Source organism: Bombina bombina, chromosome 3 (genome assembly GCF_027579735.1).
Source record: "Bombina bombina isolate aBomBom1 chromosome 3, aBomBom1.pri, whole genome shotgun sequence".
Lineage (NCBI taxonomy): Eukaryota > Metazoa > Chordata > Amphibia > Anura > Bombinatoridae > Bombina > Bombina bombina.
This window is the reverse complement of record NC_069501.1, coordinates 463,279,656-463,351,744: the sequence shown is the minus strand read 5'-3', so window position 1 is coordinate 463,351,744 and position 72,089 is coordinate 463,279,656. Positions and strand designations below refer to the sequence as shown.

General features: G+C 37.4%; 1 protein-coding gene across 1 annotated transcript; it reads right to left on the bottom strand.

Moving 5' to 3' along the window:
• Positions 1 to 30,893: 30,893 nt before the first annotated feature.
• KISS1 (KiSS-1 metastasis suppressor) lies at positions 30,894 to 62,045 on the bottom strand. The gene is made up of 2 exons (XM_053704693.1): positions 61,922 to 62,045; positions 30,894 to 31,368 (listed from the first exon to the last, which is right to left on the bottom strand). The coding sequence occupies exons 1-2, from the start codon at positions 62,013 to 62,015 to the stop codon at positions 31,061 to 31,063; spliced, it is 402 nt and encodes a 133-aa protein (XP_053560668.1). The 5' UTR covers positions 62,016 to 62,045; the 3' UTR covers positions 30,894 to 31,060.
• Positions 62,046 to 72,089: the final 10,044 nt, after the last annotated feature.

Genomic DNA, 72,089 nt, shown 5'->3' with positions numbered 1-72,089 from the left:
AGTCTGAAAGCAGCGACAACGTATGTTCGCTGCTGCCCGATATCCCTTTGATTCTTATGGGAGAATAAAAGTTATGTTTACACCTAACACCCTAACATGTTCCCCGAGTCTAAACACCCCTAATCTGCCGTCCCCGACATCGCCGCCACCTACATAATGTTATTAACCCCTATCCCACCGCTCCCGGACCCAGCCACCACTAAATAAAGTTATTAACCCCTACCCCGCCGCTCCCGGAGCCCACCGCAGCTAAATAAATGTATTAACCCCTAAACCCCTAGCCTCCCACATCACTACCACTTACTAAACCTATTAACCCCTAAACCGCCAGCCCCCCACCGCCATAAACTAAATTAACTTATTAACCCCTAAACCTAACAACCCACTAACTTTATATTAAAATTATCCTATCCCTATCTTATAATAAATTTAAACTTACCTTTAGATTTAAATTAAACTATATTAAACTAAAATTACATTAAACTATATTAAACTATTAATTAATCTTCCCTAACTGTTATACTAAAATTACATTAAACTATATTAAACTATTAATTAATCTACCCTGTTATACTAAAATTACATTAAACTACAAATTAAATTAAATATATTACATATTTAAAAATCTAACCCTACTCAAATAATTTAAATCTACTATTAAAAATTACAAAGTTACAAAAAACTAAGAACTAAGTTACACAAAATAAAAAACACTAAGTTACAAAAAAACAAACACTAAATTACACAAAATAAAAAATAAATGATAAAATATTTAAACTAATTACACTAATCTAATAGCCCTATGAAAATAAAAAAGCCCCCCCAAAATAAAACAAAACCCTAGCTTACAATAAACTACCAATGGCCCTTAAAAGGGCCTTTTGCTGGGCATTTCCCCAAAGAAATCAGCTCTTTTACCTGTAAAATAAAATACAAACACCCCCCCCAACTGTAAAAACTCACCACCCACACAACCAACCCCCCAAAATAAAAACCTAATCTAAAAAACCTAAGCTCCCCATTGCCCTGAAAAGGGCATTTGGATGGGCATTGCCCTTAAAAGGGTATTTAGCTCTTTTTCAGCCCAAACCCCTAATCTAAAATTAAAACCCACCCAATAAACCCTTAAAAAAACATTTGGCTGATTGGATCATCCTATTGGCTGATCCAATCAGCCAATAGAATGCGAGCTCAATCCTATTGGCTGATTGCAACAGCCAATATTATTTTTTCAACCTTAATTCTGATTGGCTGATAGAAATCTATCAGTCAATCGGAATCTAAGGGACCCCATCTTGGATGACGTCATTTAAAGGGAAACTTCATTCGGAAGAAGACGTCGATTGAAGAGGATGCTCCGCGCCGGATATCTTGAAGATGGAGCCGCTCCGCGCCGGATGGATAAAGATAGAAGATGCCGTCTGGATGAAGACTTCTGCCGGCTTGGATGAAGACTTCGGCCCTCTTGGATAAAGACTTCTGCCGGCTTCGATGAGGACTTCCGCCGCTTCGTTGAGGATGGATGTCCGTTCTTCAAAACTGTAAGTGGATCTTCGGGGGTTAGTGTTAGGCTTTTTTAAGGGTTTATTGGGTGGGTTTTAATTTTAGATTAGGGGTTTGGGCTGAAAAAGAGCTAAATGCCCTTTTAAGGGCAATGCCCATCCAAATGCCCTTTTCAGGGCAATGGGGATCTTAGGTTTTTTAGATTAGGTTTTTATTTGGGGGGTTGGTTATGTGGGTGGTGGGTTTTACTATTGGGGGGGGTATTTGTATTTTTTTTTTACAGGTAAAAGAGCTGATTTCTTTGGGGCAATGCACTGCAAAAGGCCCTTTTAAGGGCCATTGGTAGTTTATTGTAGGCTAGTTTTTATTTTTATTTTGGGGGGCTTTTTTATTTTCATAGGGCTCTTAGATTAGGTGTAATTAGTTTAAATATTTGATCATTTATTTTTTATTTTGTGTAACTTAGTGTTTATTTTTTTTGTAACTTAGTTGTTAGTTTTTTGTAACTTTGTAATTTTTAATAGTAGATTTAAATTATTTGAGTAGGGTTAGGTTTTTAACTATATAATATAGTTAATTTAATTTATAGTTTAATGTAATTTTAGTATAACAGTTAGGGTAGATTAATAAATAGTTTAATATAGTTTAATGTAATTTTAGTTTAATATAGTTTAATTTAAATCTAAAGGTAAGTTTAAATTTATTATAAGATAGGGATGAGGTAATTTTGATATAAAGTTAGCGGGTTGTTAGGTTTAGGGGTTAATAGCTGCCTTAATTTAGTTTATGGCGATGTGGGGGGCTGGCGGTTTAGGGGTTAATAGGTTTAGTAAGTGGTAGTGATGTGGGGGGCCAGGGGTTTAGGGGTTAATACATTTATTTAGTTGCGGGGGGGCTCTGGGAGTGGAGGGATAGGGGTTAATATCTTTATTAGAGTTGCGGTGGGCTCCGAGAGTGGAGGGATAGGGGTTAATATCTTTATTAGAGTTGCGGTGGGCTCCGAGAGTGGAGGGATAGGGGTTAATACATTTAGTTAGTTGCGGCGGTGTCGGAGAGTGGCGGAATAGGGGTTAATACATTTATTTGAGTTGCGGTGGGCTCCGGGAGCAGCAGAATATGGGTTATTAACTTTATTTAGTTGCGGCGGGATAGGGGTTAAACATTTTAGTATAGTGGTGGTGTTTAGTAACAGTATATAAATAAAGCTTGGAAAAAGCCGAATAGCAGCGAGATCGATGACTGTTAGTTAACAACAGTCCACTGCTCATCGCCCCGTACTTGGTGCATGGCTTTTTGACAGCTTTTTTAATAAATATGGAGAGCGTATTCAGGTCCGTGGCCGCGATGTTAGGCGATGTCAAGTGAGCATATTGGTGCCGTTGAATGCAAGAAAGTTGATGGCTTGATAAGTAGGCCTCTGTATCTTCAATATGTGTGATAATACCTTCCTGCTTGTGGTATTTGGCGTGTGACGTTATCGTGGAAATCGCTACTGAGAAATATCACTAGAGTAAGTAATTTTTCACACTAGCCACGGCAGGCTACCACCAAGCAGGAAGGCATTATTACACATATTGAAGACATAAAGTCAAGTACTGACTATACCTATATATGATCCATCTGCTTTATTAGGCCGATCACCAAACTAATAAGGAATATTTTGTCTGCAGTACACGGCTAAGTACATATAGGCCAAAAGTGTACCATCTAAGCCTAATTGTTTACATATTGGGAGATGTCCCAGGACTATATTATTCACCTTTACCATTTGGGTAGCCTCAAAGAGCTAATTTCATATGTTTTTATATAAATGCTGGAAGACTTTTATTGAAAAAAATGTTTTGCTTAAAGGGACATTAAACCCAAAATTTTTCTTTCATTATTCAGACAGAGAATACCATTTTAAACAACATTCCAATTTACTTCTATTATCTAATTTGCTTCATTCTTTAGATATCCTTAGTTAAAGAAATAGCAATGCACATGGGTGAGCCTGCCAATCACATGAGGCATCTATGTGCAGCCACCAATCAGAAGCTACTGAGCCTATCTAGATATGCTTTTCAGGAAAGAATATCAAGAGAATGAAGCAAATTAGATAATAGAAGTAAATTAGAAAGTTGTTTAAGATTGTATTCTCTATTTGAATCATGAAAGAAAAAAATTGTGTTTAATGTCCCTTTAACAGCTAATAGATTGAATTCTATACATCTGCAAAGAGTTATTGCTGTTGTTCTTATGCTATAAGGAGTTTTACTATATATATAGACATATATTTCTTACAACTGTTTTTTATTTTTTACTTTTATTTTAATTAAATTGTAATTGTAAGTTAACATTTTAAGTGAAAGTGTTTAATTATTTGACTGGTTTGACTCCGCATTTAGCCCCCATCCACACTTTGTTTAATTGATTGCTTTTATCTTTGGGAAGGAGGCAAGGAGATATTTGGAAGGGGCAGTGAGTCTGTAGTTTAGCGCGACACTTCTCTTACTTTTAATTTTTATAGGGAGGAGGGAAACAAGCTCATCGCTATGCATATATTTAGAACCAGATTACAAGTGGCACACTAACTGTTACACGCAAGCAAAAAGGTTTTTTTCGTGAGTGCTTGCGCAAGTCGGGTTTAGTGTCATATTACAAGTTGAAAGTAAACGCAAACCCAATGAGCATAATCACGATATATGCTAGAATGATTACCGTGTCTTCAGAGCTCTGGTTAACTGTTTAGCGAAACAAAAACACATCAAAAATACAATTACACTCATAATAACACTATGGGGTAGATTTAACAAGCAGGTCCGCCTGAAACTTAAGTTAAGAAGCGCTGCTCCTTAACTTGTCCGCCACCGATCGGGATGATTGGCACCCCTTGCTAGTGGCCAATTGGCAGCGAATATGCAGAGGGCGGCATTGCACAAGCATTTCACAAGAAATGCTTGTGCAATGTTAAATGCTGACAGCGAATCATGTCTGCCTGGCACTTAATAAATTAGCCCCTAAGTGATAAAAAAAATCAAATAAATTGCACAATAGTTATAAAGGCTTAAAGATATGAGGTCTCAGGTGTTAGAAAAAAAAGGCTGTAAAGGTCTTTAACATAGAGATACATACATATACTTGTCTAAATATCTATATGTATGTGTGTGTATATATATATATTTATATGTGTGTACATATGTATTTATGTAAAGATTTGTATTGGTTTTACATATAAACATAAAACAGAAAGCAATTACACTGGTTACATTCATACAATTCTGAAAAATCCCATCTGTAAAGAGCAATCGTCCCCAAATATCCTCCTGGGCCTTAGCCTAGGGCAATATAATAGGTAGTAGGAATGATTAAGGTCCATATGTCAGAGCAGAAGAAATGGAGCTCCATATATTAGAGCCACTGACTATAGCGACCTATAATAACAAATGCAATATTCACACCACAAAGAAAAGGTCCAGTGTAAGCCCGTCAGCATATGGAGGCAGTTATTCAAAATCTCTTACTAATGGGAGATAAATCCCTAATTACCAGTTTAAATAAATAATATTTTTATAGCATAAGAAACAAGAAAAGAGGAAGAAATAAAACAAGAACTGAAGAAGATTAAAGGGTAAAGTGTTGCTTGCGTATGCTGAATAATCAGTTTAGTATACAATGTATAGGGAATGTGCAGTATGTAGCCCAGTCGGGAAGTCACAGGTGCTGAGTAGCAAGCAATTTTCTAATAGCGCATCCTGTTGTCCTGTCATATAGAGCAGAGCGTATTAGCAGATGTGTCTGGCTTACACACAAAGGGGACAGGTGTGTCATGGAGGCAGAAAGTCATTGCAGCCTTTGTCTGGCACTCTCATGAAAAGCCAGATCCTTAATTGGCAATTTCTAAAATCAAACTAAAAAAGATGTGACACACAGATAGGAGGGGCAGCGATGAGAGCATTAGCAATACTAGGACATAGTTTTGATGCAGCACAGGAACAATGGTTCAAAGAACACACTTTCCTGTTAAAGGGACATTAAACACTAAAGAAAGGCTACATAAAAAGATGTATTCAAAGCAAAGATTAGGCTGGGAATACTGTGCAAATTTATTTTTTAGCCCCTAGGCGCCGTCTGGATGTTCCATGCCACCCTAAAAGCGCTGGGCTTTAACGCCTTTAGGATGGCATGGAACATCATAACTTTTACTGAGTTCTGTCTCCTCCTTGTAGAAACTCTGGTGGATCTGACTGCAGGACATGACTAGCAACGCAGGCAGTCCCTCGGGAGCCAAACAGCGCCGTTGGGAGTCACATGATCTCAGTGATGATCACATGACCTCCTCTTTGCTCTTTTGATTACGGTGTGAACTTGGACGGTTGCCTCCGTCCTGGACATGTTAAACTGATAATAGTTGTTTAGTAAACATTGAAAAAATAACGGCGAGATTACGAGTTTTGCGTTAGCCTTAAAAAGCACCGTTGAGAGGTCCCAACGCTGCTTTTTACCTAACGCTGGTATTACAAGTTTGGCAGGTAGAGGCTCACCCCTCACTTTTCTTCCGCGACTCGAGGCTACCACAAATCCCCTTACGTCAATTGCGTATCCTATCTTTTCTATGGGATTTGCCTAACGCTGGTATTTCGAGTCTTGGAAGAAGTGAGCGGTAGACCCTCTCCTGTCCAGACTCCTACCGCATATAAAACTCAGTAGTTAAGAGTTTTATGGGCTAACGCCGTAACATAAAGCTCTTAACTAAAGTGCTAAAAAGTACACTAACACCCATAAACTACCTATTAACCCCTAAACTGAGGCCCCCCACATCGCAAACACTATAATAAATATTTTTAACCCCTAATCTGCCGACCGGACATCGCAGCCACCTACATTATACTTATGAACCCCTAATCTGCTGCCCCTAACATCGCCAACACCTACATTATAGTTATTAACCCCTAATCTGCCGCCCCCAACGTCGCTGCAACCTAAAAACAATTATTAACCCCTAATCTGCCGACCAGACATCGCCGCTACTTTAATAAATGTATTAACCCCTAAACCACTGCACTCCCGCCTCGCAAACACTAGTTAATTTTTATTAACCCCAAATCTGCCTGCCCTAACATCGCCGACACCTACTTACATTTATTAACCCCTAATCTGCCACCCCCAACGCCGCCGCTACTATAATAAAGCTATGAACCCCTAAACCTAAGTCTAACCCTAACCCTAACACCCCCCTAATTTAAATAGAATTTAAATACATCTAAATAAAATAACTACAATTAAATAAATTATTCCTATTTAAAACTAAATACTTACCTGTAAAATAAACTATAAGATAGCTACAATATAACTAATAATTACATTGTAGCTATTTTATGATTTATTTTTATTTTACATTCAAGTTTGTATTTATTTTAACTAGGTAGAATAGTTATTAAATAGTTATTAACTATTTAATAACTACCTAGCTAAAATAAATACAAAATTACCTGTAAAATAAATCCTAACCTAAGTTACAATTACACCTAACACTACACTATCATTAAATAAATTACCTAAACTACCTACAATTAATTACAATTAAATACAATAAACTAAATTACGGAACCCCCCCCCCCCCCACTAAATTACGAAAAAAAATAAACACTAAATTACAGAAAATAAAAAAAATTACAAGAAGTTTAAACTAATTACACCTAATCTAATCCCCCTAATAAAATAAAAAAGCCCCCCAAAATAATAAAAAGCCCTACCCTACACTAAATTACAAATAGCCCTTAAAAGGGCCTTTTGCGGGGCATTGCCCCAAAGCAATCAGCTCTTTTACCAGCCCTTAAAAGGGCTTTTTGCGGGGCATTGCCCCAAAGTAATCAGCTCTTTTACCTGTAAAAAAAAAAAATACAATACCCCCCCCAACATTACAACCCACCACCCACACACCCCTACTCTAAAACCCACCCGATCCCCCTTTAAAACAACCTAACACTACCCCATTGAAGAGCACCCTACCTTGAACCGTCTTCACCCAGCTGTGCACCACTGGTCATCCGATGGGGCAGAAGAGGACATCCGGACCGGCAGAAGTCTTCATCCTATCCGGACAGAAGAGGACATCCGGACCGGTAGACATCTTCATCCTAGCGGCATCTTCTATCTTCATCCATCCTAACGACGAATGAATATTCCTTTAAATGACGTCATCCAAGATGGCATCCCTCGAATTCCGATTGGCTGATAGGATTCTATCAGCCAATCGGAATTAAGGTAGGAAAAATCCGATTGGTTGATTTAATCAGCCAATCTGATTGAAGTTCAATCCTATTGGCTGATTGGATCAGCCAATAGAATTGACCTCGCATTCTATTGGCGGATCCAATCAGCCAATCGGATTGATCGGAACAGCCAATAGAATGCAGGCTCAATCTGACTGGCTGATTGGATCAGCCAATCGGATTGAACTTGATTCTGATTGGCTGATTCCATCAGCCAATCAGAATATTCCTACCTTAATTCCGATTGGCTGATAGAATCCTATCAGCCAATCGGAATTCGAAAGACGCCATCTTGGATGACGTCCCTTAAAGGAACCGTCATTCTTCAGTTGGACGTCGCCGGATGAAGATGGGTCCGAGGTGGAGGTCTTCAGGATGGAGCCGGTCCTCATCGGATGAAGATAGAAGATGCCGCTTGGAAGATGATGGTTGCCGGTCCGGATCTACTCTTCTTCCTGGATAGGATGAAGACTTTGGAGCCTCTTCTGGACCTCTTCAGCCACCGGATGATGGATCGCCAGCCCCCGCTTGGGTTGGATGAAGATTTTGGAGCCAGGACCGATCGGTGATACCCGGTGAGGTGAAGACAAGGTAGGATGATCTTCAGGGGCTTAGTGTTAGGTTTATTTAAGGGGGGTTTGGGTTAGATTAGGGGTATGTGGGTGGTGGGTTGTAATGTTGGGGGGGGTATTGTATGGTTTTTTTTACAGGCAAAAGAGCTGAACTTCTTGGGGCATGCCCCGCAAAGGTCCCTGTTCAGGGCTGGTAAGGTAAAAGATCTTTGAACTTTAGTAATTTAGAATAGGGTAGGGCATTTTTTATTTTGGGGGTCTTTGTTATTTTATTAGGGGGCTTAGAGTAGGTGTAATTAGTTTAAAATTGTTGTAATATTTTTCTTATGTTTGTAAATATTTTTTTATTTTTTGTAACTTAGTTCTTTTTTATTTTTTGTACTTTAGTTAGTTTATTTCATTGTAGTTATTTGTAGGTATTGTATTTAATTAATGTATTGATAGTGTAGTGTTAGGTTTAATTGTAGGTAATTGTAGGTATTTTATTTAATTAATTTAATGATAGTATAGTGTTAGGTTTAATTGTAACTTAGGTTAGGATTTATTTTACAGGTAATTTTGTAATTATTTTAACTATTTTAGCTATTAAATAGTTCTTAACTATTTAATAGCTATTGTACCTGGTTAAAATAAATACAAAGTTACCTGTAAAATAAATATTAATCCTAAAATAGCTATAATATAATTATAATTTATATTGTAGCTATATTAGGATTTATTTTACAGGTAAGTATTTAGCTTTAAATAGGAATAATTTATTTAATAAGAGTTAATTAATTTCGTTAGATTTAAATTATATTTAAGTTAGGGGGGTGTTAGTGTTAGGGTTAGACTTAGCTTTAGGGGTTAATACATTTATTAGAATAGCGGTGAGCTCCGGTCGGCAGATTAGGGGTTAATAATGGAAGTTAGGTGTCGGCGATGTTAGGGAGGGCAGATTAGGGGTTAATACTATTTATTATAGGGTTAGTGAGGCGGATTAGGGGTTAATAACTTTATTATAGTAGCGGTGCGGTCCGCTCGGCAGATTAGGGGTTAATAAGTGTAGGCAGGTGGAGGCGACGTTAAGGGGGGCAGATTAGGGGTTAATAAATATAATATAGGGGTCGGCGGTGTTAGGGGCAGCAGATTAGGGGTACATAAGGATAACTTAAGTAGCGGCGCTTTGCGGTCGGCAGATTAGGGGTTAATTATTGTAGGTAGCTGGCTGCGACATTGTGGGGGGCAGGTTAGGGGTTAATAAATATAATATAGGGGTCGGCGGTGTTAGGGGCAGCAGATTGGGGTACATAAGGATAACGTAGGTGGCGGTCGGCAGATTAGGGGTTAAATTCGTTATTCCAAACAATTTAGGAATGTTAGGTGATTTATGCTCTTTATGGATTAAAACCAGACTCTGCATCAACTATGTAATTTTCCATGGGAGTTTTGCCTTGGATCCCCCTCCGGCATGCCACAGTCCAGGTGTTAGTCCCCTTGAAAGAACTTTTCCATCACTATTGTGGCCAGAAAGAGTCCCTGTGGGTTTTAAAATTCGCCTGCCTATTGAAGTCTATGGCGGTTCTCCCAGTTCTCCCGTTCGCGAACAGTTGTGGAAGTTTGCTTCCGCCGTTCGCGAACGCAAAATTTTAGGTTTGCGACATCACTAGTTCCCACACATACACATTAGATAGATATGTGCATTAGGCAGTTTAGCTCACTGCCGAATGTGGAAGAAGGGCGTCAAGGAAGTGGTGTTTCGAACTGTTGATTGAAAAGAATTTTTGTCATATTGGGAGTGTGCATTACGGAAAGGTTTACAGAACTGGATACCTTATTTTATTACCTTATTTTATTCGTTCTCACTATCATCTGGCGGTTGTAGTTATAAAGACAATTAATCTCTATCTAAGCAATGCAAATTGGGCATGAATTGGAATATGTCAACAGTTTACTTATGAATCCTAAGGTGTAACTACTTGATAAATTCCAGAGTTTCACACTTAAAGTTTGTGTTTCCGGTCTAAACCACAGTGGGGCTTTATATAAAGTCTAGTTGGGACTCTCTTTTTTGTTTTGTTTATTTTGGTGGCAGGTGGTAAGCCACTGGAACCAACTAGATATCTCAATATGCAGCAAGCTCAAGAAGAAACAGTGATGATATTTTTCTCACTTAAAAAAGCGGATGAAAGAGATGGGGATAACAGAGAGGTTGATCAAATATTTTCACAGGATAGAAATAATTTTGACTTGCCTATGCTTTTTGACGATATGGAACGTTTGTTAATCAAAGAGAAAAAGCTGAAATGGGACATATGGACTTTGGAGAAATACTCTGCCCTTAACATGATACCAAGGGGATTAAGGGTCAACAAATTCCCTACTTTTGAAACTGAGGACTCTGAATTTATAGATATGTGGAACACTGTGCTTAATGATTGCTCTTTCAGGTTGATGAAATTGTTGATTACTTATAAGTCCAAAATGTTAACATCTGTAAGATCTGAGATTGTGGAAGTGCAATTGTTGTTAAATGCCTATTCTAGCACAGTGGACTATCCTAATTTTGATAAGGTATTACAGCGTACCATACAAGAAGTGAAAAATGAGATAGTTAATATTAAACATACCAAATTCATCAGGGACAAGGCAGATTATGACAGCAACAAAATCTACATTTGGAACAAGAGCCAAAGATCCCAATTTAGGAGATCTCAAAATATCAATAGAGGGGGTAGACGTGGTAGGAGGAGAAGATCCAGGGGCAGAAGAACTGTAACATTTTCTGAAAGTGAGGCAGATTCTGGTGGAGATAGTACACAATCAGAGAATGAAGAGGGGAGTAATTTTTCTCAAGAAGTTGTGAGCATGAATACTGAATTTAATAGGAACGGGGGTCACACATATCAACAGCATAGGATGGGTGGTAGAGCAGGATCAAGGAGAGGTAGAGTAGTATATAACTCTTCTCGCTCTAGGGGTCAACCAAATCAACAGATAAGATACCAACCCACAGTCGACCATCCCTACCCCCCTGCCCAATCTGCAGCAGCTCAGAATAGAGATGATGAGCTGGTACAATTGGAGCAGGTTTTTCAGGTAGGACACCATCCCCGGGAAGGGGGAGGTACGAATTCACAGGGACCCCAACAAGGGAGATACCCATCCCGCCAGACAAGGGCCCCGTCGAAGTACATACCGTCATAAATCTATCTAACCACATCTTAAGTAATTACGAGGAAAGAGTGCTATCACTTGGTCTGGGTTTTGTGCCCACAGTAAACTTTAATTTATTCAAGACAATGTTGGATTTAAATAAGTTTATTCGTAATTTGACGTTGCGTAAACATTTTTCAAGGGCAAACACAGACCAAGAATTAGCAACTGGATTCACACCAACTCAGGGGGGTCCTCTTCAGGAACTAGACTTTTTGGAGACATGTGATCTTATTACCTTAAGGGAATTAGAGAGAGAAGGAACATCAAGTATGGAACAGCAGAACCCAGATAGGGTTAGAAAATACAGAAATCCCTCCACATTCTATCCTATCCAAAGTAGGGGTAACATCATAGAGACCTTTTATAGAAGGGTGGAATCTGACTTAAGGCATTTAACCCTGTCACAGGTAAACACTCCGAGTAATATGTCACTGAATGAAAGGAAAGCCCTTAAGGCTTTGGAAGAGAATCCAGATGTGGTCATCAAGCAGGCGGACAAGGGGGGCTCAGTGGTCCTCCTGAACTGGTCTGACTACATTAAGGAAGCCCTGAGACAATTAGAAAATGTAGAAAATTACGAACATTTAAAACAAGACCCCACGCACACTTTTCAGAGAGAACTTGTGCACCTTCTAGATGGAGCAGTGGAGGATGGACTGTTAGATGACAAGACTTCCAAATATCTTTTTGTAGAACATCCGGTCATCCCCTTGTTCCATCATCTTCCGAAGGTGCACAAGTCACTAGAGAATGTCCAGGGTAGACCCATAGTGAATGGCATAGGGTCTATGCTGGAACATCTCTCTGAGTGGCTGGATGCAATACTCCAGCCCCTGGTTAAGTCTCTCCCCAGCTATGTCAGGGATTCAAAACAAGTATTGAACTTGGTAGAAAAGGTACCCTGGGAGCAGGATTTTGGGTGGCTCACTGTGGATGTTGTGTCCCTATATTCAATGATACCACATGAGTGGGGTATTCAAGCAGTTGCATATTTTTTGGAAGAGGGAACTACCCACAGTGAGCCATTCATCTCCTTTGTTCTTAATGTCACTAAATTCCTGCTTTCCCACAACTATTTTCGGTTTGAGGGGGAATTCTATCTGCAGAGACGTGGGACTGCAATGGGGGCTAAATTTGCCCCCACTTACGCCAACCTGTTCATGGGTTGGTGGGAGCGGTCCCACGTCTATGCGGCTAGGAACCCCTTCAGATCGAAAATCAAACTGTATATTCGTTATATAGATGATCTTCTATTTATATGGAAGGGTACTGAAGAACAAGCGCAGGATTTTGTCGACTATTTGGGCCTCAATGAGGTGAATCTAAGATTCACATTCGAGTTTAGCCCAACCTGGGTACACTATTTGGATTTGGAACTAAGGGGCTGGTCCTCTGGGAGGGTCTCCTCACAGGTGTATAGAAAGCCCATCTCAGGAAACAGCCTCTTACATGCCAAAAGTTGCCATCCTAAACACATGCCCTACTCAGTGGCCAAAGGCCAATTTGTGCGTATTAAACGCAACTGTACCTTATCCCAAAGTTATGCGACACATGCGGATGATCTGGAGAAACGTCTGCAACAACGGGGGTACAGTAGAAAAGTTATCAAAAGAGCCAGAAATGAAGTAGATAGCATCCCACGAGGAAGTCTCCTTCAGGACAAACAAATCCCTAAAATAGGTTCTGAGAATACACTTACCTTTGTAACAGATTATTCAGCCCAATATCCACAGATCTGTAATATAGTCCGAAATCATTTTCGGTTGTTGGTGGCAGATGATGCCCTCACAGAGATGGTGAAGAAAGGCTGTAGGTTTTCCTACAGGAGAAATAAAACAATAGGCAACCTTGTTTCCCCTTCCCAATTAAAAAGAGCTACCCCAGTGACAGGTACTTCTTCCTGGCTTAGACACAGAGGAACATACAGATGCGGATACTCACAATGCAAAGCATGTGAACACGTACAAGTAGGCACCACTTTTTCCTCAATGGTCACAGGGGAAATTTTTGATATTTCCTCTTGTGTGAACTGCAAGTCCACATACTCTGTTTACCTGCTCTGGTGTGAGGAGTGTAATCTACAATATGTGGGTCTGACCACCAGGGATGTTCGCTCAAGGATATGCGAACATTTATCCACTATCCGGGTGGGCAAGAGCAGTACCACACTAGTGACCCACTTTGTCCAAAAACATGACAAGGATTGTCGTTCACTTAAGTGGACGATTATTGAAAAAGTCCAACCCCAGAAGAGAGGGGGAGACCGCTTTAAGGTCCTTTCAAGGCAGGAAATGTATTGGATTTTCAGGCTCCAAACTAAGAGACCTGGGGGCCTGAATTCTGAATACGACTTTATCAACCATTGGTCGTGATAACATTCCAAAAGGATATGTATCCCCTGTGAGTGTCCTTGTTAGACCCATTTCCGTTTTACTTTTGATCGGTCTAAAGATCAATTGTCAATATGAAGTATAGTCTCTAGTCATAGGCTCAGTTACAAATATATACAAATTAGCACGTATTTACATAATTTTGGTTCTATCTTCCCATACACATATTTCTCAATCCTTTACGTATTGAGAAATAATTAGATAATTTTGGACATTTTGGCCATATCTCTTGTCATGGGCTCAATTTTGGGGTTTTCTCAGTATATATATATTTTTTCATTATCATTATTCACAGACACCTTTGGACATTTGTTAGGGTGCATTATGATCTACTGGATGGTGTATACACATGAAATATACTTTTTTATTATTTTACATCATTATTATTTTTATATATATCTTTATTACATTTTGTATACGTAAGTTCATGATGTAGTTTGTAAACCATATGTATACTGATCTTTTTTCTGATTGAAATTAATCTTATAGTAAGGTACAATTTATATATATATTGTTAATCCTTTGCAAATGAATTTAAATTTATATATATGATCAACCCAAGTCCCCCATTTTGGACATTTAAAGGAATTTTGTAAGGTAATTCCACTATCTAGCAATATGCTGAACAAAATACTATATGATTTGAAACTATGAAAGTGAATATACCTTTAAATTTCAATTAACTGTCCAACCTATCACGATGTAACACTGGGTATTTACGTCAGTGTGTTTTCAATGGTTTTAGGGACTACGAGTACGGCTCTCCTAGCCGAAACGCGTTAGTCTTTTTTTGGGGGTTACCCATACTCTCTATCGCTTAAATTCTTCTTTTTAAATGTCATAATAAAGTTCTAAGTTTTATTTTTACTCATTGGTGCTTGGCTTGTTTCCTGATTTTTTGATAATATTAATTAACCTACCCTAACTATTATACTAATATTACATTAAACTACAAATTAAATTAACTATATTACATATTTAAAAACCTAACCCTACTCAAATTATTTAAATCTACAATAAAGAATTACTAAGTTACTAAAAAATAACAACTAAGTTACACAAAATAAAAAACACTAAGTTACACAAAATAAAAAATAAATTATCAAATATATAAACTAATTACACCTAATCTAAGAGTCCTATCAAAATAATAAAGCCCCCCCAAAATAAAAAAAAAACCTAGCCTACAATAAACTACCAATGGCCCTTAAAGGGCCTTTTGCGGGGCATTGCCCAAAGAAATCAGCTCTTTTACCTGTAAATAAAAAATACAAACCCCTCCAACAGTATAACCCACCACCCACACAACCAAACCCCCCAAATAAAATCCTATCTAAAAAAAAACTAAGCTCCCCATTGCCCTTAAAAGGGCATTTGTATGGGCATTGCCCTTAATAGGGCATTTAGCTCTTTTTCAGCCCAAAGTCTCTAACCTAAAATTAAAACACACCCAATAAACCCTTAAAAAAACCTAACACTAACCCCCGAAGATCCCCTTACAGTTTTCGAAGACCGGACATCCATCCTCATCCAAGCGGCAGAAGTCCTCAACAAAGCCGCAGAAGTCTTCATCCAGATGGCACCTTCTATCTTCATCCATCTGGCGCGGAGCGGCTCCATCTTTAAGGCATCCTCTTCTTACGACGTCTGTTGCAGAATGAAGTTTCCTTTAAATTATGTCATCCAAGGTGGCGTCCCTTACATTCCGATTGGCTGATAGAATTCTATCAGCCAATAGGAATTAAGGTGGAAAAAATCCTATTGACTGTTGCAATCATCCAATAGGATTGAGCTTTCATCCTATTGGCTGATCCAATCAGCCAGTAGGATTGAGCTCGCATTCTATTGGCTATTCCAATCTTCGGGGGTTAGTGTTAGGTTTTTTTAAGGGTTTATTGGGTGGGTTTTAATTTTAGGTTAGGGACTTTGGGCTGAAAAAGAGCTAAATGCCCTTTTAAGGGCAATGCCCATACAAATGCCCTTTTCAGGGCAATGGGGAGCTTAGGTTTTTTAGATAGGTTTTTATTTGGGGGGTTTGGTTGTGTGGGTGGTGGGTTTTACTGTTGGGGGAGTTGTTTGTATATTATTTTACAGGTAAAAAACTGAATTCTTTGGGGCAATAACCCGCAAAAGGCCCTTTTAAGGGCCATTGGTAGTTTATTGTAGGCTAGGGTTTTTTTTTTATTTTGGGGGGGGCTTTTTTATTTTGATAGGGCTATTAGATTAGGTGTAATTAGTTTAAATATTTGATAATTTATTTTTTATTTTGTGTAACTTAGTGTTTTTTTATTTTGTGTAACTTAGTGTTTTTTATTTTATGTAACTTAGTTGTTATTTTTTTGTAACTTAGTAATTCTTTATTGTAGCTTTAAATAACTTGAGTAGGGTTAGGTTTTTAAATATGTAATACTGTATAGTTAATTTAATTTGTAGTTTAATGTAATTTTAGGATAATAGTTAGGGTAGGTTAATTAATAGTTTAATATAGTTTTATGTAATTTTAGTATAATAGTTAGGGTAGGTTAATTAATAGTTTAATATAGTTTAATGTAATTGTAGTATAATAGGGTAGGTTAATTAGTGGTTTAATATAGTTTATTTTAATTCTAAAGGTAAGGTATTATAAGATAGGGATGAGTTAATATTTAATGTAAAGTTAGCGGGTTGTTAGGTTTAGAGGTTAATAGCTTAATTTAGTTTATGGCGATGTGGGGGGCTGGTGGTTTAGGGGTTAAAATGTTTAGTAAGTGGTAGTGATGTGGGAGGCCAGGGGTTTAGGGGTTAATACATTTATTTAGTTGCGGTGGGCTCCGGGAGCGGCGGGATAGGGGTTAATACATTTAGTTAGTTGCGGTGGGCTCCAGGAGCGGCGGGATAGGGGTTAATACATTTATTTAGTTGTGGCGGTGTTGGGGAGCAGCGGGATAGGGGTTAATACATTTAATTAGTTGCGCTGGGCTCCGGGAGCGGCGGGATAGGGGTTAATACATTTAGTTAGTTGCGGTGGGCTCCGGGAGTGGAGGGATAGGGGTTAATACATTTATTTAGTTGCGGCGCGGTCCAGGAGCGGCGGAATAGAGGTTAATACATTTATTTAGTTGCTGCAGTGTCTGAGAGCGGCGGGATAGGGGTTAATAACATTATGTAGGTGGGGGCAATGTTGGGGCGGCAGATTAGGGGTGTTTAGACTTGGGGTATATGTTAGGGTGTTAGGTGTAAACAAAACTTTTATTCTACCATAGGAATCAATGGGATATCTGGCAGCAACAAACATGAGCTTTCGCTGCTTTCAGACTCCCATTGATTCCTATGGCATCCGCGGCCTCCAGGGTGGCGGATTGAAAACCAGGTACACTGGGCCAGAATAGTGGCGAGCGTACCTGTTAGAAGTTTGATAACTAGCAAAAGTTGTCAGATACTGCCCAATGTGTATTCGGAACATCTGTAATGACGTAAACATCGATCTGTGTCGGATTGAGACTGGCGGATTGTATGTTACGTCACAAATTTCAACTTTTGCCGGTCTGTAGGCTTTGATAAATGGGTCGACTCAAGCTCGCCACAATTACGCTGCAGAATTCCAGCGTATTTGCGGTTGACAGCTTGATAAATAAGCCTCATTGTGTGCTAAATTGACTTCTTGTTGGAAGATTTTTTCTAAAAGGACCATTATATACAGCAGAATTTCATAATCTGCCAATAACTAATAAAAAATACATTGTAATAGAACTTACTTGGAATTTCATATGAGCGGTAGATATTTTAAGAACATTTTAATTAAAAATGTTCTTCCATTTCTCTGTTCCCTATGTCATGTGACAGCCATCAGCAAATTACAGACTCATATGTATAACTGTGATCTCTTGCACATGCTTAGTAGGAGCATATCAGAAAGTGTTAATGACTAAAAGACAGTGCACAATTTGATAATGGAAGTATTGGAAAGTCTTTTTTATTAATTTCATGCTCTATCTCAATCATAAAAGTTACATTTTGAATTTAGTGTCCGGTAAAATATTGTTATCCTATAAATAATATTACACACAGATGACAAAGTATTTTTACAGAGGAAACACTCGTAAGAGAAGTATTGTTAACAATTATGAGAAATCTATGATTATTTTAAGATCATTAAAGGGACAGTAATCAAAATTAAAGAGATATGAAACCCAAAATGTATCTTTCACGATTCAGATAGAGCATGTGATTCTTAACTTTCAAATTTACTTCTATTATCCATTTTTCTTTGTTCTCTTGGTTTCTTTTGTTGAAAAGAAGGGATGTATGCTTAGGAGCCGGCCCATTTCTGGAGCACTACAGTTTTGCAAGAATGTTATCCATTTGCAAGAACACTAGATGGCAGCACTATTTCCTGTCATGTAATGCTGCAGATGCCTACCTAGGTAACACAGAATATCATGGGGAACAAAGCAAATTTGATAATAGAAGTGAACTGGAAACTTTTTTAAGATGGTATGCTCTGCCTGTATAAAAAAGAAACATTTTGGGTTTCCTACCCCTTTAAGCTCTCATGATTTAGATAGAGCTTTTGAATTTAAACAACTTCCTAATTTACTTTATATACTATTATCTAAATTACTTTATTCACTTTGAATATTTTGTTGAAAAGCATACTTAGGTATGCTCAGGAACAGCAATACACTACTGGGAGCTGGCTGCACATATATGCCTGTTATCATTGGCTTACCTGATGTGCCCAGCTAGCTCCCAGTAGTGCATTGCTGCTTCTGAGCCTGCCTAGGATAGGATTACTAGTGATGTCGCGAACCTAAAATTTTCGGTTCGCGAACCGCGGACTCGAACTTCTGGTATTGTTCGCGAACGCGCGAACCGCACGAACCGCCATTGAATTCAATAGGCAGGCGAACTTTAAAACCTACAAGGACTCTTTCTGGCCACAATAGTGATGGAAAAGTTGTTTCAAGGGTACTAACACCTGGACTGTTGCATGCTGGAGGGGGATCCCTGGCAAAACTCCCATGGAAAATTACATAATTGATGCACAGTCTGCTTTTAAGCCATAATGGGTCTAAATCAACTAACATTCCCAAAGTGGCTATCTCAAAACATCCCGGACAGAAGATAGATTGATAGTGATAGATAGGATAGATAGATATACATAGATTGATAGTTAGATAGAATCGATAGAAGAGAAATAGATAGATTTGTTAGATATATAATTACCCTAATAAATTCTAATAATCAAACATGCGTTCTTGGACCCAACTAGCTTGTGTCAATTAGTACTTTTCTTAGCACTTTAATCCCTGTTCCCCCCCCCCTATCGGGGGAGTTCTATATGGCCTGCCAGATTACCCTGAAAAATTATAATAATAAGACATGTGGTCTGCTACCTATTTTAACGAGGTTGTGTTTTAAGTACTACCATTCTTAGCACTTTAATCTCTGTAACTCCCCCTATTTGGTGAGGTCTATACGGCCTGGATGATTACCCATACAAAATATAATAATAAGACATCTGCTCTTGGTCTGCGACCCATGGTAACTATGTTGTGTTAATTAGTAATGTCCTTCACATTTTAATAGCTGTTACTCATACTCACCCTATCGGTGGAGGTCTATATGGCCTGCATGATTACCCTTACAAAATATAACAACCAAACATATGCTCTGGGACCCATGGTAAGTAGGTTGTGTTAAGTAGTACTGTTCTTTGCATTTTCATACCTGTTACAACACCAAATGGTGGCAGGTCTATCTGGCCTTCATGATTAGCTGCACCCAAACCCAAAAAAAAGCCGAGTGGTCTTAGACAAACACCCATGGCTAACTCTATTGTTTCAATTAGTACTATTCTTAGTACTTTCATCCCTGTTACGGGCGGTCTACATGGCCATCATGATTAGCCGAACAAAATACTACAATCCAACCTTTGCTCAGTCTTCATAGGCCCTTCATTGTCTGTATTTTGATAGTACAGTTCTTATTATTTTTATAGCTGATACAACACTGAATGTTGTCAGCTCTATATGGCCTGCATGATTAGCTGCACCCAATACAAAAATAAATCCAAGCGGTCTTGGATTAACACCCATGGCTAACTCTGTTGTTTCAAGTAGTACTATTCTTAGCACTTTCATCTCATCATCCCTGTTACTTCCAGGACTCTCGGTGGTGGTGGTCTACATGGCCATCATGATTAGCCTAACCAAATACTACAATCCAACCTTGGCTCAGTCTTCCTAAGGCCCTTCATTGGCTGTATTTTGGTAGTACTGTTCTTATTAGTTTAATAGCTGATACGACACCGAATGTTTTCAGCTCTATATGGCCTGCATGAAAAGTGAAATTCAAAGGCACGAGCAAACTGAGGATTAAGATCATCAACAATAAAGATTTTTTTAATTTTAATTAGTAACTATACTGTGACAAAAAATTTGGATTGGTGTAAATAGTTGGCAAGACGGCCTGGCACAAAAGGATGGCAGGCAGGAGGGAGATGCAATTCAAGGAAACTAGGAGACTGATTACTGACAGTCTAAACAGTGATGATTGACAATTTTTGCAATACTGTTAACAGAAATATGATTGCTGACAACAATTGGCTAGGTGGGCCTGGCTCACAGCAGGCTGCAAGGCAGGAGGAAAGTGCTATTCAATGGCACCAGCAAACTGAGGATTCAAATCACAGCAACTATTACCAAAAATTTTAATTTTTAATTATTAGAATACTGTCACAACAAATATGATTGGTGTAAATATTTTTTAAGTAGGCCTGGCACACAGGCTTGGAAGGCTGTAGAAAAGTGCAATTCAAAGGCACGAGCAAACTGAGGGTTAAGATCATCAACAATAAAGATTTTTTTAATTTTAATTAGTAACTATACTGTGACAAAAAATTTGGATTGGTGTAAATAGTTGGCAAGACGGCCTGGCACAAAAGGATGGCAGGCAGGAGGGAGATGCAATTCAAGGAAACTAGGAGACTGATTACTGACAGTCTAAACAGTGATGATTGACAATTTTTGAAATACTGTTAACAGAAATATGATTGCTGACAACAATTGGCTAGGTGGGCCTGGCTCACAGCAGGCTGCAAGGCAGGAGGAAAGTGCTATTCAATGGCACCAGCAAACTGACGATTCAAATCACAGCAACTATTACCAAAAATTTTAATTTTTAATTATTAGAATACTGTCACAACAAATATGATTGGTGTAAATATTTTTTAAGTAGGCCTGGCACACAAGCTTGGAAGGCTGTAGAAAAGTGCAATTCAAAGGCACGCGCAAACTGAGGGTTAAGATCATCAACAATAAAGATTTTTTTAATTTTAATTAGTAACTATACTGTGACAAAAAATTAGGATTGGTGTAAATAGTTGGCAAGACGGCCTGGCACAAAAGAATGGCAGGCAGGAGGGAGATGCAATTCAAGGACACTAGGAGACTGATTACTGACAGTCTAAACAGTGATGATTGACAATTTTTGCAATACTGTTAACAGAAATATGATTGCTGACAACAATTGGCTAGGTGGGCCTGGCTCACAGCAGGCTGCAAGGCAGGAGGAAAGTGCAATTCAAAGGCACGAGCAAACTGAGGATTAAGATCAACACTAAAAAAATTTTTTATTTAAATTAATAACTATACTGTCTGACTGTGACAACAATTATGATTGGTGTAAATAGTTGGATAGACGGCCTGGCACAAAAGGCTGGCAGTGGCAGGCAGGAGGTAAATGAAATTCAATGGCCCTAGGAGACTGAATATTTGCAGTCCAAAAAATTATGTTTTTTTTTTTTTTTATTACTGTTACAAGAATTGTGATTGGTGCCACTAATTGGCTACTTGGGCCTGGCAGACAGGCTGGCAGATATGAGTTGTGGATGGTAGGTAGGGCAGCAATTTAACACAGTATGCTGTGTAAGTGACAAAAACACAGGACTGATAGAAAATTAAGTTACATTACACTAGCAAAATATTTTAAAATTTTAGATTTTAATATTAAAATTATGTTAAGAAGTGCAATGCACATATGACTCTATGAGTGGTCGCACTGGCTGGCTGCTACGTAGGGCAGCAATTATAACAACAGTATGCTGTGTAAGTCAGATAGACAGTTAGACACAGGCCTGATAGAAAATACAATTAGATTACACTAGCATAATGATTTAAAGACTTTTTTTTGGAAATTTTAAGAAAAAGGTTAAGCACATACATATGAGTCGTGGCTGATAGCCTTGGAAGGGCAGCTATTAAAAACAGTAGGCTCTGTATGTCGGATACACACACACCTGATAGAAAATACTATTAGATTACACTAGAAAAATGATTGAAATTATTTTTTGGGGGGGGGAATTAAAAAAAAGGTTAAACACATATGAGTCGTGGCTCATAGACTAGGGAGGGCAGCAAGTAAACACAGTAGGCTCTCTATGTCAGCAAAACACACAGGCCGGATAGAAAATTATATTAGATTACACTAGCAAACAAATTTAAACTTTTTTTTTTATATATTAAAATTAAGGTGAAAGAAAAATAGATATGAGTGCTGGGTGGCTGCCTGGCACAGACCAATTAACCAAAAGACTGAAAAAAAAAGAGGTATATTAATGCTGAGTGAGCCTGACAGACACAGGCATGATAGTAAAGGTAATTAGATTACACTAGAAAAATATTTTTTTGTGTTTTTTTTTTAAATTAAAAATAATGTTATAAACGGATATTAACACTGCTGGCTGGCACAGAGCAATGAACCAGAGTATATGCTGTGTGACACTGGCCTGATAGAAAATGAAAAAAAAATACACTAGAAAAATAATTATATTTTTGGGTTAGTTAAATTTAAACTAATGTTGTTAGGGAGATATCAGTGGTGTCAGTAGTCACAGCATATGCTGTGAGCCTTAAACACACAGCTGAAAGCCAGGCAAATGCTATTAAAAAAAGAAAAAAAAAAAAAAATGGCACGAAATATAGCCCTAAAAAGGGCTTTTTGGGGTGCTGTGCTTGCAGCAGAGATGAGTGGAGTCCTTCTGGACTGTAAATACACTAGCCTAGCTATGTTTTTCCTATTAATGTCAGGAGCAAAAACACAACACGTCCTCTCATTAAAAAAGCAAGGTCGTTATGAGTCTAAAATGGCGGATTCCGAGTAGCTGGGAGTGTCTGTGAGGGAGTGTCTGATGTTGATTGGCTCTAATGTGTCAGGCGGCTGTGACATAAAGGGTCAAAGTTTCCACAATGATGACACATAGGGGCGGATCGAACATCGCCATGTGTTCGCCCACAAACGCGAACGCGAACAACCTATGTTCGCTGTGAACCGTTCGTGGGCGAACAATTCGGGACATCACTAAGGATTACTCTTTAACAAATGATACCAAGAGAACAAAGCAAATAACAGAAGTAAATTAGAAACGTTTAAAATTGCACGCTCTTAAATTCTGAAAAAATTATACATTGTTTTATTTTTTCACCAGTATTATTGTATGCCTTTTCCTTTCTTCTCCTTTTTCAATTCCCACTCATTGTTATGCACTTACATTCCATCTCATTGTTATGAACTTACATTCCCTCTCATTGTCATGCACTTACATTCCATCTCATTATTATGTACTTACATCCCCTCTCATTGTTATGCACTTACATTCCATCTCATTGTTATGCACTTACATTCCATCTCATTGTTATGCACTTACATTCCCTCTCATTGTTATGCACTTACATTCCATCTCATTGTTATGCACTTACATTCCATCTCATTGTTATGCACTTACATTCCATCTCATTGTTATGCACTTACATTCCCTCTCATTCTTATGAACTTACATTCCATCTCATTCTTATGCACTTACATTCCCTCTAATTGTTATGCACTTACATTCCATCTCATTCTTATGCACTTACATTCCCTCTCATTGTTATGCACTTACATTCCCTCTCATTGTTATGCACTTACATTCCATCTCATTCTTATGCACTTACATTCCCTCTCATTGTTATGCACTTACATTCCATCTCATTCTTATGCACTTACATTCCCTCTCATATCATCTTTCTCTTTCATATTCTCACATTTCCCATCTTCCCTCTGGCTGTCACATTCCATTTCTTGCTGTTTCATTCCATCTTGTGAGATTGTATTCCCTTCTCATGTAATTATAATGTCTCTCATGCTTTCTCATTGCTTCTCATGCTGTAAAATAATTTTCCATTATCGTGTACAGTCTTTTTCATTCTACAGTCTTTTTCATTCTTCTACATCCATTTACTGGTTTCCCATTCCCTCTCACATTTCATTTCCACATGTAGTTACAAAGAAACATTAAATGTAAATCTCCATAAAATGTTTAATTACGTGTTGTGAATTGTTTGTGTAACACTCTTTTTTTTCTTTAACGTTATCTCTTTTTTTTCTCCAGAAATATCTCACAAGCATATATTTCCCTTTAATAGCTTTTTCTTTTATCAACCTATAATATGGTGTAGAAGTTTGTTAGCACGTAAATATGTTTATACAATTTCTAACCACATTTTATGTCCACACACAGGAGAACAATTGTAAAAACCTTTATTCAGCTCATGCATAATACATGTTTTGTACAGTGTTTTGATGAAATCTTTATTTCAGGATTCAGATAGAAGGTAAAATAATGATGCTAATTATAATAATAAACTTTCCCATTTATTATATTATCAGATATACTTTGTTCTTTTAGTATCCTTGGTTAAAAAGTGGGTAGGTAGGCTCATCTGCCTTTCAACAAAGGATATCCAAAAAATAAAGTAACTCTGATACTATAAGTAAATTGGTGGTGTGGTGGGGGGGGGAATTATATGCTGAATCATGAAAGCAAACTTGGGGTTTCATGCCCTTTTAAATTCTGTAAATCCTTTATTCATTTTACTTATATATTGCATTTGCTCTTTTTAATTTCAACAACACTGCTACTTTATTTAAAACACAAATCCCTCTAATCACTTTATTTACAGATATTACTTTATCATTAAAACTAAAAAAGGTCAATTTTGTAGTAAAAAATAAAGGATAAATGGCAACACAAATACAGGAATGAAAAAAAACTTCTTTATGGATACAATGATATAAATAAATTAAAACAATATAGAAATTATGTTGTGTTAGGTAGCAGCAGCTTTAGATATGATGGTTAAATAAACAGTTTCATCCCTTCAATTTGTTCCCAATTATCAATTTTACCTGCAGGAGTGTTTTAATTTATTTACAGCAGCTCCGTTACCTTTATAGACACAATAGAAAAGTTTTGTAAACTAAAGACAGCAGCAGAAATCAGTCAATTAGAGGGTGGTGGAAGAGAGGCAGAGAACCCAGCCCTTTTGAAAGTATATTCCTACACCTAAACTGATCAAACAATCACTGTGTAAAATATAGAAGTGTTAGGATTCTGAAGTCTGACATCTTCATTTCAACTCACAGGAATTTGAAAACAACACAAATAAGAATTACACTTTAGGAAAAGGGAGCAAAATGAATGAAAGTTTGTTGCATTTTTTACTACACAAAATTAAACAGTACGCTTTTTAAAATAAAACTCTTAGGCCTAGATTTGGAGTTTGGCGGTAGCCGTGAAAACCAGCGTTAGAGGCTCCTAACGCTGGTTTTAGGCTACCTCCGGTATTTGGAGTCACTCAAAAAAGGGTCTAACGCTCACTTTTCAGCCGCGACTTTTCCATACCGCAGATCCCCTTACGTAAATTGCGTATCCTATCTTTTCAATGGGATTTTTCTAACTCCGGTATTTAGAGTCGTGTCTGAAGTGAGCGTTAGAAATCTAACGACAAAACTCCAGCCGCAGAAAAAAGTCAGTAGTTAAGAGCTTTCTGGGCTAACGCCGGTTCATAAAGCTCTTAACTACTGTACTCTAAAGTACACTAACACCCATAAACTACCTATGTACCCCTAAACCGAGGTCCCCCCACATCGCCGCAACTCGATTAAATTTTTTTAACCCCTAATCTGCCGACCGCCACCTACGTTATCCTTATGTACCCCTAATCTGCTGCCCCTAACACCGCCGACCCCTATATTATATTTATTAACCCCTAATCTGCCCCCCACAACGTCGCCGCCAGCTACCTACAATTATTAACCCCTAATCTGCCGTCCCCACGCCGCCGCCAGCTACATTATCCCTATGTACCCCTAATCTGCTGCCCTAACATCGCCGACCCCTATATTATATTTATTAACCCCTAACCTGCCCCCCACAACGTCACCGCCACCTACCTACAATAATTAACCCCTAATCTGCCTACCGCAAAGAGCCGCCAGCTACATTATAGCTATGTACCCCTAATCTGCTGCCCCTAACACCGCGACCCCTATATTATATTTATTAACCCCTAACCTGCCCTCCCTAACATCGCCGACACCTAACTTCAATTATTAACCCCTAATCTGCCGACCGAATCTCGCCGCTATTCTAATAAATGTATTAACCCCTAAAGCTAAGTCTAACCCTAACACTATCACCCCCCTAAATTAAATATAATTTTAATCTAACGAAATTAATTAACTCTTATTAAATAAATTATTCCTATTTAAAGCTAAATACTTAACTGTAAAATAAATCCTAATATAGCTACAACATAAATTATAATTATATTATAGCTAGTTAAAATAATTACAAATTTACCTGTAAAATAAATCCTAACCTAAGTTACAATTAAACCTAACACTACACTATCAATAAATTAATTAAATAAAATACCTACAATTACCTACAATTAAACCTAACACTACACTATCAATAAATAAATTAAATACAATACCTACAAATAACTACAATGAAATAAACTAACTAAAGTACAAAAAATAAAAAAGAACTAAGTTACAAAAAATAAAAAAATATTTACAAACATAAGAAAAATATTACAACAATTTTAAACTAATTACACCTACTCTAAGCCCCCTAATAAAATAACAAAGCCCCCCAAAATAAAAAAAATGCCCTACCCTATTCTAAATTACTAAAGTTCAAAGCTCTTTTACCTTACCAGCCCTGAACAGGGCCCTTTGCGGGGCATGCCCCAAAAAGTTCAGCTCTTTTGCCTGTAAAAAAAAACATACAATACCCCCCCCCAACATTACAACCCACCACCCACATACCCCTAATCTAACCCAAACCCCCCTTAAATAAACCTAACACTAAGCCCCTGAAGATCATCCTACCTTGTCTTCACCATACCAGGTTCACCGATCCGTCCTGGCTCCAAAATCTTCATCCAACCCAAGCGGGGGCTGGCGATCCATCTTCCGGCGGCTGAAGAGGTCCAGAAGAGGCTCCAAAGTCTTCATCCTATCCGGGAAGAAGAGTAGATCCGGACCGGCAACCATCATCTTCCAAGCGGCATCTTCTATCTTCATCCGATGAGGACCGGCTCCATCCTGAAGACCTCCACCGCGGACCCATCTTCATCCGGCGATGTCCAACAGAAGAATGACGGTTCCTTTAAGGGACGTCATCCAAGATGGCGTCCCTCGAATTCCGATTGGCGAGCTCAATCTGATTGGCTGATTGGATCAGCCAATCGGATTGAACTTGATTCTGGTTGGCTGATTCCATCAGCCAATCAGAATATTCCTACCTTAATTCCGATTGGCTGATAGAATCCTATCAGCCAATCGTAATTTGAGGGACGCCATCTTGGATGACGTCCCTTAAAGGAACCGTCATTCTTCAGTTGGACGTCGCCGGATGAAGATGGGTCCGCGGTGGAGGTCTTCAGGATGGAGCCGGTCCTCATCGGATGAAGATAGAAGATGCCGCTTGGAAGAAGATGGTTGCCGGTCCGGATCTACTCTTCTTCCCGGATAGGATGAAGACTTTGGACCCTCTTCTGGACTGGATGTCTAGCCCCCGCTTGGGTTGGATGAAGATATCGGAGCCAGGACGGATCGGTGTGATACCCGGTGAGGTGAAGACAAGGTAGGATGATCTTCAGGGGCTTAGTGTTAGGTTTATTTAAGGGGGGTTTGGGTTAGATTAGGGGTATGTGGGTGGTGGGTTGTAATGTTGGGGGGGGTATTGTATGTTTTTTTTTACAGCCATCCGGGAAGAAGAGTAGATCCGGACCGGCAACCATCATCTTACAGCCAAAAGAGCTGAACTTCTTGGGGCATGCCCCGCAAAGGGCCCTGTTCAGGGCTGGTAAGGTAAAAGAGCTTTGAACTTTAGTAATTTAGAATAGGGTAGGGCATTTTTTATTTTGGGGGGCTTTGTTATTTTATTAGGGGGCTTAGAGTAGGTGTAATTAGTTTAAAATTGTTGTAAGATTTTCCTTATGTTTGTAAATATTTTTTTATTTTTTGTAACTTAGTTCTTTTTTATTTTTTGTACTTTAGTTAGTTTATTTCATTGCAGTTATTTGTAGATATTGTATTTAATTAATGTATTGATAGTGTAGTGTTAGGTTTAACTGTAGGTAACTGTAGATATTGTATTTAATTAATGTATTGATAGTGTAGTGTTAGGTTTAATTGTAGGTAATTGTAGATATTTTATTTAATTAATTTATTGATAGTGTAGTGTTAGGTTTAATTGTAACTTAGGTTAGGATTTATTTTACAGGTAATTTTGTTATTATTTTAACTAGGTAACTATTAACCTCTTAAGGACATATGATGGAATTTTTCCGTCATAAAACAATTGAGCAAACTGAAAGCTGTGTCCTTAAAGGGTTAAATAGTTCTTAACTATTTAATAGCTATTGTACCTGGTTAAAATAATTACAAAGTTACCTGTAAAATAAATATTAATCCTAAAATAGCTATAATATAGTTATAATTTATAGTGTAGCTATATTAGGATTTATTTTACAGGTAAGTATTTAGCTTTAAATAGGAATAATTTATTTAATAAGAGTTAATTAATTTCGTTAGATGTAAATTATATTTAATTTAGGGGGGTGTTAGTGTTAGGGTTAGACTTAGCTTTAGGGGTTAATACATTTATTAGAATAGCGGTGAGCTCCAGTCGGCAGATTAGGGGTTAATAATTGAAGTTAGGTGTCGGCGATGTTAGGGAGGGCAGATTAGGGGTTAATACTATTTATTATAGGGTTAGTGAGGCGGATTAGGGGTTAATAACTTTATTATAATAGCGGTGCGGTCCGCTAGGCAGATTAGGGGTTAATAAGTGTAGGCAGGTGGAGGCGACGTTGTGGGGGGCAGATTAGGGGTTAATAAATATAATATAGGGGTCGGCGATGTTAGGGGCAGCAGATTAGGGGTACATAGGGATAATGTAAGTAGCGGCGGTTTACGGAGCGGCAGATTAGGGGTTAAAAATAATATGCAGGGGTCAGCGATAGCGGGGGCGGCAGATTAGGGGTTAATAAGTGTAAGGTTAGGGGTGTTTAGACTCGGGGTACATGTTAGAGTGTTAGGTGCAGACGTAGGAAGTGTTTCCGCATAGCAAACAATGGGGCTGCGTTAGGAGCTGAACGCGGCTTTTTTGCAGGTGTTTTTCAGCTCAAACAGCCCCATTGTTTCCTATGGGGGAATCGTGCACGAGCACGTTTTTGAGGCTGGCCGCGTCCGTAAGCAACTCTGGTATCGAGAGTTGAAGCTGCGTTAAATATGCTCTACGCTCCTTTTTTGGAGCCTAACGCAGCCTTTATGTGGACTCTCAATACCAGAGTTATTTTTATGGTGCGGCCAGAAAAAAGCCGGCGTTAGCTACGCGGGTCCTTACCGACAAAACTCTAAATCTAGCCGTTAATTATCCTAGGAAGGGTGTGTTAAAAACTAATCATAGAAAGACGCATTAAAAAGGCAGTAAACACCTTGTAATTACAATATATTTCTTTTGTCTTGATATAGAATAACATAGCCAAGAATACACATTTTTAAAACAAATTAACATCTTGTTTGCTACAATTGTTTTTTAACCGCCAAACTCCACTTGCCTTATTTAAAGGAGGCAATCTAGGTTTGAGTCTGCAGACAACAAAGCTAGACGGCCATTTGCTTTGCAGTCGGTATCCGTTGAAGCCTATTAGAGAAAGATATATATATATATATAGCAGGGTTATCTTTGAGAAGTCAGCAGGTGCATTCCCAGTTCTGAGGATACGAAAATCCGTACTTTTTAGAGCTAAATTACATGAAAAGGGGGCAAAATAACTAATGAAAGTATATTGCAAAGTTGTTATAATACACATAACTAAATATATTTTATTAAAACAAGGAGAAAATTGTGTTTGGTTTTATCAGTGGATTTTTGTTTGTTGTGTGTTGTGATTTACATTTCTTTTCTTTTTGAGAATAGTTTTATGTACAGTTTTATTTGCATTTGATGAGATTTTAAAACATAAAAAGAAACTTTTGATGTATAGAAGATGTGTAATGTCTGTCTAGATACATACAGTATTTAGAATACTCTTATGCAGTTACAAATTCCTGAGCATCTTTCTAAACAAAATGTTATTGTCATAACCCACCATGTTCTATTTTGTTTGAGAAATCATTTACCATACTGGGCAAGAAATCAATAATTTTATACAATAAATATATATACATTTTTAAAACATGATACAGAAAAATTAATTTTGGATCAAAAAATTGACAAGAATTAGGAAAGCTATGCAAACAGGAAAACAGACCAATGAAAGTTGAGTATGATGAATCTTCATGGACACGCTCCTGTACCATTGTCATAAGGTATAAGGTTGTTAAACAGATATAAAAGTGCACAATGAAAATGCTGTTATGTGTAAGAGCATTTTATTTTTGCACTTTTGCTTGTATTGAACTATGTATTTAACATTTGCAAAGGGCTAAAACAAACAGTAATAATCAGCTTCATAGCAGAAGTGTGCTACTGGGAGCTAGTTGAACACATTTGGTGAGCCAAGGACAAAAGACATATGTGCATAGCCACCAATGACCATCTAGCTGCCAGCAGTGAATGGCTGCTCCGGAGCCTAACTATGTATGCTTTTCAACAAAGTATACTAGGGGGAAAAAGTACATTTAATAATCGGCATAAATTGAAAAGTCTTACATTTACATTTTTTTCTGAATTATGAAAGTTTCATTTTGGCTTTTATGTTCCATTAAATATATTTTATTGTCCCTGCTCAAATCACATCCTGTTCCAGACTTCCCCTTATCATTACCAAACATTCATCTTGGGATATACAGTCTCAGCTTTTCTTTTGCCATATCTCAAACCAAAGGAGTTCCAGTTGTATGTAGAGAGATCCTTTTCTCTTTCCACCAGGAATTCCCCTTCCGGTGCAGGAATGGCTCGACTGGGTATCGGGGGATCGGCAGACCACAACTGTCCTGGAGTTAGCAGCTTCTTTCTTCTGCACAAGAGAGTAAGTACAGGCGTCTGCTCTGCTTTCCACACAGCCGGCATTTTTTCTGGACATGGGAAGGGGCTGAAGAACTGTCTGCTTCCTTCATCTGCAGGAAAGGCTGATAATTGTAGACAATCATTATTTTAGGTTCCCTACCAATACTTTTAATGGAACAGTAAACACTTTGAGATTATTATATTAATAGTTTATTTCTTCATGCCTAAGAAAAAAATTGAAATATACTTCCCCCCCCCTGTAATTTCAGTCTGAAAGTTTTGAGTTTTCCAGTTCTGAGAATTGAAAGTGCACACTGCAGAATTCACAAGCCTAGCACTGCCACACATATGTCCCTAATTGGCTCCAGTAGAGATGATCAGCTAAGGAATTGTAAAGCAATTGATATTTTGCTAACAAAATGACTGTGGCTCCTCCAAAAATGACAAGTGGTGGGGGAATTTGACTTTAAAAACACATTTTCATTTAAAATATTTTCAAACTCACTTAATAATTTAATTTATTGCAAGACTGTAGAAAAAAATTGTAATCACAAGGTGTTTACTGTCCCTTTAAAGGGATACTAAATCCACATTTTTTATTTTATGAATCAGAGTGTGCAATTTTAAGCAACTTTTTAATTTACTCCTATTATCATTTTTTCCGTTCTCTTGGCATCTTTATTTGAAAAAGCAGGAACGAAAGCTTAGTAGCCAGCCCTTTTTTGGTTCAACACCCTGGATAGTGCTTGCTGATTGGTGGCTACATTTAGACACCAATCAGCAAGCGCTACCCAGGTGCTGAACCTAAAATGAGCTGGCTCCTAAGCTTTCATTTCTGCTTTTTTAAATAAAGATACCAAGAGAACGAATAAATATTGATAATAGGAGTAATTTAAAAAGTTGCTTATAATTGCAATGCTCTATCCGAATCATGAAAGAAAAAAAATTTGGGTTTAGTATCTCTTTAAATATCAGACGTGAAAGCCAGGCAAAATATTGAATAACCAACCATACATTTTAGTCAACAACAAATAGTGTATATGTCATATACATATAAACATTTTGCAGTTTTCTTAAAAAAAATCTTTGCTTATTTTGCCCATAACCACAAATAAATGCAGTTATTCCTATCAGCAGTAAGCTTGAATACAGCAGTACGTGTTACTCATAAACGTGCATTTCCTGCTAGTTTCAGATCAAATGCCAACAATGTTTACTTAACCTATTTTTTGTGAGAAAAAATATTCCAGTGCATCAGAATTCCTATGTTAAGGGCCTTGTATGGACATTGTAAAATCCATTAAAAAACACAACCCACCTACCTACCTACATAAGCTTTTCAACTTAATTTCACCCCGAATACCTTGAATGACGGCATTTTGACATCCTCCATCAAAAAGTACTTTTCAGTCAGCTTTTCAAGGGATTTTTTACATATTTAAAGTATAATAGCCAAAAAGGGTCGTAAAGATTGTTTTTTAAAAAAAAATGGTCCCCCGTATTACCCAACCCAGAGCACTTTGCTCCATGTAAATTAAGTAAATTAAGTCTCTATTAGTCTTTTAAATGGACATGAAACCCAAAATTTTTCTTTCATGTTTCTGATAGAGAATACAATTTTATTACAAGCATAAGTCTTTTCATTTACTGCTCAACAGCCATTCAAAGTAACAATAAATAATTAAAATATTTAACATAGAAAGAACAGAAATTAATATAGTGACCAATGAAATAGAACCCTGGATGGTGTGATCTAAAGCAGACCAATCAGAAAAGTTCATTCTGTTATAAACTGTCTACATAGTATCCCAACTGCCTCTTTTCACTTTGCTGCTCTCAAAGATAAGTATCATATGAGTTGCCTCAATATAATCTAATCTTATTTTATGAATAAACAGTATTTTCTGAATTTCTTTTTGTTTTTAATGATTTTTATATGATGTCCTTATATTAACATGTATTTAATATTATTTTGTTATTTCTTTATTTTATTTATTTTTGTTCTTGTCCCATTTTTTTGGTTCCTTATTATTTATTTTCTCTTTAAGATTTGTATTTACATTTATTTTTTCATTTTCTTGTTTTTTTCTTTTTTCTTTATTAGATTCTTTTATTTCCGGTTTTTAATATCCTCCGTTTTGTGATTAATCTATCACTTTTTAGCCATTACCTTTCGATTTGGCACTTATCTTTCGATTTATATTTGAATCTGTATTCTGTGCTGTCCATTTCTTTTTTCTGGGTCCCTGCAGCTGCTCTTCTGAGCACTTCTTCTGTCACCATTTTCTTTTCTCTGCTGCGCTATAGCCATGCCCCCTTTTAGCAACGCATCTTTTTTAGCCTTCCTCTCTGTCGGAATCGTTTTCCCGCCCTCCTCTCTCTTCAGATAGTCTGCCCTCTCCTTTCCTCATCGAATGGTTACATTTTAAGTTACTTATAATAACAAAGTTATTTTAATATTATAACTAGTTTGTCACTAGTTTTATATTTTCAGTTGCACAAATAAATTAGACTGACAGTTTTTAAAAATTTATAATAATTTATTTAGGTTAATTTTATTATATTAAAAATGTCTGCAGTTGAATCTCACTCATTATCTGAGGAGTTTATTCATAACATGATAGACAGTTCTATAAAAGACTTGCGCAGTCAATTTCAGACAGTTATTAAATCTGTCAATCAAGTTAAAGAAAAAAGAAAGCATTTATCTAATAAATATAAAAATGTTTTATTAAAAAAGAAACTTGATAAAGGATCTTCCAGTCTGAAAAAATCAGACAAAAGAGTTAATTCTCGTTTTATAAAAAATAAAATTGTTTCATCTGATTGAGAATCAGATGATGTTGCTCCTATGAAAAAAGCTGCCAAGAGGAAAGTAGACTTAGTCTCTACATCTGTGTTTTCTGACTCCAGCATGGACACTGATGATCATTCTTGGCATTCTGTTTACACTCAAGAGTTTTCAGACAGCTCTTCTTCTAATTTTTCCAAAAAAATAAAACATGTAAAAAGTCAATTAAAAAGCCAAAAATCAAATTAATTGATAATAAAGGACCAGAATATTTGGATCCAGAAGACTTGCAACCCCCTCGCTCCTCTAATTGGAGACCTTCAAAAAGGGTTGTTAAATATCTGGACCATTATATGATGAAATCTCTTTCAGCTAAAGCCAGGTCCACTCTCAGGCAGAATGTCCTAGGTCAGACTTGCCTAATAAATCTTCTGTTACACCAGAAGTTGATGCAAACATAGTGAAGTTTGTAGGTAATAGAAATTTTAATGTTAAAAATAGGGCCTGACAGATTTTTGAAGGCATGCCAGGATAGATTCCTGTGCACTTTAGGCCCGATTACCAAAATGTTTGAATTAACAGTAGAGGCTTTTGTTAATAATTCTATGTTGGATCCATATACTATGAGGCAATGGATTCAACACTCTGTTTATTTGCTGGGAGATGCAAATACTGCATTATCCACTGAGCGTAGAAGAATAATCTTATGTAAAATCGATCCGAAAATATCGGATTTTGCACCTACAGAAATGGGGCCTCAAGCTGAGGGTTTACATTTTGGTGACTTAGGCTTAAAATAATTTAATTCATATGCCAATATGTTTAATTCACTAAATAAAGTCAAAACTATTACTAAAAAGATTTTCTATAATCAACCAAACTGTGTTTTTGATTGGGTCGGGAAAGGGAGAGGCCGTTTTCCAAGTCGCCCATACTTCAGTAATAGGCCTCAATTTCAGTCCTTCCCTCCTCCAAACCCATCCCTCACAAATTTCTTCCCCTCAAGAACCCGTTCGTGGAATCCAAGATTCTCAAGATCAAGATCCTGTCCTAGACCATTCTTAGGTAAGACTAATCTCTTCACACAACACAATTTTTTTCCCACACAAAGTTGGAGGAAAATTATCCCTTTTTATAAAAAAAAATGGAACCTAATAACACCAGATGCTTGGTTTATTCAGACTGTTTCATGTCTTCTCCAAGATTTTGTATCTCCTACTTTTCAAAATTATCCTCCAAACCCAATTATGTTCTCAAAAACAGACACATACCTTTTAGATCAAGAAATCTTAAACCTTCATCTAAAAGGCTATTGTCAGTATATTTATGAAAATCTTAGTAGTGCTATCCAAATAATATATAAGTTTATGGCAGGGTTGCAAACACAATAAAATAAAAAAAAATAGAAACCCTAATTAACCATGCATCTACTAGACCATACATTTAATATAAATACCTGAATTCTTTTATTTAGTTAATATCCATAAACATATTGAAGTATATTTGCAATAAAAGGAAATGAAACAAAATTTATATGCGTTAAAACCAACTCTTAAGATATGCTATCCTTCTTACAAAACCCAGAAAAATATACCTTCACAATTCAGCCTTTTAATTATTTAACACAATGGGACTAAAAACCTTTAACATCCAAGCAATACAATTCTAAACAGTGTTTATAAAACAATAGGATAATATATATTCTGCTATTTAATTTCAATTTATCCTAATACAAAATTAACTGACAATATCAGAACTTGTATAGATGAGTTACTTAGCCAATCAGACACAGATTTAAACAATATATATATAGGCTGTGAAATGCTAACTAAAACACACTGTTTCTTTAAATCTATTAAATACAAATTAACTATGCATATAACTTATCTTACAAAACCTTGAATACGTTACCAAAGTAAAAAGCAGTCGATATCCAATATTTCTTGGTAGGAATTATTTTACCTCAGATCACCAATAAGTGTATATCGCAATCAATGAAAAGGGTAGATTAGCTTTGCTCAAGTAAAGTGGTATCTCGCGTCCAGCAGGAACCAGTTACAAGTTTTAGCTTCAGCAGAAAATCTGTCCCTTTCTCTCCATTGCATTCACTTTTTATTTGGTTTTCCCATCACTGGTAAATTGTGGGTGGCCCTGCGGGAGCTGACCTTCCCATTGGTTATCTGGGAAGTCTAAATCGGATTGGCCCTTGGAAATTTCATTTTTAACAGCCAGAGAGAACCTTCTGGCTGTAGTTCTCGCAACATAACACCAGGTGGCAGCACAAACAGCCACAGCAACATTTGAAACAACTTAAGTCAGTATTTCTATGAAATGGTTATTAATTTTATCATAATTTACTGCGACAACTATTCATAATATTTGTTTTGGATAAGTTATATCTTAATGAATTTTCTGATCATTTTGATATGAAACATCACATATCTAACATTATATTAAAATAACTTATATTTCATAGTTATATCACATCAAATATATATCTCATAGTCATATCACATCAAAGTAACTTCCATATTTTCATCTCACTATATTTTAAAAGATGTATGTGAAACTTTATAAACATTTATTTGTATGTTTATATGATATGACTTAATTCATTTCATGCGGCATTCCGTCTCTTTCTAAGATTGATGCTCATGACCAATGGTTGTCTGCAATAAAAATAGAAATAATTATTAGAGATGATCCAATCATTAGTATGTGTATGGTCCATAAGTATTTATTTATATTCTTAAAAACACAGAGGCTAAGTAAGATCTTTTGTGTTTTCAAAACATATATATATATATATATATATATATATATATATATATATATGCACTTCAAATAAGGGATTACCAAAATGGTCATTCAATCTATACTAATTCTGAATTTATTTCCTATATAAATATCCCCTGCAGCAATCATCCACCTAATACAATGTGCTTAATTTTAATATATATATATATATCATGAATCATTCCAAACATACATGGAAAACTGGTATTGTTCCCCTTGCAAAATGCATCCAACTCTATCTGTGTCACCTTCCCCCTATCTGTGTATTTGCAACACACAAACTTAGGTGACAAATTCCAGAGGGGTCCTTGAACACATTCTTTTCTCTCACCAAATGTTTTGGGAGTTATAAAACTCTGCATATATAGTCAATTGAGTAGGAAAAAAAAAATGTTTGTGTGTTTTACACCATAGGAGGTGGTACTTCAAAAGCTATGCTGATTTTCAATCCTGATAAACGTGTATTCATCCAGCTAACCCATCTGGTAAGGGGGTTGGGACCCCCTGTGGTGTTAAACAACTCATGTTCAATTAATCCTGAGGTCTCATCTAACATATACAGTGTATAAAATATACATATATATGTATACATATGTAATATTCATCATAATATTCATATACTCTGACATAAATCCCCCTTCCAACTTCAAATAGATGTAGGACACATGTATTTGAATTGGCTTAAAGTCAGTGGTATTTGATGAGGATCAACCGTATATCTCATAGACAGTCTCTTATGTAGAAAGTTTGTTATTTTGAGCCTTCATGTTTATCAGTTGGGCACCTTTAAACTATAGTATGTCTCTAGTTCATTTGGGGATATGACACTTCATTCTCCCTCTATGACTTGTAGTTGGGATCTGGGATGACACGCTCGCAATTGATTGATATGGACCCATTTATCTATGAAACTTTCATTTTTGGGGATCCGTATTTTATAGGCCACTGGAGATATTTTGTCAGTAATGACGAAAGGACCTTTCCATGAGGGAAGAAATTTCTTCTCCCTAACCTGATCTCTCCCAAAGTTATAAAGATAAACTTTATCATTTATTTCATATTCCTTTTTGGACGTTTTGAGATCATAATAGGTTTTAGTGGCAGTTGCGGCTCTTTCTAAATTCCTTTGAGCAAATGCAAAGGCATGTTGCAGGTGTTTCCTTAGGTTTTCCACATATTGATGTGTATTGGCAGCGTTTATCAAGTTTTGGTCTGATGTACGGTACAGTAGATGCTGAGGTAGAACCATTCTTCTACCAGTCATCAGTTCAAAAGGTGATATCTTGGTAGCACTACTTGGAGTTGCTCTTAATGCCATTAAGACTAGAGGTAGTTTTACATCCCAGTCTTTACCTGTTTCACTCACAAACTTTTTGAGGATTTTAACAATGGATTGGTTGTAACGCTCTACACCACCACTTGAGGCAGCTCTATAAGCAATATGGAGCTTTCTTTTAACCCCTAGTATTTTCCACATTTTCGTCATCACTTCGCTAGTGAAGTGGGTCCCCCGATCTGATTCGATTCTTTGGGGCAAACCAAATCTTGAAAACACATGGTTGATGAGCAATGCTGCACATGTTTCAGCACTATTGTTAGGTGCACTAATGCATTCTACCCATTTAGTGAACAGGCATGTCACGGTTAACATGTATTTGTTACCTCTTGATGATCTTGTTACTGGGCCAATAAAATCAATTTGTATATCTGACCATGGCATTACCATCCCCCTTTTCTGCAATGGCGCTCTATGCGTTGGTGCAGTGGGTTGGAACTGTGGACAGATTAAACACCCTTGACAGTAGGTTTGAACATCTTTCAACATGTGTGGCCAAAAAGCATAATCACGCAATATTTCATACGTGAGTTTGGCACCCCGATGACCAGATGTGGGAGCATCATGGGCATGTTGAAGCATTAGACCTCTGAACTTGGTGGGTACTACCCACTGCTGGATGCCAGTTTTGGAGGTTCTAATTAACAAACCATCCTGTAACTTGAATTGTGATTTAGATTGTATTAAGATTCTCAGATCTTCTTTGCCAATACAATCATCTTTTGAGATGGGGTTGCTTTCAGGATCTTCTATGTGTTTATAGAAGATGCCTACAATGGGGTCTTCTTTTTGACTAGTGATCAGGTCCTCACTAGGAGAATCCTGACTCCATTGTACCAAGTTAGGCTCACTCTGTTGTTTTGCCTGGTTTCTGGTAATGGCTTCTACCTGAATTGCACCCATTAAGTGGTCAATATTAAGGAGTTCTCCAGTTATGGCTCCTTGTTTGGCTAATGAATCCGCAAGGTCATTGCCTTCCTTATCAGGACCTAGAACTCTGGAATGACCCTTGGTCTTTTTCCAGTGTATGGTTAAATCATTGGATACTACCAGATTATCAATCTCGCAGAACAACTTGCCATGCTTGACTGGTTTGTTATTGCTTTTCTGCATGCCATTTCTTTTCCAAGTTGGCAGGTATTCAACAAAACTGTCACGCACATAATTTGAGTCAGTTATGATCACAAATTCATGAATACCATGTTCAATAGCCATTTCAATGGTTTTGAAAACAGCAGTTAGTTCTGCAACTTGACTGGATCTTGGTCCAATGTTGAAACCTATAGATATATTTGGGAATCCATTTGCCCCAGTTATACCAATGCCAGCGACTAATCTGCGCTCATTATCAATAGTGGCATGGTAAGAACAACCATCAACATACACCCAAGGTAATGTTTGGCAATTTTCCTCATTGTACATTTTATATGGGGAAAGCAATTGTTCCTCCAGAAAATCATCTTCTGATAATTCTTCCCCAGGATCTCTAGCAGTACAGTCGTGGAGCTCAGCAAGCCCTTGTGCGACTGGATTCTTTTTATTCTGCTTGTAGCGAATTTCTAAGGGCCAGCCTTGTAAGGAAAGAGTCCAAGCTGTTATGCGGCTATTAGACAAATTCCCATCTCTTATTCTCTCACTTTGCAAATATAGCAAAGGCTGGTGGGCTGTTTCCACAATAATTTTCTCGCCCTGTATATAGCTGCGGAAATTTTGTAAGGCCCATACGGTAGATAAGAGGGCTTTTTCGCAATCGCTAAATTTTATTTCTACTGGGGATAGATTTTTGCTCGCATAAGCAATGGCTTTGTTCAAATTATCATGCTTTTGGTATAGCACAGCACTCATGCTTATATCTGTGTAACCTGTCTCTAAGAAGAAAGGTTTACCACCTTCAGGGTACGCTAAGCAAGGTGCTTGAGTGAGTTTTCTCTTCAGCTCTCTGATGGCTGTCTCTTGAGACTCACTCCAGTGCCATTTCACATCTTTCTTTAGAAGAAGTAGTAGTGGTTTAGCTAATTCCGCATAATTATCAATGAATTTGCGAGAATAATTCGTCATACCCAGGAATGATCTCAATTCCTTTAAGTTAGTTGGGTTTTTAGAATTCACTATCGCTTCCACCTTTTTCTTCTGGGGATTTAATCCGTCAGAGGTAACTTCATGTCCCAAGAAGTTTACACGAGTGCGGCACCATTGAGCTTTTTGCAGGGATAATTTGACACCTGCCCTTTTAAGTTGGCTGAGGACGTGTTTAAGCTCTGCGATGTGTTTTTCAAAGTCTGTGCTTTTGATTAAAACATCATCAACATAAGATAAGGTCCCCCTTTCCAGTGCGTCAGGCATAGCCTTATGCATGAATACAGCAAATTCATGTCCAGAATTTATGTATCCAAATGGAAGTCTCTGGAATGCATACTGAATCTTTTGGAAGGAGAATGCTAGCTTATATTGGTCCTCTTCATGTACCTTTATGGTCCAATATCCCTGTGCACAATCAATGGCAGTGAATATTTTGGATCCCTGCATTTGTGCTAGGCACTGGTCAATGTATGGTACAGGCCAGCCAGACATGTATACTCGTTTGTTTAGCTGTCTTAAGTCAGCACACAAACGCCATTGTCCATTGGGCTTAAGGACACCTAGAATAGGATTATTATAAGAGCTGTGCACCTGTCTGATAATACCTCTTTCTTCCAAATTCCTTATGATCTCTGCAAGAGAATCATATGAGGCTAAGGGAAGTCTGTATTGTTTGACAAATACAGGTGGTGCATCGGGATCTGTTTGTATTCTTGCAATGTGCAAGTCTGTAGTACCACAGTCATAAGAATCCTTAGCAAAAATATCCTTGTACTCCATCAGGAGTTCTCGCAGCTGTTGGCGTTCATCATCGCTGGAACAGCCATTAGCTAAGGATATTTGCTCTTCGACTATTTGCTGAAATCCTGGAAAGATTTCAGGCTGTCCTATTTCATAGGCTTCTTCCAGTCTAGAGGTGAGATCCCCTTGATTATAATTTACATTGCTCCCATGACTCTGGGTATTGGGGTAATCTTGCTGTTTGATTGGCTGATCAAACACTAGAGAGGCTTCTTCAATTTTACAGATGCCTTCCTCTGAGCTGAAGGGATAAATAGATTGAACATTAAATAGACCCTCTGGCATAGATGCAAAGGATTGTTCTATTAATTGTTCTTCAGTTAGGTATCCTTCAGGTATTAGCCCAATTACATTATTCTGGAATCCAAAAGTGTAATAACTTGATTCCAGTGCATATCCTATGGTAGTTCCCTTGGATAATGTTATATCCTGTGGGGTCATGTTATGCACAATAATATGTATTGGAACAGTTCCAATATTCACCATAGGAGTGTAAGTCACTGTGACACCCAGATTTTGTATTCTATGGGAGAGGCAAATTAGTGTTTCAGAAGTTTTTAATTTCTGACCTCTCTTTACCTGTAAGGGTAAAAGAAATTTATCAGCCCCAGCAGGAATTATAACATCGCTAGATACCTGCATATTCACAGCATATGGCAATTGCTGGTTTGATTTTAGGGCTGCATTTTCATCCTGAAATACTTCAGGGTCCCCCTTTAACCTGCTCCAAAGGCAAGAATTAATCAGATCTATTTGTATGGCATATCTATGTAAGATATCATTGCCAATGTATATTTGATTATGGGGAGTATTTAAAACTAAAAACAGGTGCTTCACTGACTTATTACCAATAGAGATAGATAATAAGCACTTAGCTGTGATGTTATAGCTTTCAGACCTGTCATCCAGGCCGTTGACACAGTGGTCTTGGGGAGAAAGATATTTAATCACTTTAGGTTCAGCTATTTGCGCTAATAAACCTTTGCTTATATAGCTAGCTTCCTGTTTTAAGTTTATTTTAGCATACTTGGTTTTACCAAGGTCATGTACTTGTATAGGGATAAATAGATCCTCTTTAACTCTCTCAATCCCTGTGAGGTATTGAGCATGGTCTCCCCCTTTAGGGATTTTAGGATCCCCCTTGTGGAGTGATATGGTTAATATATCGCCATCTAGGGAGATATTCGCTATCTTTCCGGGCGAAATTTTAAAAGTATTACCATCAGAGCCACTAAAAGGAGTTTGATCATCTATTTGTAGAATAGTGATTTCAGGTACAGAGTTATTCCTGAAATGAATCTCCACAGCATCTGGTTTCTCTTCCACCACGTGACAGCTATGTCGGGTGCGAGATATACCAGATTTTTCATAATTGATAGGCCGTTTAACTTGTGACCAAATTACATTATTTATGCAATCAATTATGGTGCTTAATCGCTTCAGGAGATCACTACCAATAATTAAACGATCAGTTGGCAGATCCACTATAATGACAGGGTGTCTTATGACCCTGTTCCCCAATTTAAATTTTAACCAGGCAATACCGTAGACTTTTAGGGAATCACCCCCAACACCTATCAGAGAACCGTCAAATTCTTTTATTTTAGGTTTGTGGGGTGTTAGCTCATTTAGCTGTGTGTAGTACCTGTGGGATAAGATAGTTGCCTGTGACCCAGTGTCAATTAATCCCCTGATAGGGTTGGAGACTGAATCTTGCAGCTCAACTAGTACATAATATCTTCCTGCAGTTTCTATCATTTCACACATAAAATTTGCATTCTCATACATTTGTGGGCTTCGCCACGTATTACCTGAGTTTGCCATGCTTTCCGATGCAGAAGAAGCTTCATACCTACCTGTTTCCTCTATGACAGGGTCGGCTGGATTCTTTTGTACTGCATCTGTGGAAACAAGGTTAAGAGAGAGCTGCAAAGGAAGAGATTTGTTAACTTTTCCCGGCTGATGTCGCTCATGGTCACAGCTAATTTGTCCGTTTCCGGTCTGTGGGGAGATAACATGATTAGTATCATTGATATTTATTACTACATTTTGTATATCTCTCCCCTCCCCTTCAGGTGATACTGCAGTATTTATGACTGTGCCTGTGGTCCACTGCTGACCACTGGCTGTACCCCAAAAAAAGTATTGTTCGGTTGCTGAGCCGTAGATTTTTGACTCATATTAGCGATTTGTTCGCTCAACCGATTTAATTGGGTAAACAGCATATCTACCTGATTGTACAAGTTACCTCTACCCCTGGGCCTATCTCTTGGTGCCCCATTGTATTGATTCCTGGACCATTGGGTTCCCTCAGAATCAGGGCCACTATTTCTATTCTGGCGTGGTTGCCCCTGGGGTTCAGCTGGTTCAGTATTAGTATTTTGGGGAGCATTATATACCTGGGGTGTCTGGTTACCCTGAGAATATCTTCGCCGTTTATTGTATCTACCCTTGCGCGGATACCAATTATTTGGTGAGTATTCTCTTTGTGAGTAATTATTCACCTGATTATGTCCCCCACTTTGGTTATAGTCTCCCTGCGCCTCAACCTGTGTAGGGGGAGGGGCAGAATTAAACCTCTGTGGAGATGGCCTGTTTTGACTGGCCACCTCTGCATAAGTTCTGTTTTTAGACTCCAAATTGAGGGGTTTAGGTGACACCCTAGTTTCTGCTACAATTTTGGGTTTTGATTCCTTTTTAACCCCCTGCTCACTGGACTGCTGAATAGAGTATAACTTCGTACTCTCTTTGATCAGCCATTCCAATGAGCAGTCCTCATCAAAATCTCTAGCTAAGTTGATTTTGATGGGTGTAGGCAATGCTTCAAAAAATAAATTTACAAATTCTGAGCCATCAAATCTGGGATTATCTTCAGCCATACTGTACGCATTTTTCAATACAGAAAGGAATTCGACTGGACTCTGATTTGCACGACACTTTAAACCATATACCGCTATTTTCGCGGCAGTTTTAGTGCGATATTGCCCGAATTCTTTTCTGCATTGTTGTTTTACCCCATTCCAGGAATGAATATTCATATCCTTTAGTGAAACAAAGAATTTGTGATGCTTACTGTCAAATACCCAAGGCAGAAATTCAATTTTCAATTTCTCACTTGTAACATTCATTATAGCTAACGCATTTTCAAAAGCCTGTAAATGATCAATTACAGATGTTGTTCCCTTATTGGAGAATATAGGTACTGCGCGTTGTACGAAGGTGATTATTTTATGGGAATCATAGACTTTATCAGACTTATTTTGGGATTCTCTGTTAGAGTTTCCCTCCCCCGCATCAGCTGCGCTACAGCTGTCCTCTGGATTTACATCCTGAGGGGATTGTCTATTTGGGAAATCTACTTCTGACCCGTTAGGGGTCATTTGTCTATGTTGTTCTATATATTTTCGTACCTCGTCCCTAACGCGTTCGCTAAAGGAGTTAGCATTATCTGTATTATTCTCATTGCTAATATAGGGGTTTTCATTATGGCGATATGACCTTTTTACATCGCTTAATTCTCTCTGGCTTTGCGCAAGCTGTTTATTTAAATCTTGTATCTGCGCGATTAAGTCTGTATTATGCTTATCTAAGGCGGCTAGGTTTTGGGCAAATTCATCCATTTTATTTTTAGCTATTTTTAAACCCTCTTCGCGTCTGCGCGAGGAACGAATACTATTTTCTAGCTCCTGTATTTGCAATCGTTTGTCTGTGACACAAAACGACATTTCGTCAATTATGCATATAAAAAGGGGCCAAGATTTTAGTATTAGTTCTTCTCGCTTTTTGGGATCTTTGTATTGATTAATCATTAATAATTCCTGGAAGAATTCATTCTCCTCATTCCACATATTATTATTAACGGTAATATTTTTAGCCCTAGTTTCAAGCATATCCACAAAATCATTTAATTCACCAGCAATATTTAACTTCCCTTTAATGTAACTTAAGATATCTTTCTTAAGGACCTGACCTTTAGTAATGGGTATTGTAATGGGACCAATTTCATTGCTATGTATAGAATTAAATGAGTCACTTCTGGCTACAGACATTATTATATTGGTTTAGTACTTAGTTAAACTAAAACGCTAATACAATTTTTGCCAATAAAAAGAGAGAAGGAAAAATTTTATATTTCAAAAAAAAATATTATTAATTTTGAAATATGAAAAATTAATATTCCGAAATATGAAAAATTAATATTTTTGATTAACTTTGAAAATATGAAAAATCAATATTTTTGATTAATTTTGAAATATGAAAAATTAATATTTTTATTAATTTTTCAAAATTAATCTTTAATAATATTTCAAGATATTAATGTCAATCTCGAAATATGAAAATTAATATTTCAACTTTTCAAAAAAAATTATATCTTCAAAATATTAATATCGAAATATGATTTTTTTTTCTCTTTTATAATAATTTCTATTTACTTACAAAATATATTATATCAATTATGATGGATATTATTAAATCTCAGCAGTGCCTCCAATTATTATGTCAGTATATTTATGAAAATCTTAGTAGTGCTATCCAAATAATATATAAGTTTATGGCAGGGTTGCAAACACAATAAAATAAAAAAAAATAGAAACCCTAATTAACCATGCATCTACTAGACCATACATTTAATATAAATACCTGAATTCTTTTATTTAGTTAATATCCATAAACATATTGAAGTATATTTGCAATAAAAGGAAATGAAACAAAATTTATATGCGTTAAAACCAACTCTTAAGATATGCTATCCTTCTTACAAAACCCAGAAAAATATACCTTCACAATTCAGCCTTTTAATTATTTAACACAATGGGACTAAAAACCTTTAACATCCAAGCAATACAATTCTAAACAGTGTTTATAAAACAATAGGATAATATATATTCTGCTATTTAATTTCAATTTATCCTAATACAAAATTAACTGACAATATCAGAACTTGTATAGATGAGTTACTTAGCCAATCAGACACAGATTTAAACAATATATATATAGGCTGTGAAATGCTAACTAAAACACACTGTTTCTTTAAATCTATTAAATACAAATTAACTATGCATATAACTTATCTTACAAAACCTTGAATACGTTACCAAAGTAAAAAGCAGTCGATATCCAATATTTCTTGGTAGGAATTATTTTACCTCAGATCACCAATAAGTGTATATCGCAATCAATGAAAAGGGTAGATTAGCTTTGCTCAAGTAAAGTGGTATCTCGCGTCCAGCAGGAACCAGTTACAAGTTTTAGCTTCAGCAGAAAATCTGTCCCTTTCTCTCCATTGCATTCACTTTTTATTTGGTTTTCCCATCACTGGTAAATTGTGGGTGGCCCTGCGGGAGCTGACCTTCCCATTGGTTATCTGGGAAGTCTAAATCGGATTGGCCCTTGGAAATTTCATTTTTAACAGCCAGAGAGAACCTTCTGGCTGTAGTTCTCGCAACATAACACCAGGTGGCAGCACAAACAGCCACAGCAACATTTGAAACAACTTAAGTCAGTATTTCTATGAAATGGTTATTAATTTTATCATAATTTACTGCGACAACTATTCATAATATTTGTTTTGGATAAGTTATATCTTAATGAATTTTCTGATCATTTTGATATGAAACATCACATATCTAACATTATATTAAAATAACTTATATTTCATAGTTATATCACATCAAATATATATCTCATAGTCATATCACATCAAAGTAACTTCCATATTTTCATCTCACTATATTTTAAAAGATGTATGTGAAACTTTATAAACATTTATTTGTATGTTTATATGATATGACTTAATTCATTTCATGCGGCATTCCGTCTCTTTCTAAGATTGATGCTCATGACCAATGGTTGTCTGCAATAAAAATAGAAATAATTATTAGAGATGATCCAATCATTAGTATGTGTATGGTCCATAAGTATTTATTTATATTCTTAAAAACACAGAGGCTAAGTAAGATCTTTTGTGTTTTCAAAACATATATATATATATATATATATATATATATATATATGCACTTCAAATAAGGGATTACCAAAATGGTCATTCAATCTATACTAATTCTGAATTTATTTCCTATATAAATATCCCCTGCAGCAATCATCCACCTAATACAATGTGCTTAATTTTAATATATATATATATATCATGAATCATTCCAAACATACATGGAAAACTGGTATTGTTCCCCTTGCAAAATGCATCCAACTCTATCTGTGTCACCTTCCCCCTATCTGTGTATTTGCAACACACAAACTTAGGTGACAAATTCCAGAGGGGTCCTTGAACACATTCTTTTCTCTCACCAAATGTTTTGGGAGTTATAAAACTCTGCATATATAGTCAATTGAGTAGGAAAAAAAAAATGTTTGTGTGTTTTACACCATAGGAGGTGGTACTTCAAAAGCTATGCTGATTTTCAATCCTGATAAACGTGTATTCATCCAGCTAACCCATCTGGTAAGGGGGTTGGGACCCCCTGTGGTGTTAAACAACTCATGTTCAATTAATCCTGAGGTCTCATCTAACATATACAGTGTATAAAATATACATATATATGTATACATATGTAATATTCATCATAATATTCATATACTCTGACACTATAGAACCAGCTCCAAACAACATAGATTATTTTCTCAGCAACACGTTTTTTGTGAAAAAGAAAGAAGGATCTCTCCATCCTGTGATAAATCTGAGGAATGTCTTCCTTTTTTTACAATAATTTCAAGATGGAGGGAATTCATCTTCTGAGAGATTGTCTTATGGACAAAGACTGGTTAATAAGACTGGATTTAACAGATGCTTATTTAACAGTTCCTATTCATCCCTCTCATCGCAAATTTCTCCAATTTGTTTGTAAAAATTCTATTTGGCAGTTTACTTGTCTCCCCTTTGGTCTGTCCTCAGTCCCTTGGGCTTTCACAAAAAAATTAAAGCCAGTTGTAGCTTGGTTGAGGCTAAGAGGTATCCGTCTCATCATATATTTAGACGATATACTTCTTATAAACCAGGATCCTTCTCTTCTCTTATCACATTCAAAAATGACTATAAATATTTTGAAGAATTTAGATTTTCTTATCAATTACAAAAAATTGGTTCTTTCTCCTTCTCAAAAATTGATAATTCTAGGTTTTCTAATAGACACTACCTTATCTACCCTGAGTTTACCCTTAGAGAAAATTAAACAAATAAAATTAGAAATTTCTCATCTATTAAAGATTATTTTTTTTCCTATCAGGACTATTGCGAGAATTGTGGGACTTCTATTTCCAGCTCCATTACATTACATAGCTTTAAAGAGATTACATTTTTTTTTATTTAAGGAAGGGTTTTTCTTATTCTCACAGGATTGCTTTATCAGAAGAAGCCAGACTCAAACTGACCTGGTGGCTTTCCAATATAGAAGCCTGGAATGGCTAAGCTATATTTGGAAAAGCATTGGATGTCATAATAGAATCGGACGCAAGCAATTCAGGCTGGGGCGCCAGATGTGGTTCTCAAATAACTGGGGCCAAAAGGTCAATTTCAGAACGCAAATTGCACATAAATTGCCTGGAATTAATTGCAGGTTCTTTTGCAATAAAAAGTTTTATCAAATAGAATTCTCCTATTTCTATTCTGTTAAGGATGGACAATATTTCAGCAGTACAATATCTGAATCGTCTGGGTGGAACTCATTTCAAACAACTATCAGATATCACAAAGACTTTTATCCATCAATGTCTTCAGAATAACATCTCTATTCGAGCAGAATATATTCCGTGTCTCTCCAACACTGCAGCAGATTGGGGTTCCCGTTATATATCAGACTCAAGCGATTGGAGATTACATCCAGATCTTTTTCAAAATTTACAAATTATCAGAGGTCCTTTCTCGATAGATTTATTTGTGTCTCGCCTGAATTATCAGATTCTTCCATTTTACAGCTGGCGTCCGGATCCAGAGGCCTTAGCAGTAGATGCATTTCTCCAGACCTGGCCGCTTCAAGGAGCTTATGCTTTTCCACCTTTCTCGATAATTCCTCGAGTTTTGAATGTCGCCAGGAGAAGCAAGATTTTGCTTCTTCTGATATCCCCATTTTGGCCAACCCAGTCTTGGTACCCGTCCCTAATGGAAAAGTCAATTCAGTTACCAGTTCTTTTACCTCTTGTTCCTTACCTCCTATTAGATCCAAAGATTTTCACGATCTAGTACTTCAAGGTTCTCTCCAGCTTATTGCATGGACAATTTCAGGGGATCCTGGGCTTCCGAAGGTCTTTCTTCATCAGCTAAATCATTATTACAAGACTCCTGGGCTCCAAATACTAAGACATGTTACTTATCCTCCTGGTCTAAATGGTCTAGCTGGTGCCATCAAAGATATTTGAATCCCTTTTCAGCTCCTTTAAATGAAATTTAAAATTTTCTAGCTTCTCTATTTGACGCAGGTTTAGCTGATAGATCTATTAATGTTTCTAGATCGGCTATATCTGCTGGACATGAATTGATCAATAATTCTCCTATAGGTCAGCATATTTCTATTTCTAGACTTATGAAATACATTAAACATAAGAGACCTCCTTCTGCTAAATACTCTTCTTTCTGGGATGTTAATTTAATATTTTCTCTTTTTCAGTCCTGGCCTTGTAATGAATCACTTTCTCTTAAACAACTTACTTGCAAACTTGCAACTCTTCTTTGCTTATTGTCTTGCAGAAGGGTTTCTGATGTAAAGGCTATAGATTTTTCATCTAAAATGCTTTCACCTCAAGGTGTTATTTTTAAAGTGAATGTAAATTTTGATGCTAAAGTGCCCGGTTTTTAAAAATTCGATTAAAAACAGGGGCACTTTAATTCATAAAAATGTACATTTCACTCGTTGTGAAGAAATACTTACCTTTTAAACTTGACAGCAGCTCCAGCTTCCTCCGGTCGTCGCAAGCCATTTCTGACATCAGAAATGATGGATAGGTCATCCTCCAATCATAGCTTCCCCCCGGGGGAATCAGTGTCTGATTCAACGCCGTGATTGGAGGAAGCCGGATTCCTCAATTTAGACCCAGGAAGAGGATTTGCGACAGGTGGAGGAAGCTGAAGCGGCTGTCAAGTTTAAAAGGTAAGTATTTTTTCACAACAGGAGTGAAATGTAAATTTTGATGACTTAAAATGCCCCTGTTTTTAATCGAATTTTTAAAAACCGGCCACTTTAGCATCAAAATTTACATTCACTTTAATATTTCCAGAAGAACTAAATCTATGTCTTTCTCTATCTTTTACCCTTATTTTTCTGATCGTCCCTTTTTGTGTGTTGTACTTTGTCTCAAGGAATATGAAAAACTTACTTTTTCTTTTAGAAATTCTTCTTCTTCTAATCAATGTTTAATTTCTTTCTCTCCTCCTCATCTTCCTGTTTCTTCTACTTCCATTAGTAGATGGATTAAATGGGTTAAGAATGAAGCAGGTATTGATCAATCTTTTTCTTCTCATTCCATAAGAGGAGCTGCTGCTTCTAAGGCCTTTTGTAAATCAGCCTCTCTTCAATAAATCCTAAATGCCGCTGACTGGTCTTCAGATTCTGTATTTCGACACTTTTATTTTAAACCTATAAATTCTATACCTCAATGTTTATTAGACTAATGTTTATTAGATTGATTTTTATATTTGTTTAGCTTTAAACTTGCAAAATATGAGTCTCTGTCCTTGTAATAAAATTCCGATTATCCTAGCTTTGTGAAGGAATAATCTAGATTTTATTAAAGAGACAGAGACGATTATTTTCCCTCCCTATACCCTTACCCTGTTTGTATATTTAAATTTTGATAATTAATTTATATATATTTTCAGCTCTAGGTCCCTCTTCTTCAGGATTCTAAACTTCTGATTCATCCAAGTGATAATCTTTGAGATCAATATTCATGTTGTGGATTCTCTTCCAGTAGTGATGTCGCGAACATAAAAATTTGGGTTCGCGAACGGCGAACGCTAACTTCCGCAAAAGTTCGCGAACCGGGCGAACCACCATAGACTTCAATGGGCAGGCGAATTTTAAAACCCACAGGGACTCTTTCTGGCCACAATAGTGATGGAAAAGTTGTTTCAAGGGGACTAACACCTGGACTGTGGCGTGCCGGAGGGGGATCCATGGCAAAACTCCCATGGAAAATTACATAGTTGATGCAGAGTCTGGTTTTAATCCATAAAGGGCATAAATCACCTAACATTCCTAAATTGTTTGGAATAACATGCTTTAAAACATCAGGTATGATGTTGTATCGATCAGGTAGTGTAAGAGTTACGCCCGCTTCACAGTGACAGACCAAACTCCCGAAGCAGGTACAACATCTTCACACCGTACGTCCATGTGTGTAATGCTGCCTGACTGAGACATATCCCTGTTATCTACATCCTCTGGCAATAATGGTTGCGCATCACTCATTTCTTCCAACTGATGTGTAAATAACTCCTCTGACAGATCAAGTGTATTATGGCTAGCAGTGAAGGGGTTAATTAGGTAGTTTTCTAGCTTCTCTATTTGACGCAGGTTTAGCTGATAGATCTATTAATGTTTCTAGATCGGCTATATCTGCTGGACATGAATTGATCAATAATTCTCCTATAGGTCAGCATATTTCTATTTCTAGACATGAAATACATTAAACATAAGAGACCTCCTTCTGCTAAATACTCTTCTTTCTGGGATGTTAATTTAATATTTTCTCTTTTTCAGTCCTGGCCTTGTAATGAATCACTTTCTCTTAAACAACTTACTTGCAAACTTGCAACTCTTCTTTGCTTATTGTCTTGCAGAAGGGTTTCTGATGTAAAGGCTATAGATTTTTCATCTAAAATGCTTTCACCTCAAGGTGTTATTTTTAAAGTGAATGTAAATTTTGATGCTAAAGTGCCCGGTTTTTAAAAATTCGATTAAAAACAGGGGCACTTTAATTCATAAAAATGTACATTTCACTCGTTGTGAAGAAATACTTACCTTTTAAACTTGACAGCAGCTCCAGCTTCCTCCGGTCGTCGCAAGCCATTTCTGACATCAGAAATGATGGATAGGTCATCCTCCAATCATAGCTTCCCCCCGGGGGAATCAGTGTCTGATTCAACGCCGTGATTGGAGGAAGCCGGATTCCTCAATTTAGACCCAGGAAGAGGATTTGCGACAGGTGGAGGAAGCTGAAGCGGCTGTCAAGTTTAAAAGGTAAGTATTTTTTCACAACAGGAGTGAAATGTAAATTTTGATGACTTAAAATGCCCCTGTTTTTAATCGAATTTTTAAAAACCGGCTCTTTAGCATCAAAATTTACATTCACTTTAATATTTCCAGAAGAACTAAATCTATGTCTTTCTCTATCTTTTACCCTTATTTTTCTGATCGTCCCTTTTTGTGTGTTGTACTTTGTCTCAAGGAATATGAAAAACTTACTTTTTCTTTTAGAAATTCTTCTTCTTCTAATCAATGTTTAATTTCTTTCTCTCCTCCTCATCTTCCTGTTTCTTCTACTTCCATTAGTAGATGGATTAAATGGGTTAAGAATGAAGCAGGTATTGATCAATCTTTTTCTTCTCATTCCATAAGAGGAGCTGCTGCTTCTAAGGCCTTTTGTAAATCAGCCTCTCTTCAATAAATCCTAAATGCCGCTGACTGGTCTTCAGATTCTGTATTTCGACACTTTTATTTTAAACCTATAAATTCTATACCTCAATGTTTATTAGACTAATGTTTATTAGATTGATTTTTATATTTGTTTAGCTTTAAACTTGCAAAATATGAGTCTCTGTCCTTGTAATAAAATTCCGATTATCCTAGCTTTGTGAAGGAATAATCTAGATTTTATTAAAGAGACAGAGACGATTATTTTCCCTCCCTATACCCTTACCCTGTTTGTATATTTAAATTTTGATAATTAATTTATATATATTTTCAGCTCTAGGTCCCTCTTCTTCAGGATTCTGAACTTCTGATTCATCCAAGTGATAATCTTTGAGATCAATATTCATGTTGTGGATTCTCTTCCAGTAGTGATGTCGCGAACATAAAAATTTGGGTTCGCGAACGGCGAACGCTAACTTCCGCAAAAGTTCGCGAACCGGGCGAACCACCATAGACTTCAATGGGCAGGCGAATTTTAAAACCCACAGGGACTCTTTCTGGCCACAATAGTGATGGAAAAGTTGTTTCAAGGGGACTAACACCTGGACTGTGGCGTGCCGGAGGGGGATCCATGGCAAAACTCCCATGGAAAATTACATAGTTGATGCAGAGTCTGGTTTTAACCCATAAAGGGCATAAATCACCTAACATTCCTAAATTGTTTGGAATAACGTGCTTTAAAACATCAGGTATGATGTTGTATCGATCAGGTAGTGTAAGGGTTACGCCCGCTTCACAGTGACAGACCAAACTCCCGAAGCGGGTACAACATCTTCACACCGTACGTCCATGTGTGTAATGCTGCCTGACTGAGACATATCCCTGTTATCTACATCCTCTGGCAATAATGGTTGCGCATCACTCATTTCTTCCAACTGATGTGTAAATAACTCCTCTGACAGATCAAGTGTATTATGGCTAGCAGTGAAGGGGTTAATTAGGTAGTTTGTAGGGAGCTTGCAGGGTTAATTTTAGCTTTAGTGTAGAGATCAGCCTCCCACCTGACACATCAGACCCCCTGATCCCTCCCAAACAGCTCCCTTCCCTCCCCCACCCCACAATTGTCCCCGCCATCTTAAGTACTGGCAGAAAGTTTTAAATGTTGTGTTTTTTTTAGCATATTTACATATGCTGTGGTGTAGCATCACCCCTTAGCCCCCAACCTCCCTGATCCCCCCCAAAACAGCTCTCTAACCCTCCCAACCTGCCTTATTGGCGGCCATCTTGGGTACTGGCAGCTGTCTGCCAGTACCCAGTTTGCAAAAAAAAGTAGTTTTTTCTGTATTTTTTTTTTCTGTAGTGTAGCTTCCCCACAGACCAACCCCCACCACCTGCCTGATCTTTTTTTTTAAAATTTTTATTCCTTTTTTTTTAAAATTTTACACCATCTTTTTCTGTAGTGTAGCGGTTCCCACCCGCTCCCTCCCCGTGCATGCCCTCCCGTGCCCGGACATCCCCGCCCACGATCCTGCCCCCCTCCACTGACTGCTATTATTTCACAGTCAAATTTCTAGTTTTTTTTAACCCCTTAAGGACCAAGGCCATTTTTCAATTTATTTCCCTTAAGGACCAGGGCTATTGTTACATTTCTGCGGTGTTTGTGTTTAGCTGTAATTTTCCTCTTACTCATTTACTGTACACACACATATTATATACCGTTTTTCTTGCCACTAAAATGGACTTTCTAAATATACCATTATTTTCATCATATCTTATAATTTATTATTAAAAATATTATAAAATATGAGGAAAAAATGGAAAAAAACACACTTTTCTAACTTTGACCCCCAAAATCTGTTACACATCTACAACCACCAAAAAACAACCATGCTAAATAGTTTCTAAATTTTGTCCTGAGTTTAGAAATACCCAATGTTAACATGTTCTTTGCTTTTTTTGCAAGTTATAGGGAAATAAATACAAGAAGCACTTTGCTATTTCAAAATTATTTTTTCCAAAATGAGCGCTAGTTACATTGGAACCCTGATATCTGTCAGGAATACCTGAATATCCCTTGACATGTATATATATTTTTTTAGAAGACATCCCAAAGTATTGATCTAGGCCCATTTTGGTATATTTCATGCCACCATTTCACCGCCAAATGCGATCAAATAAAAAAAGAATTGTTCACTTTTTCACAAACTTTAGGTTTCTCACAGAAATTATTTACAAACAACTTATGCAATTATGGCATACATGGTTGTAAATGCTTCTCTGGGATCCCCTTTGTTCAGAAATAGCAGACTTATATGGCTTTGGCGTTGCTTTTTGGTAATTAGAAGGCTGCTAAATGCCACTGTGCTCCACACGTGTTTTATGCCCAGCAGTGAAGGGGTTAATTAGGGAGCATGTAGGGAGCTTGTAGAGTTAATTTTAGCTTATGTGTAGTGTAGTAGACAACCCAAAGTATTGATCTAGGCCCATTTTGGTATATTTCATGCCACCATTTCACCGCCAAATGCGATCAAATTAAAAAAAAAACGTTACATTTTTCACAATTTTAGGTTTCTCACTGAAATCATTTACAAACAGCTTGTGCAATTATGGCACAAATGGTTGTAAATGCTTCTCTGGGATCCCCTTTGTTCAGAAATAGCAGACATATATGGCTTTGGCGTTGCTTTCTGGCAATTAGAAGGCCTCTAAATGCTGCACACGTGTATTATGGCTAGCAGTGAAGGGGTTAATTAGGTAGTTTGTAGGGAGCTTGCAGGGTTAATTTTAGCTTTAGTGTAGAGATCAGCCTCCCACCTGACACATCAGACCCCCTGATCCCTCCCAAACAGCTCCCTTCCCTCCCCCACCCCACAATTGTCCCCGCCATCTTAAGTACTGGCAGAAAGTCTGCCAGTACTAAAATAAAAGGTTTTTAAATGTTGTGTTTTTTTAGCATATTTACATATGCTGTGGTGTAGCATCACCCCTTAGCCCCCAACCTCCCTGATCCCCCCCAAAACAGCTCTCTAACCCTCCCAACCTGCCTTATTGGCGGCCATCTTGGGTACTGGCAGCTGTCTGCCAGTACCCAGTTTGCAAAAAAAAGTAGTTTTTTCTGTATTATTTTTTTTCTGTAGTGTAGCTTCCCCACAGACCAACCCCCACCACCTGCCTGATCTTTTTTTTTTTAATTTTTATTCCTTTTTTTAAAAAATTTTACACCATCTTTTTCTGTAGTGTAGCGGTTCCCACCCGCTCCCTCCCCGTGCATGCGCCCGCCCCCCCCCCCCCCGGGCCCGGACATCCCCGCCCACGATCCTGCCCCCCTCCACTGACTGCTATTATTTCACAGTCAAATTTCTAGTTTTTTTTTTAACCCCTTAAGGACCAAGGCCATTTTTCAATTTATTTCCCTTAAGGACCAGGGCTATTTTTACATTTCTGCGGTGTTTGTGTTTAGCTGTAATTTTCCTCTTACTCATTTACTGTACCCACACATATTATATACCGTTTTTCTCGCCACTAAATGGACTTTCTAAATATACCATTATTTTAATCATATCATATAATTTATTATTAAAAATATTATAAAATATGAGGAAAAAATGGAAAAAAACACACTTTTCTAACTTTGACCCCCAAAATCTGTTACACATCTACAACCACCAAAAAACAACCATACTAAATAGTTTCTAAATTTTGTCCTGAGTTTAGAAATACCCAATGTTAACATGTTCTTTGCTTTTTTTGCAAGTTATAGGGAAATAAATACAAGAAGCACTTTGCTATTTCAAAATTATTTTTTCCAAAATGAGCGCTAGTTACATTGGAACCCTGATATCTGTCAGGAATACCTGAATATCCCTTGACATGTATATATATTTTTTTAGAAGACATCCCAAAGTATTGATCTAGGCCCATTTTGGTATATTTCATGCCACCATTTCACCGCCAAATGCGATCAAATAAAAAAAGAATTGTTCACTTTTTCACAAACTTTAGGTTTCTCACAGAAATTATTTACAAACAACTTATGCAATTATGGCATACATGGTTGTAAATGCTTCTCTGGGATCCCCTTTGTTCAGAAATAGCAGACTTATATGGCTTTGGCGTTGCTTTTTGGTAATTAGAAGGCTGCTAAATGCCACTGTGCTCCACACGTGTTTTATGCCCAGCAGTGAAGGGGTTAATTAGGGAGCATGTAGGGAGCTTGTAGAGTTAATTTTAGCTTATGTGTAGTGTAGTAGACAACCCAAAGTATTGATCTAGGCCCATTTTGGTATATTTCATGCCACCATTTCACCGCCAAATGCGATCAAATTAAAAAAAAAACGTTACATTTTTCACAATTTTAGGTTTCTCACTGAAATCATTTACAAACAGCTTGTGCAATTATGGCACAAATGGTTGTAAATGCTTCTCTGGGATCCCCTTTGTTCAGAAATAGCAGACATATATGACTTTGGCGTTGCATTCTGGTAATTAGAAGGCCGCTAAATGCTGCTGCGCATCATACGTGTATTATGGTTAGCAGTGAAGGGGTTAATTAGGTAGTTTGTAGGGAGCTTGCAGGGTTAATTTTAGCTTTAGTGTAGAGATCAGCCTCCTACCTGACACATCAGACCCCCTGATCCCTCCCAAACAGCTCCCTTCCCTCCCCCACCCCACAATTGTCCCCGCCATCTTAAGTACTGGCAGAAAGTCTGCCATTACTAAAATAAAAGGTTTTTAAAATATATATATATTTTTTTAAGCATATTTACATATGCTGTGGTGCAGCATCCCCCCCCCCTTAGCCCCCAACCTCCCTGATCCCCCTCAAAACAGCTCTCTAACCCTCCCCATCTGCCTTATTGGCGGCCATCTTGGGCACTGGCAGCTGTCTGCTATTATTTCATGTTTTTTAAATGTACACTACTGTTACACCAGATATGAGTGGTGGCACTGGGCAAGTGGGCACAGTATACGCTGTGAGCCTGACACACACGCTGGCAGGCAGGCAACTACAATTAGATTACACAGAAAAAAGAGGAAAAAAAGCAGACTGATGTTCTAGCCCAAAAAAGGGCTTTTCCCTATTAAATCAGCAGCAGCTACACTGTCCCTCCTCTCACTAAGAATACAGCATCCAAATGAATCTAAAATGGATGCTGTCCAGGAGGTGGGAGGGTCTGGGAGGGAGTGTCTGCCGCTGATTGGCTGTAATGTGTCTGCTGACTGTGAGGTAAAGGGTCAAAGTTTACTCAATGATGACGAATAGGGGGCGGATCGAACATCGCATATGTTCGCCCGCCGCGGCAAACGCAAATATGCTATGTTCGCGGCGAACTATTCGCGACATCACTATCTTCCAGTTCTACAGGATTTCATCCTTCTTTTCAAGTTTCGTCTGATGGACTGTGTATCAAGTTTTTTCTCTTTTTTTTCTGGTTCTTACTTAGGTTTTTTGTCTCAGTTTATGAACTTATATGTGAAGACTACAACAACTTCTTCTCAAGCACCAAAGTTCAAAGAGGCAGTTGGTATACTATGTGGACAGTTTATAACAGAATTAACTTTTCTGATTGGTCTGCTTTAGATCACACCATCCAGGATTGTTTTTCATTGGTCACTATATTCATTTCTGTTCTTTCTATGTTAAATATTTAAATTATTTATTGTTACTTTGAATGGCTGTTGAGCAGTAAAGGAAAAGACGTATGCAAAATAATCGTCTCTGTCTCTTTAATAAAATCTAGATTATTCCTTCACAAAGCTAGGATAATCGGAATGTTAAACAACTTTCCAGTTTTCTTCTATTATCTTATTTGTTTAATTATCTTGTTATCCTTGGTTGAAGAAGCAGCAATGCATTACTGGGAGCTAGTTAAAGGGACAGTGTACACCAATTTTCATATAACTGCATGTAATAGACACTACTATAAAGAAGAATATGCACAGATACTGATCTAAAAATCCAGTATAAAACCTTTTAAAACTTACTTAGAAGCTCCCAGTTTAGCTCTGTTGATGAGGTTAAGCTGGGACACCCACTGAAAGGGGCTGGGAAAACAAAAGGAGCAGACACTCCCCCTCCCCCCTTCCCTGCATATGAAAAGACAGATAGCATAAACAGGAGCCAGCAGGAGTCTGTAAACACAAGTATACATCTAAACCTGTGGGGCTTGGTTAGGAGTCTGAAAATCATCACAATATTATTAAAAAAATAAGCAAAATTATACATTGTTACAAAAACACTCCCAGATGGGCTATATAAATGGATCATCTGCAAAACATTTATGCAAAGAAAAATCAGGTGTACAATGTCCCTTTAATGAATTGGGTTAGCCAATTAGATGAGGCATATTTGTGAAGCCACCAATCAGCAGTTTCTACCTACTGCAAGGGGGCGATTTATCAAGCTGAGGCGAACAGGGGCGCACATACGCGCCCGTGTCCGCCGCAGGTCACCTCTGGTGGGCTGAATTCCCCTGGTGGAATTCAGCATTGCACATGAGCGCTATTTTGTGCTTGCGGGCAAAGAGGTGGCGAAAGGTTAGAAAAGCAGCGGTCTAATGACCGCTGCTTGTTAAATACGGCATGCAGGTTTTCTTGTGAGAACCTGCAGTTGTATGGGGTCGAAAGGCTTGCGAAGCCTTTGCTAAATCAACCCTTATGTATCCTTTTTAACAAATGATCTCAAGAGAACAAAGCAAATCAGATAATAGAAGTAAATAGGAAAGTTGTTTAAACTCACATGCTCTATCTGAATTACAAGATTAAATAAATGTGTGTTTCATGTCCCTTTAAATAGCAGTTTTACTTACAATTTAGAATCTTTAGACTCAGGGCCGTCTTTAATATTGACTGGACCCCGGGCAAACATTTTCTTGGGCCCCCCCTCCCATGCAATTTCGCTCTCCACCCCAAAATCCCAAAAAACAACTAAATCAATTTTTTTTTTTTTTTTAATTATTAGCTAATCATTAAAAAAATTGCAATATGTGAAACTGGACCTAAGCAGTACTAATAAGTAAATAAATATATAAATTCCTCCACTTTGGATTAATTTAATATGCTTTTGAATGTGATTCTGGTGTGAGGTTAGCTGGTTAAAGAGATTTAGAGCAGTCAACAGGAGCAAAGCAAGGTAAAGACTGAGGCGGAAGCATAGAGGTGCAGACAGATATACTGACTGGAACAGTAGAACTACTATGGGAAGCTGTAAAATCTGAAACAGAGAGAAATAAAAACTATAAAAATAAACCTTACCTTAATGCGTGAAGTATCAGCATGACACTATACATCAGCCACAGCAGCACATGTCACTACTTTGCTAGGAACAAGTTCCCTCTCATCCTGCACTAGACAATGCTGCATGGGGGAGGGGCATGTGTACACTCACTTATTCTTCCCACTGACACCTTTCTACAAAGCACTGTTTTCCTAACAAACTTCAGTTAGTTGACCTTAGAGCCACAGCAGAAAGAGCAGGGATAAGGGGACCAGCAGACTGCATGTTGTCTGCCCAAGGCTGCATGGATACAGACGAGTCACACAGCCTCAAGACTGAAGAGAGCAGTGTGTGCAGCTGCACAGATGCTCAAATCCTCACGTGCCTGACACTCCAGCTTTCGGCTGCATGCGCCTATAGTCAGCCCTACCCAGAAACAATCCCCACCACCAGAGCAGTTACCTGGTAACAGTGGTAACCCCAGCAGGACCTTTTCTGATGCAGTGGGATTGACTGGATGCCTAGTTAGGGCTTAGTATCCAGTGCTGCACAGTGCACATCTAAAACAGCTCATGGCACTAGCTTGGAATGTCACATGACATTGGCACGGTCTGGCACCTTTTCTCACAAATAAATATAAGCAGAGAACGTTTGACTGTGACAATATTAGGACTGACTGTGTGTGTGTCCCATGTTACATGACATCAGCAGTCTGGCATTTTTAGGACTATAGGGCCCCTCAACAAAGACTGGGCCCAGGGCAGCTGCCCCTTTTGCCCTGTGTTAAAGACGGTCCTGTTTAGACTGTCCATCCAGCTGTGATCTTTTTTCACTGTATTGTTCACCAGGCATTATAGCCAATCAGAAGCCACAATGCCTGCCTATCACATGTGGCTTCTGATAGAATACATCACTAGATAGATAACTAACTCAGTGAAAAAATTATCAGAGCTGGATGGGTGATCTGAAGATTCAAATTTGTAAGTAAAATGCTGCATTGTTCCAGACTGATAGCAGGTTAATTTACTTGTGAGGCATGGATCAGGGTGGGGGCTTTTTCACAGTGTTTACTGTTTCTTTAACCTCTTGACTTTTTCTGGCCTGTTTGAGCAGCATATCCTGATTGTTGTTTTTTTTACTGTTAAGGGGATTGTAAACCCCAAATTTTATTTTAGGATTCAGATAGAACATACAATTTTAAACAGCTTTCCAATTTAATTCTATTATCAAATTTTCTTCATTCTCTTGTAATCCATTACTGAAGGGACAGCATTGCACTACTGACAGGAAGCAGAAAATATCTATTTAACCAATTACATGAGACAAATGTGTGCAGGCACCAATTATTATTAAAGGGACATTGTAGTCAACTTTATTTGGTTTCTTACATTTCAAAGAGGGTGTTTCAGTAAAAGTGTCTATTCAAGTAAGTGGTGGGGGACTGCATTCCAACATCATCTTGTTTTATCTGTGTTCATCCTGATTTTGCTGCTATATTGTTTACTAATTTGATCAGTTTTACAAATTCAATCTGCGGCTCATCTAATGGATTTGCATTGGGAAAAAAAGGAAAAAGATCTAATATTTGTGCAAGCTAATTCAGATAGATTGGAGAAAGAAAAGATTAAAGGGACATGAAACCCAAACATTTTCTTTCATGATTTAGGTAGAACATACAATTTTAAAGAACTTTCCAGTTTACTTCTATTATCAAATTTGCTTCATTCTCTTGGTATCATTTATTGAAGGAGCAGCAATGCACTACTGGTTGTTTCTAACTGAACTCATGGGTAAGCCAATGACAATCCGTATATATATATGCAGCCACCAATCAGCAGCTAGAACCTTGGTTCTTTGCTGCTCCTGAGATTTCGCCTTTCAGCAAAGGATAACAATAGAAGGAAGCAAATTAAATAATAGAAGTTGTTTAAAATTATATGTTCTGTTTAAATCATGAATGTCTAATTGTGACTTTACTGATTCCTTAACGTCTATGGAGTGTTTGTCGTTGAATGACACCACAGAAAATAGTGTCACAAAACAACTGAGTCAAATATAAACTATTACAACCTACCTGTGAGTTTCGAGGTCAGGGCAGGATCCTCTGCACAATGTAGCGCATGTATTCCCAGCAGCAGTGTCAGCAAAGAGAGGTCAGGCCGGATCATTGTGTTTTAGTAATCAATATAAAAGCACTCTCCCAACCTATGAACACCAAGAAATAAGCAAAAATACCTTTATATTTGCAGAAAATGCAAACAAAGATATAGCAGCCCCGATCGTGTATGCTCTTTAAAGGGACACTCAAGTCAATTTACTTCCCTTATCAAATTTTGCACAGTGTTTTTATATACACACTTTCTGGGGAACAAGCTCCTACTGAGCATGTGCACAAGCTCACAGGGTATACATATACTAGTCTGTGATTGGCTGATGTCTGTCACATGATACAGGGGGCCGGAAAATGGGAGATAAAGTAAATTTGTACAAAAAAAAATCTACTGCTTATTTGAAATTCAGAGTAAGTGCTATTGCATTGTCTTTTTATTATACACTTGTTAATTATGTAATTCTGCTGTATTTAGTGGTCCTTAAAGGGACACTGTAACCAAAATTTTTCTTTTGTGATTCAGATTGAGCATGAAATTTTAAGTAACTTTCTAATTTACTCCTATTATAACATTTTCTTCATTCTCTTGGTATCTTTATTTGAAATGCAAGAATGTAAGTTTAGATGCCGGCCCATTTTTGGTGAACAACCTGGATTGTCCTTGCTGATTGGTGGATAAATTCATCCACCAATAAAAAAAGTGCTGTCCAGAGTACTGAACCCAAAAAAAACCTTAGATGCCTTCTTTTTCAAATAAAGATAGCAAGAGAACGAAGAAAAATTGATAATAGGAGTAAATTAGAAAGTTGCTTAAAATTGCATGCTGTTTCTGAATTACAAAAGAAAATTTTTGGGTTCAGTGTCCCTTTAAGTCAATTCTAAGAATAACCACCCATTATCTACAGTAAATTATTTTTTGGCGGAATTTAGGCAAAATAGGCAATTGGCTAAGGATACCAAGTCCCAGAGAAGCCCTAACCTGGCTTGTTATGTGATAATTAATTGCAGTACACACCCTATTATATTAAACCACTGGTTTTCAAACCTCTTGTTAAGGCAGCAATAGCAACTGTAATACCTACCTTACTATTGTCGTAGATCCCTGGGTTCCAAACCTGTCCTTAGGCCTCCCCAACAGGCCAGATTATCAGGATTACTTTGGTTGAGAGCAGGTAAAATAACAGTTTACTAATCAGCTGATTATTTCACCTGTCCTCTAGTTCAAATATCCTTAAAATCTGTCCTGTTAGGGGGCCTTAGGATAGGTTTGAAAAGCAGTGTATTAAATTATGTTTTTTAATCACTTGACTGCCTGTTACAGATAATTATAGATTGTAATGGGGGAACATGGGTTCATCTTAAGCAGCAACACCTTTGTGAAATGACGATAATGCATTCATATTGGAAGTATCATTACTAGAAACTTGTGCCTATGGGTAACAGTAGTAAAAATCCAGCCCTGATGGGTTTCACAAAGTCATCGGTAGTAGGAAATGGGAGACAAGGAGTCGAAAAAATAGGGCAATAGTTGGAGGGACAGAAAAGGATCAAGAGAAAATATATTAAGTACAGGTTTATTTTTACAAGTTTAAAAGATGAGGAGTCTGTACTAAATTAAGAGTGGAGCACTATTTATCACTCCCGCTTGCGCGCTAACTCTGCTAGAAGTAAGGGTATTGCGTGCATTGCCACGCATAGTACCATTTTAAAGTAAAAAGTTTTCCCTCACGCTAACCTGACGCGCGCAAAAAGCCGAAGCTAGAATATATGTATAACCTTTTTGACTGAAGACAGGGATAAAACCTCGAAACGTCACTTAAGTTATTAAAAGAGGGAACTGGTTACAAGTCCCGGCAGGTGCTTCCTGTTTGGTTGAATACTACGGGGTCGATTTATTGTTCTGTCCGAAATGATCCACTTAGCGGATCATATCCAACAGACATTGACATTGATGACATTGACATATGCTGTCAGCATTTATCATTGCACAAGCAGCTCTTGTGAACTGCGTGTGCAATGCCGCCCCCTAGCAGGGGGTGTCAATCAGCCTGATGGTATGAGATTGGGCTGATTAATGTCCACAGTCTCAGAGCAAGCGGACCAGTTAAGAAGCAGGGGTCTTAAGACCACTGCTTCATAACTGCTGTTTCAGGCGAGTCTGAAGGCCCACGCAGAAACAGGGACATCAGGGGCCATTTGGCCCTTGATAAATCAACCCTTATATCTTGAATGCACCCTGGGCTGTGGCAAAATGATGTTACTGTGAGGGCTGGCCTGTCAAACTGTGTGTGTGTATATATATATATATATATATATATTCAGATAAATATACATATATGGAACAAGAAGAGGGGGAGGAGATCACAGACCCAGAGAAACCATCTGGTGTAGTATATCAAGAATAATACCATATCCAAAAGCCTACTCACATGCAAAATCCTCAAAGATCTTCTGTTTATATGCAGCATGTGTATGGTCCGGTAAAGAAACAATATCCGCCCTTGAGAACCATCACTACTCAACTCCTCTCTTCTATAACAGAAGTTAATCCGGAATAGATCAAAAAGGGGGGGGGGGGGATAGGGGGGGCCACAGTATAAACTCACTCAAAAACTTTGTGTCAAGGAAGTGGACAAATGTATATTGACATAAAATGAGCAGATACAATGAAAGTTTCAATAAAATATTTATATATACAGATATATATAGGAATATCCTATATACATAGATTATATTCCCTTATGTAAAGAACATTGGAATATGATATATTTACAGTAAATATACACTTTATTAAAAATGAATATTGCATAAATATGAGTTTTATGTTTTCAGCTACTTGACTACAAAGGGTTCCAAAGCACTTATATATTTATATATATACACACATATGTACACACATATAAACACACACATATATATATATATATATATATATATATATATACATATTTACACATGTAGTTGTATGTATCTCTATTTTAAAGCCTTTTTTTAAACACCTGAGGCCTCATATCATTTAGCCTATATAACTTTTTAATACATTTTTAAAAATCATTTTTATTTGATGTTATTATGAGTGTAACTGTACTTTTTAAAGTATTTTTGATGTTTTTTGTGCATCTTTTTATTCAAGTGTAACAGTTAACCAAAGCCGTTAAATTGAATTGCGTTTACTTTCAACTTGTAATACGTGCTACTTCCGAAGCATGCAAAAACCCACTATAAACCCCTTATCACTCGCACGCAACTGTTAGCGCATCACTCGTTATCTAGCGATATATGTGTATGAGGATAGATTTGAGTGTAGATAAAAGGGATGTCAGTAATTTTGTACAAATAGGATCAAGGTTACAGGTTCTAAGATGAGCGGATGATAATAGGGCAGATACCTCATCCTCTGCAACAGCTGCAAAGGCGCAGACTGTGTTTAAGTTGTTTGTTATCAATTGTGAGAAACAGAAACTGTTTTTGTTGTTTAAGTGGTTCACAAAGTCTTGTGCTGATAGGGAGGACGTAATAGGAGTAGATGATTGGTAATCAAGACGTATTAAAAAAGAAGAGATTAGAGCTGGAAGGAAGTTCTGCTTACAGGTGTTGAGAGCAGAAAAATTGGGCCGCAGAATGAACTTAAAATGCAAAATGTCAGCTTAATTGCAAAATTTTCTCCAGTCGCGTTGAGCACTACCGGAACATTTCTATAAGTAGTGTGTTGGCTGGGTAGGGATAGAGTATATATATATATATATATATATATATATATAGAGAGAGAGAGAGAGAGAGAGAGAGAGAGAGAGTATATATCACACGGTTGGATAGAGTATATAATTAGTAAGGAAATACTTTATAAAGGTTTGAAGTTAGTGCAGGGGCAGACAATTGAAGGGATGATAGGGGTCTGAGAGGGTATGAAAGGTGTTTTGAGACTGCATTTTATGGTTGTATGGAATTTGGCATGAGTAGCAGACGATATGGTAGCAGTGTCTGTAGGAGATTGTGGTCATGGGGAATTAGTAAAGTCTTATACAGAACAATAGGGGATAAAGATCAAATCAAGTAAATGTCCATCTTGGTGAGGACTTAGTCAATTGTGATGGGAAATAAGCTGGAGAAATTCAGGCGCAGTGGGACTATCATTCTATCAACAAGAATGTTGAAATTGCCATAAATGATGGCATGTGTTCCAGAGCAGAGAAAATGAGGTAGCCAGGTGGCAAAGTCATAATGAAATTGAGTTAGAGGCAGAGGGGGGATGTAACAGTCGTGCATGAGTGTCAAAGGAGGGAAGAGATTAGGGTATATTTCTAAAGAGGAAACAGAGAGGGAACACCAACAACTCCTCATTGTCTGTTCCATAGGAGTGTGGCAAAATAACATAGGAACTGATGAGACTGGATCAGCTGTTGGTGAATATGTCCACACAGCAAGAAGACATGTGAGAGAGCTGATGGAAGTGGCAGACAAGGGAGCAATACTATCACATGTTAACAAAATGTGGTAAAAATGACAAAGAAATGTAGTTACTAAAAAAGTGATTGAATGATAAGAAAGCAGAGTATGGGCAGTGTATTGGCAGTATATGAGCAGTGTATGGGCAGTGTATGAGCAGTGTATGGGCAACGTATGAGCAGTGTATGGGCACTGTATGGGCAGTGTATGAGCAGTGTATGGGCAGTGTATGAGCAGTGTATGAGCAGTGTATGGGCAGCGTATGAGCAGTGTATGGGCAGTGTATGAGCAGTGTATGGGCAGTGTATGAGCAGTGTATGGGCAGCGTATGAGCAGTGTATGGGCAGTGTATGAGCAGTGTATGTGCAGTGTATGTGCAGTGTGTGAGCAGTGTATGGGCAGTGTACGGGCAGTGTATGGGCAGTGTATGGGCAATGTATGAGCAGTGTATAGGCAGTGTATGAACAGTGTGTGGGCAAAGTGTGAGCAGTGTATGGGCAGTGTGGAAAAGAAAGCATTTACTGAAAATGTGACGCTGTATTATTTAACTCCCAGTAAGGCACACAGGTTTGTTTTGACCCTCTTTAACTGATCATTAACCTGCAGAAGGTAGAAGATGTGAGCAGGAGATAATACAACGAATAAAGGGACAATATACAACTGTATTTCTTCTTACAGGTTTTAATTTGTAAATGGGATGCTCCCTATCCTAGTGAACTTAAAGGGACATGAAACCCAAAATGTTTCTTTGCATGGGATTTTAAACAACTTTCCAATTTACTTCTGTTATGTAATTTGCTTAATTCTCTTGGAAGCCTTTGTTGGATACCTAGGTAGGGTCAGGCACAGAAATATACTACTGGGAGTTAGCTGCTGATTGGTGGCTGCACATATATGTCTCTTGTCATATGCTCCCCAAATGTGTTCAGCTAGCTCCCAGTTGTGCATTGCTGCTACTTAAACAAAGGATGCCAAGAGAATGAAGCACATTTTATAATTAAAGTAAATTTGAAAGTTGTTTAAAAACTAATGCTCTTTCTGACTCATGAATTATTATTATTAATAATAATAATAATAATGCTATTAACTGCACAGAGCATTTTCTTTTGATATTATGTTGCAAATTCCATTTTCACCTTGTTTCTGCTTACTAGTATAGATTCACCAACAGCCTATCCAACCTCTCCAACTTTTCCATCTATTCTTATGTTATTCTATCTATCTATCTATCTATCTATCTATTTCTCTGTCTATCTGTCTGTCTCTCTCTCTCTCTCTGTCTGTCTACTTCAACATATCTTTTATCAATGCACTCAGTGAAAATTTTGCAATTACAACTTTACATTTCTAGATTTCTATAATTCAATGGCATCAATAAGCATTTCTCAAATAAAATATTTCATATAAGCTTTTGCATTTCATTCCTCTCTGCCTTACACCACTGTGTCCTCATCAACATTTCTATCCATATCTGTCACTCAAGAATTTTGTCACTTGTCACAGTTTATTAATTTTAAGTCACCCAAAACAGACTATCATAATTGTTAATTATTTATCAATCATACTCTCTGGACAGGATTCCCTAGGGACACAAATCTCTCCAGATCCTATATTATCCAACAGAGCTATTTCACTAAGAAGAAGTGTAGAGCTTCCTCCTCACATACAATTGAATTGAATTAGATTTTTCAGCTTAGTTAATTCCAAGGGCAACTTTATCCCAGGAATTCTTGAATTCAGTCTTACAGATTTTGTTCTCACCACCTCTGTTGGAATTCTATGCCATGCATGAACTACACTTTCTGTAAACTAATGCTTACGTAAATTACTACTTATAAAACCAATATTTACTACTTTTTCTACTTATATACTCTCCTAGTTATATATGTCACATACCTCCTCCTACATTGTCACCTTAGCTAGTCATTCATGCCTCTAACAAATGCCAGTAACTTACCTGTCGCAATCTCTCGCTCCAGCTCTCTCTGTCAGTATAAGATGCATACATATAAGTCTGAACAGCAAAGGAGCAGCTTTTATACATAGATAGGGTGACATCACCACTTCAAGGGCCATCCTCTGACCACACACATGAATGCAGTAACATTATTTAACTATGATTATGATTCAGCTTAACCCCTTCAATGATGAGCTATTTCACCAACCTGTGATGAAGCTATTTTTAGGCTACTGAACGCATTCTACTTGCATGTCAATTTCAGTGAATTTTCTGTGAGTTACTCACACAAATCATACCTTGATTTTTGCTGTTAGCAAATTTGCTGTTTGCGGGCGCGCGATAAATAACAAGCCATTTTAAGTGGCTGGTTATGGCTACCGATAGCAATTAGCGCTTATAAAATTAACCAAATGCCCCCAAAATACAGTGTAGTGTATTTTATTAAAAAAATAAAGGCCTAGATTACAAGTTGTGCGTTAGGGTTAAAAAGCAGCGTTAAGAGGTCCTAACGCTGCTTTTTAACGCCCGCTGGTATTACGAGTCTTGCAGGTACAGGTGTACCGCTCACTTTTTTGGCCAGACTTGGAAATACCGCAAATCAACTTACATCAATTGCGTATCCTCTTTTTTCAATGGGACTTGCATAGCGCCGGTATTACGAGTCTGACCAAAAGTGAGAGGTAGACCCTCTCCTGTCAAGCCTGGTACCGCATTTTAAAGTCAGTAGTTAAGAGTTTTACACTACAACGCTGTAGCATAAAACTCTTAACTAAAGTGCTAAAAATTACACTAATACCCATAAACTACCTATTAACCCCTAAACCGAGCCCCCCCCCCCCCCCCCCACATCGCAAACACTAAAAATTTTAACCCCTAATCTGCCGAACCGGACATCTCCGCCACTATAATAAACATCTTAACCCCTAAACCGCCGCACTCCCGCATCGCAAACACTAGTTAAATATTATTAGCCCCTAATCTGCCGTCCCTAACATCGCCGACACCTACCTACATTTATTAACTCCTAATCTGCCGCCCCCAACGTCGCCGCCACTATACTAAAGTTATTAACCTCTAAATCTAAGTCTAACCCTAACCCTAACACCCCCTAACTTAAATATAATTACAATAAATCTTAATAAAATTACTATCATTAACTAAATAATACAGGCAACTTTGTATTTATTTTAACTAGGTACAATAGTTATTAAATAGTTATTAACTATTTAATAACTACCTAGTTAAAATAAAGACAAGTGTACCTGTAAAATAAAACCTAACCTAAGTTACAATTACACCTAACACTACACTATAATTAAATTAATTCCATAAATTAAATACAATTAATTACAATTAAATAAAATTATCTAAAGCACGAAAAAAAACCCCCCACTAAATTACAGAAAATAATAAAGAAATTACAAGATTTTTAAACTAATTACACCTACCCTAATCCCCCTAACAAAATAAAAAAGCCCCGCAAAATAAGAAAAGCCCTACCCTACACTAAATTACAAATAGCCCTTAAAAGGGCCTTTTGCGGGGCATTGCCCCAAAGTAATCAGCTCTTTTACCTGTAAAAAAAAAGTACAAATACCCCCCCAACATTAAAACCCACCACCCACACAACCAACCCAACTCTGAAACCCATCCAATCCCCTCTTAAAAAAAAACTAACACTAACCCCTTGAAGATCACCCTACCAGGAGACTTCTTCACCCAACCGGGCAGAAGTGGTCCTCCAGACGGGCAGAAGTCTTCATCCAACCGGGCAGAAGTTGTCCTCCAGATGGGCAGAAGTCTTTATCCAGACGGCATCTTCTATCTTCATCCATCCGGCGCGGAGCGGGTCCATCTTCAAGACATCCGACGTGGAGCATCCTCTTCTGTCCACGGCCGACGACTGAATGAAGGTTCCTTTAAATGACGTCATCCAAGATGGCGTCCTTTCGATTCCGATTGGCTGATAGATGAAAATATGTTAAGTAGATGAAAATATGAAAAAAACATTTATACAATATTAATTTTTAATAAAAGTTTTAACTATGTATTTACTGTAAATATTTCACATTCCATTGTTCTGTACATAGCAGAGAATTTTTATATAAATTTTCATATATATATATATATATATATATATATATATATACCTATATATAATCATGTCTATTTATATATATATATATATATATATATATATATATATATATATATATATATATATATATATATATATATATATATATATTGTACCAAAATACCATCAGATATATGTATTCTCAGAATATATATTAAATTTTTCCTGGATACTGAAACAGATTTAAGCGAGGTTTATAGGGGATTTATTCTGAGAGTGACTGAATTCCTACTAAGCCACAATTACTTTATGTTTGAGGGGGTTTTCTTTCTGCAGAGGCGTGGAACAGCCATGGGGGCCAAGTTTGCGCCCTCATATGCCAACCTATTTATGGGTTGGTGGGAGCTGTTCCACGTCTTTGCGGATGATAACCCTTTCATAGGTAATATCTTTTTTTATAGGAGGTTCATAGACGATCTCTTGTTCATTTGGCAAGGAGATGAAAACTCTATAAACAATTTTGTGCAAACCCTCAATACAAATGATATGGGCATTGAATTTACACATAACTGTCATGCATCTGAGATCGTCTTTTTGGACCTCCTGTTAAGATTTGATGGCTTAACGGGAAAGGTCAATACTACATTACATCGTAAACCAATTGCAGGTAACTGCCTCCTTCATGCACATAGCAACCACCCTCCACATGTGTACAAAGGTATAGTCAAGGGGCAGTTCCTGAGGGCACAAAGAAATTGTAGCCTAGATCAAGATTTTGAAAGAGAATCTAAAGATCTAGTGTCACGCTTTGTGGAGAGAGGATACAATAGGAATATGGTTGATAAGGAAGTTGCTACTCTGGATAGGGGGAAAATGCTTGGTGGGACTAAGTGGAGACCCGAACGTAAGGGTCTAAAATTTATCACCAAATATTCGAATCAATTTTCTGAAGTTTGCAACATTGTCAAAAAATATATGCCCATTTTATATGGGGATGAAACCTTGAAGCATATTGTTGACAAAGGTTGTGAATTCATATATTCTAAAAACTTGACAATTGGTAACATGCTTTCACCTAGCATGCTCCCAGGCCAAGGTCCACGGAGTTCATGGTTAAATACTATGGGGACTTACAAATGTGGCAAGTCTCTTTGTAAACCATGTAAATACTTAAAGCAAGGGAATGGCTTTGAATCATATGTAACAAATGAATCATTTACCACTAGGGGATGTGTAAAATGTTCTTCAACATTTGTAATCTATTTGGTTGAATGTACTCAACATAGATTACAGTATGTTGGGTTAACTACCCGGGACATACGCACTAGGATTAAGGAGCATTTGGGATACATCTCAAATGATATCCATTGTTCGGCACTTTCCAGACACTTTATTGAAGTACACAGGAAAAATGTTGATATGTTTAAATGGAACGCAATTGAAGCGATTTGCAAGCCACGAAGAGGGGGCAGCAAACAAAAAATACTTGAAAGACAAGAAATTTATTGGATCCATAAACTAAAAACATTGGTCCCGTGTGGATTACAAGTTGTGCGTTAGGGTTAAAAAGCAGCGTTAAGAGGTCCTAACGCTGCTTTTTAACGCCCGCTGGTATTACGAGTCTTGCAGGTACAGGTGTACCGCTCACT

Coding starts and splice junctions, on each gene's coding strand:
- KISS1 (XM_053704693.1), bottom strand. CDS start 62,015: ATGATCCGGCCTGACCTCTCTTTGCTGACACTGCTGCTGGGAATACAT. Junction 31,369..61,921: donor CCTGACCTCGAAACTCACAG/GTAGGTTGTAAT, acceptor TACAATTATCAG/CCTTTCCTGCAGATGAAGGA.